The 71,895-nt window shown below is 35.4% G+C and overlaps 6 protein-coding genes and 1 long non-coding RNA gene across 9 annotated transcripts in view; 2 read left to right on the forward strand and 5 right to left on the reverse strand.

The window, feature by feature from the left end:
* The window catches only part of LOC107788345 (uncharacterized), a 13,897-nt gene extending 11,913 nt beyond the window's left edge, over positions 1–1,984 (reverse strand). Inside the window, exon 1 of the long non-coding RNA XR_001648600.2 lies at positions 1,429–1,984. This is a non-coding gene — a long non-coding RNA (uncharacterized LOC107788345). The remainder of the gene's footprint in view (positions 1–1,428) is intronic.
* Positions 1,985–22,075: 20,091 nt separating this feature from the next.
* Positions 22,076–28,777, forward strand: LOC107788342 (polyadenylate-binding protein 7-like). The gene is made up of 10 exons (XM_016610019.2): positions 22,076–22,357; positions 23,759–23,877; positions 23,989–24,182; positions 24,324–24,583; positions 24,676–24,782; positions 24,881–25,070; positions 26,327–26,604; positions 26,798–26,926; positions 27,838–28,041; positions 28,379–28,777. Exons 1-10 carry the CDS (start codon positions 22,171–22,173, stop codon positions 28,589–28,591), a joined length of 1,881 nt encoding a protein of 626 aa, XP_016465505.1. The 5' UTR covers positions 22,076–22,170; the 3' UTR covers positions 28,592–28,777.
* Positions 28,778–29,238: 461 nt separating this feature from the next.
* Positions 29,239–34,640, reverse strand: LOC107788344 (uncharacterized). 2 transcript variants are annotated; one of them, XM_075222550.1, is made up of 7 exons: positions 34,517–34,640; positions 34,311–34,436; positions 33,824–33,891; positions 31,281–31,493; positions 31,009–31,171; positions 29,708–29,854; positions 29,239–29,622 (listed from the first exon to the last, which is right to left on the reverse strand). In XM_075222550.1, exons 2-7 carry the CDS (start codon positions 34,383–34,385, stop codon positions 29,596–29,598), a joined length of 693 nt encoding a protein of 230 aa, XP_075078651.1. In that variant the 5' UTR covers positions 34,386–34,436; positions 34,517–34,640; the 3' UTR covers positions 29,239–29,595. The 2 variants fall into 2 exon arrangements, with proteins under 2 accessions (XP_075078651.1, XP_016465508.1); XM_016610022.2 differs by having other exon boundaries at positions 34,311–34,427; positions 34,517–34,540.
* Positions 34,641–44,107: 9,467 nt separating this feature from the next.
* LOC107788346 (wall-associated receptor kinase-like 20) lies at positions 44,108–47,075 on the reverse strand. 2 transcript variants are annotated; one of them, XM_016610023.2, is made up of 2 exons: positions 45,537–46,400; positions 44,108–45,380 (listed from the first exon to the last, which is right to left on the reverse strand). In XM_016610023.2, the coding sequence occupies exons 1-2, from the start codon at positions 46,270–46,272 to the stop codon at positions 44,374–44,376; spliced, it is 1,743 nt and encodes a 580-aa protein (XP_016465509.1). In that variant the 5' UTR covers positions 46,273–46,400; the 3' UTR covers positions 44,108–44,373. The 2 variants fall into 2 exon arrangements, with proteins under 2 accessions (XP_016465509.1, XP_075078658.1); XM_075222557.1 differs by having other exon boundaries at positions 44,108–47,075.
* Positions 47,076–47,224: 149 nt separating this feature from the next.
* LOC107788347 (peptidyl-prolyl cis-trans isomerase FKBP16-4, chloroplastic) lies at positions 47,225–53,189 on the reverse strand. Its single transcript, XM_016610024.2, has 10 exons — positions 53,031–53,189; positions 52,772–52,918; positions 52,071–52,126; positions 51,928–51,983; positions 51,521–51,578; positions 50,911–50,985; positions 50,017–50,106; positions 49,342–49,419; positions 47,723–47,763; positions 47,225–47,585 (listed from the first exon to the last, which is right to left on the reverse strand). The coding sequence occupies exons 1-10, from the start codon at positions 53,104–53,106 to the stop codon at positions 47,558–47,560; spliced, it is 705 nt and encodes a 234-aa protein (XP_016465510.1). The 5' UTR covers positions 53,107–53,189; the 3' UTR covers positions 47,225–47,557.
* A 3,923-nt stretch (positions 53,190–57,112) lies between these two features.
* LOC107788348 (uncharacterized) lies at positions 57,113–59,463 on the reverse strand. The gene is made up of 2 exons (XM_016610025.2): positions 58,477–59,463; positions 57,113–57,849 (listed from the first exon to the last, which is right to left on the reverse strand). The coding sequence occupies exons 1-2, from the start codon at positions 59,314–59,316 to the stop codon at positions 57,367–57,369; spliced, it is 1,323 nt and encodes a 440-aa protein (XP_016465511.1). The 5' UTR covers positions 59,317–59,463; the 3' UTR covers positions 57,113–57,366.
* Positions 59,464–61,778: 2,315 nt separating this feature from the next.
* LOC107788343 (uncharacterized) lies at positions 61,779–63,415 on the forward strand. Its single transcript, XM_016610021.1, has 2 exons — positions 61,779–61,794; positions 63,030–63,415. Exons 1-2 carry the CDS (start codon positions 61,779–61,781, stop codon positions 63,413–63,415), a joined length of 402 nt encoding a protein of 133 aa, XP_016465507.1.
* The last annotated feature ends 8,480 nt before the right edge of the window (positions 63,416–71,895 follow it).

The following is a 71,895-nucleotide window of genomic DNA, read 5'->3' on the forward strand; positions in this document are numbered from 1 at the left end:
CAATCGAAACGGGATTATTTTATTAAAAATTCAAAGTCGCCACTTGGGATAATTATGGTGTCCTAAGTCACCGGTTCAAATCCCGAATCGAGGAAAAGATTGACTCTGTGTTACAGTCCGCGAACCAGAAATCCGGGTAAGGAATTCTGTTAACTCGGGAGAAGGTGTTAGGCATTCCCGGGATCCGTGGTTCTAGCACGGTCGCTCAACTGTCATAAATGGCCTAATTATCTGATTTTAATATATGTTTTAGCCTACTGTGCAATTTTAAACTTTATAACCGCTTTTATTTAAATATTTTTTTAGGAAGATTCAACATCACATAAAGCGCGTCTGGGACCACACCACATAAATTCACCCGTAGTCCGCAACATACTTTATCTAACATTGTTAAGATTTGGATTTGGGTCACATAAATGCGCACCCGAATTTAGGAAGGTGAATTTATTAAAATGGCGCGCCTAAAGCAACTACGCGTTTGCAACTTCGCGAGGGCCATGGAAATTCGCTAAATGGCATGCCTCGATTTCTAATTTCAAAGGATTTTATTATTCGAAATTGTTATAATCGGGTTACATGAAATGCACCCCCGAATTGAGATTCACATATCGCAACCATGCCACGGGAACAGTACCCACAACCACTAAACAATCATGCCACTTTCAACCTATTGAAAGTCCAAACCAAACAAATCTAATTCACTCCAATTTAAACAGAATCTATGTTGTGCCAATTCAGAAAGACCCAGAAGTTCTTGTTTCGACCACATCATTTTTCTTGTATCCACTTTCCAAATTATGTGCCAACCAGAAAATTCGAATAGCCCATTTGGGTACTCAACGTCAATAAACACAATAACACCATAAAATAAGTAAACAGGCCAATTCATAAGATAAGTAACCAAATCAACGTTAATCTCTCTAAGTCAGACATAAAAGAAGCCATATTGGTTTACGTACATAAAAGTAGTATGCCGAATCTTTATTGTTTTCAAGGTGCCTGAATCTAAATAAAGGAAAGATGCATTTTGTCTTACTGTTACTATTTCCATCCCAACTGGTATTAGGCTCAACATGCTACAAAGATGGATGACCAACAAGAATCCTTTGATCAAACAACTTGCAGGCTCTTAACTATGGCCAGTAAAGAAATGCCCCATCTCAAGATTTTTATTATTTTTTAAAGGCATCCCCCACCTTCCTAAACTTATTCACTTGTAAAATTGGTTATCTTCTCTGTCACAAGTGGGATTCAACAAGTGCAACCATGTATTCAACTAGAAGTTAATCAACTCAAGCACGTTTTTAAATAAAATCACAAATCATTCACATAATAGCTATTAAAACAGGTTAGGTAAACACACATCTCGATCAACCACACAATGCCATTTAAACTATGTAAAAAAACAGAGAAGAGAGTGAACCTTACACAGCAGATTTGAAGGTCGACTTATACAAAACTCGAGCCTAAAATTCGACGGAACAAGCTACAACAAAATTGGTCCAAGAAACCGTGAACTTCAACTTCGAATAGTCACCTTCGAACCCCGAAGCAGAAACAAAACTCAAACAAACTCCATGATCGGAATCGAATCAACTTCCGTTGAAATCAGAAGAAGCAAAACTTTGACATTTAAATGAACTCCATCAGATTCTATGGCTTTAAATTCGAAAACAGGCGAACAAGAGAAACTATGGGATAAAAATGGCTGCTGTTGCAGCTTCAAAGATGCTGGTCGTTTTTTTTTTTTTTTGGTTAAGAAACAACCATCGAAAATGGTTGCTTCCTCATTTTGTGTCCAAAACGGCTATAGCTTAGGGTCCCCTTAGGTCTGTTAGTTTTGTGTCAACGAATAAGGTACAGAGGCGTAAGGTTGGGTCTGTTTTTGTTAATCCAAAGCCATGGAAATGGGTGCTTTTGTTTTCTAGGAAAAAAAACCGATTGGGGAGGGGGGTCGTGTATCTTCTATTGCGGCGCTCCCTTTTTCCCAGAGTTCTTTTTGGATTTTTTAAGCATTGCTTTATATGTAGAGTCTAGGTTTAGGTGTATTTTTGTGTATTTTGCCCATTAGCCCTTAGGTCATTTTGTGTTAAGTCCTTAGGGTCCTTTTTATTTGTTTTGTTCCAGAGAAGAGTCTAGAAGGGTCCCTAGGCTTAATGGACTGATCCGAATTGAGCTCCAAAAATTCTTAAAATTAGGATCCAACACCTTAATTGACTCATTTTAAAATAAGATAAAAATACTACACAATGAAAAAGCTAACATGAAACTATTATATATTTTTTATATTTTCAAAATTATATAAAGATAAAAATAAGGTACTATTTATTATTTTATATTTTTTTTAAGAATTATGAATGATACATACTAAAGTATTTTTTTGTAATTTTCCATTTTTATGACAAAAATAAAGTAAAGAAGTCAAAAATAGTTGAAATAGCTATCCTGGGCCTAAATTAAATATTTACGTGCTAAAATATGAAAAATCTTGGGGAGGGTCAAAAATCACATGTCTACAGGGACGGCCATGGATTCATGCTGATGGGGTCGTAGCGTCAACACTACATCAAGTAATAAAATTCGAATGGAATCACCAATAGGTGATCATTCACAGCGACGGTAGCAACCCTATATACAGTCGTCAGACCATTCCGTCAATCGAAGGAAGAAGGAAGCTAGGTGGAGAGACTTACCACCACATTGAACGGGTAAATGTTGTTGACAAAGATAAATGGTGGGATAACAAAATTGAGAGTATACTGAATTGGAGTGGGTACGAACCTGGCAAGGGGCTCGGTAAGAACTTCCAAGGAATCTCTAAACCCATAAAACTCAAGAAGCATGGCACTACTTTCGGTCTAGGATATGATTACACCTGGGAGGAGTTCAACAACTGGTCACCACTATAGCGCGGTCCTTAATATCCATTGGAGCAGCCAATACTGCATTTGGAGCAGACTTTCCAATAGGCTGACATTGTTTATGGGTCATATGAAGAAGAAACACTTGCAGCGGTGAAGAACTTGTTCCTAGAAGGCAATGACATGGACTGTTGTGTTGTACTCGATGGGGAGGGGGAGGAAGGCCTTTCCATACAGGCTGCGAGCAGAGAGGCACACCTCAATAACTGGACCATCAGGACAACCAAAGCCCGACGAGCCTCGAGTTAGCAAGGCTAAAACAAGCATCATGCACTGTTTTATTTACTAAATGGTTTTCTTATCGCATTTTAATTCCCGCAATAATATCTTCAATGTTCAAAATAGTTATGAAATTCATCAAAGCATTTTGACTTTTCTTATGAATCAACACTCATTATTATTTTTCTCTCATTACTTTACTTATACAACATTACTATTATTTATCTTAATGAACCAATGATTGTGACATGCAATGAGACAACGCAACAAACGGACATTGATTCAGAAAAAGATGACATACTAGATGAGATTGTCAAAGAAGTTGAGAACTTTGAGAACAGACCTAAGTCTAACCTGGACGAGACAGAAATTGTTAACCTAGGAGATGCAGAAAACATCAAGGAAACACAAATCAGCGTTCACTTATCGCCATCAGAAAAAAAGGAATACACAGAATTTCTAAGGGAATACAGGATATATTCGCCTAGTCGTATGATGACATAACTGGTCTGAGTACGTCTATTGCGGCTCACAAACTGCCAACCGATCCAACATGCCCGCCAGTAAAGTAAAAACTGAGAAAGTTCAAGCATGATATGAGTTTGAAAATCAAGGAAGAAGTAACTAAGCAAGTCAAAGCTAAGGTTCTCAGGGTAGTAGAATACCCGACATGGTTAGCCAATATCGTGCCGGTACCAAAGAAGGATGGGAAGGTCCGAGTATGTCTCGACTACCGGGATCTCAACCGAGCCAGTCCGAAAGACGACTTCCCTTTGCCGAACATACACATCCTGATTGACAATTGCACCAAGCATGAACTGCAGTCATTTGCAGATTGTTTTGCTAGTTATCACCAGATCTGGATGGATGAAGAAGATCCTGAGAAAACGACTTTCATTACACCGTGTTATGTACTGTTACAAGATGATGTCGTTTGGCCTAAAGAATGTAGGGGTCACCTACATGAGGGCCATGACTACCATTTTTCATGATATGATACACAAGGAGATCGAGGTATATGTCGATGATGTCATCGTCAAGTCCAAGAAGTCTACTGATTACATGGAAGATTTGAGGAAGTTCTTCAATAGATTGCGAAGGTACAAGCTGAAACTGAATCCCGCGAAGTGCGCATTTAGGGTTCTTGTTGGAAAATTGCTTGGGTTTATTGTGAGTCACCGAGGAATAGAACTGGATCCATCAAAAGTCAAAGCGATCCAAGAATTTCCACCGCCAAGGAACAAGAAGGATGTGATGAGTTTCTTGGGAATGCTTAACTATATCAACCGATTCATAGCACAATCTACAGTTATCTGTGAGCCAATCTTTAAGATGTTGAAGAAGCACGCCGCTACCAAATGGACCGATGACTGCCAAAAAGCCTTCGATAGAATCAAGGAGTACTTGTCAACACCACCAGTCTTGGTCCCGCCTGAGCCAGGTAGACCATTATTACTCTACCTTGCAGTATTGGATGGAGCTTTCGGTTGCGTTCTAGGGCAGCATGATGAAACAGGGAGGAAGGAGCAGGCCATCTATTATCTTAGTAAGAAGTTCACCCCGTACGAGTCCCGGTATTCTCTGTTAGAGCGCACCTATTGTGCTTTGACTTGGGTATCTCAGAAGCTGAGGCATTATTTCTGTGCCTATACTACATATATCATATCAAGGATGGATCCTTTGAAGTACATCTTTCAGAAGCCCATGCCCACTGACAAGCTAGCCAAGTGGCAGATCCTATTGAGTGAGTTCGACATTGTGTACGTAACTCAGAAAGCGGTCAAGGGACAAGCACTGGCATACCACCTTGCAAAGAATCCTGTGGATGGAGAATACGAACCCCTGAAAACATATTTTTCTGACGAAAAGGTATCATTCATAGGAGAAGACATTGCAGAATCCTATGATAGCTGGAGAATGTTTTTGGTTGGAGCGGCAAACTTCAAAGGAGTTAGCATAGGAGCTGTCTTAGTATCAGAAATCGGTCAACATTATCTGGTGTCTGCCAAACTCAGGTTCCCCTACACCGACAACATGGCCGAGTACGAAGCCTGCAACTTAGGGCTCAAGATGGCCATTGACATGAACGGTCAAGAGTTGCTAGTGATTGGAGATTCAGACCTACTCATACATCAGGTGCGTGAAGAATGGGCAACCAAGAACTCCAAGATACTCCCATATTTGCATCATGTACAGGAATTAAGAAAGAGGTTCATGAGGACGGAGTTCCAACATGTTCCCAGAATCCAAAATGAGTTCGCCGATGCATTGGCTACCCTGTCATCTATGATACAACATCCAGAAAAGAATTTCATTGATCCCATTCTAGTAAAGATCCATGATCAGATAGCTTATTGTGCCCATGTTAAAGAAAAAGCAGGTTACTAAAAGGTAAGTTTTATAGAGCAGTGGTTAGGCCTGCCATGTTAGATGGAACTAAATGTTGGCCGGTAAAGAACTCACACATCCAGAAGATGAAAGTAGCAGAGATGAGGATATTGAGGTGGATGTGCGGGCATACAAGGATGGATAAGATTAGGAATGAAGATATTCGATAGAAGGTGGGTGTGGCCCCTATGGAGGACAAGATGCGGGAAGTAAGACTCAGATGGTTCGGGCACATTCAGAGGAGGAGCACTGATGCACCGGTGAGGAGGTGTGAGCGACTGGCTGTAGTGGGCACGCGGAGAGGTAGAGGACGACCTAAGAAGTATTGGGGAGAGGTGATCAGACAGGACATGGCGCGACTTAGGATTACTGAGGACATGGCCCTTGATAGGGAATTATAGAGGTCGAGCATTAAGGTTGTAGGTTAGGGGAGAGTGTGAATATTTCTACAGCGCAATAGAGTGAGACTATCCAGTTAGGAGTTAGACTAAGAATGTCATTGGTCGTCTATTGATGCAGGGCTTTACCTTCTAGTTTTACTATACCAGCCATCTATTTTGTATTTCGTATTTCGTATTCTGTATTTCATATCTCTTATATATTGTTGTTATTTTTATTATGCATTTTTATGGTACTAATATATCATCTCCTATTGCTTTTTTGAGCCGAGGGTCTCCTGGAAACAGCCTCTCTACCCTTCGGGGTAGGGGTAAGGTCTGCGTACATATTACCCTCCCCAGACCCCACTTGTGGGATTATACTGGGTCGTTATTGTTGTTGTTGTTGTTGTTAAAGAAAAAGCAGATGGAAAGCCTTGGTTTCAGGATATCCAGGAATATTTGGCAAAAGGAGAGTACCTAGAGCTTGAAAATCCTACTCAGAAACGCACACTTCGGAGATTGTCCAACAATTTCTTTCACAACGGAGGAATCCCGTATAGGTGGACTCCTGATTTGGGACTATTAAGGTGTATCGACGCAAAGGAAGCATCTAGGCTACTAGAGGAAATTCATGTCGGGACCTGCGGTCCACATATGAACAGTTTTGTCTTAGCAAAGAAGATACTTCGGCCCGGTTACTTTTGGATGACTATGGAAACGGACTGCATCCAGTATGTCCGAAAATGCCACCGCTGTCAGATGCATGCAAACATATTAAAAGTACCTCCAAATGAGCTTAATGCAACAAGCTCACCATGGCGGTTTGCCACTTGGGGAATGGATGTTATTGGGCCAATCGAGCCTGCCGCTTCCAATGGACACAGGTTTATCCTGGTAGCCATAGACTATTTCACCAAATGGGTTGAAGCAGCATCTTACAGAGCAGTAACTAAGAAAGTCATGGCAGACTTTGCCCGCGACCGCATTGTTTGTCGATTCGGGATTCCAGAGTCGATCACTACTGATAATGGCTCCAACCTCAACAGTGACTTGATGAAAGCTATGTGTGAAACCTTCAAGATCAAACATAACAATTACACAGCCTATAGGCCTCAGATGAATGGAGTTAGAGGTCGCCAACAAGAATATCAAGAAGATATTGAGAAAAATAATAGAGAGGCATAAATGGTGGCACGAAAAGTTATCATTTGCTCTATTGGGATACCGCACCACAGTCTGCACATCAACCGGGGCAACCCCCTATATGCTAGTTTACGGTACAGAGGCTGTCATTCCCCCTGAGGTAGAAATTCCTTCCCTAAGGATCATACGAGAAGCTGAGCTCGACGACGCGGAATGGGTGAAAAGTCGTTACAAGCAACTAGTCCTTATCGATGGAAAGAGAATGAATGCAGTCTGCCATGGTCAACTCTATCAGAACAAAATGTCCAAAGCCTTCAACAAAAGAGTCAAGCCGAGACAGTTCACACCGGGGCAGCTGGTGTTAAAGAAAATTTTTCTGTATCAGGATGAAGCCAAAGGGAAATTCTCTCCCAACTGGCAGGGTCCATATATGGTTCACCGGGTTCTAACAAGAGGAGCCCTCATACTTGCAGAAATGGACGGAGAAGTCTGGCCAAAGCCGATTAATTCAGATGTAGTCAAGCGTTACTATGTGTAATTTCCATGCTTCCCTTATATGATATAATTTGAACTACGCCTGACCTGATTCTTGTTTAAGAGGGGATACGTAGGCAGCCCTATGGGTTCGGTCACAATTCAATAAAATTTCATTTCCCCCCGCAATTGGAAACTGGGGCATAATTTTTAGGAGGACCCTCAAAATTCCATAGCAAGAGAGGTTGCAATGTCCCGAACCACGTCACAGTCGTCGATTCATCTAAAAAAATTATTATTATGTCATATTTTTTTTACAAAATCATGCATATTACTAAAATTGCTTTGTTTAGCAACGCTACCCCAATGATACATACAATATCACCAGATCAGAGCTGAGTAGGTCAAGCAAAGCCAACGGGGATACGAACTAACCTCCCTTTTACAAAATTCACGATTTTTCTTTGGATGCAGGCACTTGGATTGCAAAATTATCAAATATACTATACACCCGTGGGACAAACATTATTCAGTAATACAACTCTCGGAACCGTTGCCACTTACCAACATTTGCTATCCACACATATTGGTGATATTCCGTATGTCACAATGTCCCCAGCAATCACAATGTCGCAATCTGCTATCAGCTAAGAAAGCTCTACAACCATCTGCCATTTTATTTCTTGCATAAGGCTACCATTCTGCCTTTCGAGACTAAACGCTGTCTCCATCTACATTTTTGCATTGCATAAGGCTACCATTATGCCTTTTGAGACTAAATGTTGTCTCCATCTGTATTTTTTGCATTGTATAAGGCTACCATTCTGCCTTCCGAGACTAAAGGTTGTCTCCATCTGCATTTTTTGCATTGCATAAGGCTACCATTCTGCCTTCCGAGACTAAACGTTGTCTCCATCTACATTTTTGCATTGCATAAGGCTACCATTCTGCCTTCCAAGACTAAATACGGTCTCCATCTACATTTTTACATTGCATAAGGCTACCATTTTGCCTTCCAAGACTAAACGCTGTCTCCATCTGCATTTTTGCATTACATAAGGCTAACATTCTACCTTTCGAGACTAAACACTACTTCCATCTGCATTTTTTGCATTGCATAAGGCTACCATTCTGCCTTCCGAGACTAAACGCTATCTCCATCTGCATTTTTTGCATTGCATAAGGCTACTATTCTGCCTTCCGAGGTTAAGCTCTACCTCCATCTGCATTTGCATTGCATAAGGCTAAACACTGCCTTCATCCTTGTATAAGGCTAAACACTGCCTCATATTGCATCTGCATTGGCTGAAAGATCGCCTCATATTGCATCTACATGGCTGAAAGATCGCCTCATACTGCATCTGCATGGGCTGAAAGATCGCCACATACCACATCTCATAGGCTGAAAGATTGCCTCATATTGCATCTGCATGGGCTGAAAGATCGCCACATACTGCATCTCATGGGCTGAAAGATCGTCAAATTATCCAAAGGCGTCATCGTTCGGAGGCACCATCTTCATAGCCTGAGAACACCATGTCATGGCCTGAGGATCCCTTTTAATCTTTTGCATATCATTATTCAAAGGCATCATGGTTTGGAGGCACCATCCTCACAGCCGAAGAGCATTATTTCATGGCCTGCGAATCCTTTATTGTACGCTTCATGGCCTAGGACGTCATGGTCTAAAGGAAGTCATCCTAACCGTCCAAAGACAACATTCATGGTCCGATGAGAATCTGCATCATGTTTAAATTTATGCACAATATACGCGTGTGTTGTTTCTAATTGCAGGTACACTGGATAGCAACGGCCATCCCGGCAGGAGAAAGCCCGCTCCCGTTCCTGCAACCATATCAAGCCTTAACCATTTTCACAAGCCACCCACTCGCCCCATCCTGGATATTGCGTCTGTTCTTGGAAAGTCTCCATCGGCATACTCCGCCGACGGATCCTGAACTACATATGGTCTGATTCCTGTAAGACCATGGATATATAGGTAGCTCAAAAGCCAGGGCATGGACTAACTTCTTCGAACCATTTCGTTCGGTCAAAATTGGCCATCATATCTTTACCCGACAGCTCTTTCATCCTTCCCGAGTAAAGATGGGCAGCTGTTAATACCCAATTTTTCCCTATATATTTTTCAATATACAAAATACCTTCAAAATAGCATATGTATGCATATATAAGTATGTCCAAATGTTTTATTATTTTTCCTTAATTTTTAAAGGTTTTTAAATCAATTTTATTTCCCTATTTTATTCATAAAAACCCAATATTTATTTCCAAAATTATTATTTTTGGTAATTCATTTATTGAAATTTTACATTTATTCTAAAATATAGCTCATATAATTTTCACATATTTTTACAAATTTATTTAGTATTTTTAAAGCTAAATTGCATATAATTGCAATATTAGCCTCTTTTAGGATTTAATTGCGTTTATATTCATGAAAATTACGTCCGGTATTTTTAAATTGATAATTATATGTTGTAAATAATTTTAATGCTTTCAATTTATTTTTATAAATTAATTTACTATTTTTATAAAATAAATAGGGAAATGGCTATTTAAAATCTACCCAGATTGGCTTGCAATTTCAGCGTAAATATGAGCCCAAATCAGACCTAATTTCTCAACCCAATTGCAACTCAAACCCGACCCCTAACCCATTTAAACTATCTAACCCGGACTCCCCACCTAACCCCTTTAATCCTAGTCGTTGATCATTTAGATCAACGGCCCCAATACGCCCTTTCCTTTTTTAACCTTGAACAACCCCTAAACCTATCTCATTTCTCACCTACCGCCGCCCTTGAATCCCTCTTCTCTCTCAACTCTCTCGGAAACTCTTACGAACCCTAGCCGCCGCCATCAAGCTACACCCTAACCCACCCTAATACCTTCCTAATCCATGGCCCCTCGTGGTTATTTGAGACATGTATCATCCTCCCATGACTCTTGGGTGTTTGTTTCTGTGGTTTCATGGCTAGTCCTCGAAGGAATATGGTCCAGTCCTTGCTCGACAGTTCTTCATGTCTTTTTTCCGGCCATCCACGACCTTTCTCTGGCCATCCACGACCTTTCTCCGGCCATTCATGGCCTTTCAAGGCAGATCCTTGACTTTCCTGGTTAGATCGGAAACTTTCAAGGCCTTTCTCACCTTTTCTGGGTTTTTCGAAACCCTAATCTTTAAGATCTTTTGATTTCTTTGAGATCTACTTTAGATCTGTACTTGCTATGAATGGTTTTAAGTGTTTTCTCGGAAGTTCTTCAACTTTTCTTCAAAACGACCCTTCATTTTCTCCGATTAGGATTTCTGTTAACCTCTATTTTAACAAATCTCTTCTCTGATGTTAACATGTTTGTGATTGCTATGTGTCGCTCATGTCATTCTTCTATCTGTTTCAGCATGTTAAAACCTTAGTTCCTTTTTGGGTCTCATTCGAGTTCTGAAGCTGTTTGTTAAATGTGTACTTGTTTGAGTAAGTTCTTGTTTGACTTATTTGTTTTATCATCTTTTAAACTCGATTATTGTTGAAAACCCTAGGTCTTTGGGTCTAAAACTGTTTGTTTGAATGTATACTCGACTCGATTGAAAGTTTCTTGCTTCAAACTCTCTTTTCTTTATGTGACTTATCTGGATTTTAGTATCTTTCAACTCTACTATGGTTGAAACCCTAACTTCTCGAAAGGTTTCCTCACCTGTTACTGTGGGACCTTTACTTGTTTTAACTCTCTTCTTCACTTTGGCTATACGTGTGAGCCCTGACTATCTAACTTTGTTCACTACTGAATCCTATGTTTATTTCTGCTACTATTGTATGTTGTTTCTTTTGCCAATGTGCTTGGCCTCGCATGTCTGATGCTTCTGTTCACTCTATTTATATGCTGAAGTTTCTTCCTTAATTGATCTTGATCTTGTGACTGATTTCAAGAGCTTTTCTTATATGAGCCCTGATTTCACTCGCCTGTTTAAAATTAATTGATTCCTTTCCCTTTACTGTGATGTTTTACCTTGCTGAATCCTTTCCAAAAATAAGCATATTTTTGTACTCAGACTTGATTGTTCACTGCATGATTTTACTACCCCTTATATGACAATAATCAATCTATTCCTAAACTGATTTCTTCTGTTATTTGAACCTGTTACTACCTGTTAAATAGTGATTCCTTAATTAAAGGGAATCATTTGTGTAATTGATTCTGACTTGTGATTGTTTCCATGTTTGTATCAAGACTTTACTTATTACCTCTCATTCACTCGTTTTCAAAATAACTATAAATACTCTACACCCCTCTTCTTTCAAAAACACGAACGAACCATCTGAGTTCAGAACACACACTTCACTCAAAACTCTCTCTTTTCTCTGTTACTACTTTGTCTAGCCGGCTGAAAGCCAAAGCTAGGCTGTGGAAATTTGTTTACTTTTCCTTTCTGCACTTTGCTGTTTACCGGTATGTCCTAGTTAATCTTCAAGCATCAACAACAACATGTTTCTTTAACTATTTCCTTCACTCTTGCATGTTTCTGCTTATGTTTATGCAATCAAGTTTCATTACTAAGCATGTTGTAAATTAATGTATTCTCTTTTGTATGAACTCTATCAGTCACTTGATTATGTGATTTGCTGACTTATGAATCCCAAACCCCATATCCCTTATGTGTTTGTGTTCTATGGCTGGTTTGTGGGCATGCCAGCATCATCTATTGATGTGCATGTCCAAACCTGACCCCTCCTAGGGTCATATGCTTCATGCAATGTATTCCCAAACCCCTGACCCCTTTGTGCAACTGTTGTTCCTGTGTAGTTTAAGTTTCACTACTATTGTTTTCAAATTACCCTTACCCCTAACTATTCTCAACCCAGTTTTAAATAAATCTCTATTTCTGCACTTCCACTACACTCTTAGAACCTAGGTTCTGCCTCTCTTGTGTGAGCCTTGCCTTGGGACCCATGAGCTCCCTCTGAACTTGGATACATAAGGGCTGGCCTTTCCACAATTCACTCATCTCTATCTGGTTATACAAACTTGGGTGTAAGCACTGCCCGGGGTCCCTTGAGACCCTTAGGGAACTTTGACATACCCAGGTCTGAGAAAGGCTTTGAAACAAATGATGTTTGAGGTGGTTTGTTCCATAACTCAGACAGGAAGTCAAGAATCAGGTTTCCTTTGGTTGTAACTTCTTCTTTTACACTTTTCTGATGTTGTAGACATGTGATTTTTGACTCTCCCCAAGATTTTACATATTTTAGTATATAAATATTTAGTTTAGGTCTAATATAGTTATTTCAACTAATTTTTACTCTTTTATTTTATTTCGTCACAAAATAAAAATTACAAAAAAATATTTCCTCTTTTTAGTTGCTCTTAGTTTATATACCTTTCATAAAACATAAAACTCAAAAATATAAAAATAGTCACACTTCTTGTATATTCTCTTAGGTTTAACTATTCTTGATCTTTCTACACTTTTTGTTGTTGTTTTATTTAAGCTAAGTATTTTATTAGTTTTTTTTTAAAAAAATAAAGAAGAAATTAAGAAAATGAAGAATGAGCAAAATCATTTGCCTTGTGCCTACTCACGCAGAAAGAAGTTTGGTAACAAACTTCTGATTTCAAAAGCAATTTTGAATGCACATGCACATATTTTCCTCACTTTTAAATTTTTATTGCACTTTGCTCACATTTTGATTTTTTTATAACTACCTCCCACGTGACACACACATAGCTGGCACATTGGATTCTCCCATAAAGGAATAATTTTGGTTTTGGCTTATCTGAAAAATACCTTTCTTGCTCTCCAATCCTTTTGGACCTCACCCCATGTCTAACCATATTTTGCTACATATAGAAAGAAAGAGCAATGAAAAAGAGGGAGAACACGGTGAAAATACAGAAGAAATAGAGAGCAACAATTATTTTTGAACATATTTGAAAAGGAGGAGGAACGAAAAGATACACAAAAAAGGGACGAAAAAAGAGGCTGCGGCACTTTTTCTTCTCAAGAACACATCTGTGCATTCAAAAACCATCCCTAGACTTCCTTATCAACATCACCATTTACACTAAAAGGACAGCCAAGTAAATCTCAAAAACTGCAGAAATTTTCAAATTTGGAACACCCAAATACATCAGCCATGTGAGGTAGTCAAAAACAACTCATCTTCCTCCATTTTTTTTCTTTCTTCTATATTTGCCACGTAAAATTGCATTAAAATACCTCATGGCAAAACTCCAAAATCAGTTGCTATTTTCTCCATAGATGTGCACCTTAGAACTTAGCGTTTCAACCCATTCTTGAAGGAATAACGCAACAGCAAAGTTAGCAAAATTCATCAGCTGTAGTTTCTCTGTTTCACTCCCAATACAGTCCCAAAACTCCAGTAGTAAACCAGTTTCTTTCACCGCCAAAAATTTCAGTCGAACAACCTCCAAAACATCACTATTTCAGTCAAAAATCTGGCACAAAAATAGCCAAAAACGAACTCAAAATCAGCCGGAGTTTAGTCGAGTGTTTCGGAGTCGACCTCGAGTTTTTTCCGGCATCCGGCGAGTTTCCCGTTTAGCTTCGCTTAATGTGTTGACGATCTTATTTCCAGATCGTGTTGTTTGTTTTAAAGGTCTGTTTTCTTATCTCTATTCTTTGAGATCCAGTATTGATTATTGTTATTTTAGTTTTGCCTCTTTACTTAAGGTTGATCTATGACTAATTTATAATTTTACTTTGTTTTTTTATGAATACTTTAATATAGCTGGGTATTTCATTTAGTTTTTTTTAATAGAAATGATGTTGGTGTACTTTGGAATCTGTAGATATTCCCTTGTATTAAAGATGTGAGTTTTATTTTGTTTTATTCTCCTTTTTCATTGTCTTTGTTACTCTTTGGAATGATCGTTGATGTCAAATATGGGTTTGGAGTTTAATCAATAAATGAGATACTACTAAAATTTCTAGTTTGCATACGTGACCAAAAGGCTTAATTGATTTTGTCTACATAAATCTATGCTTGCTCGTTTGCGTTCAACACGGGCAATTAATTTTGGTGACACATTACTATGTTAACGGTTGATATATTTTTCCCATACGATGCTTCAATTCTCACCATTGCAAATTTTATTGTTAAAGTGACTTTAGTGAACATTAGGAAATAATTGATTGATGAAGTGCGTAGTTGCTTTAGGCGCGCTATTTTAAAAATTACCTTCCTAAACTCGGGTGTGCATTTATGTGACCCAAATCCAAATCTCAACAACATTAGATAAAATGTGTTATGGATCACGGGTGCATTTATGTGATGTGGTTCAAGATGTGTTTCAGATGGCGTTGAATCTTTCTAAAAAAATATTTAAATAAAAGCGATTATAAAGTTAAAATTGTACTATAGGTTAAATCATGTATTAAAATCAGATAATAGGTCAATTATAACAGTTGAGCGACCGTGCTAGAACCACAAAACTCAGGAATGCCTAACACCTTCTCCCGGGTTAACAGAATTCCTTACTCGGATTTCTGTGTTCGCGAACTGTAATACAGAGTCAATCTTTTCCTCGATTCGGGATTTGAACCGGTGACTTGGGACACCATAAAATTATCCCAAGTGGTGACTCTGAATTTAATAAATAAATAATCTCATTTCGATTGTTACTTAAATTACAAAAAACTCCCTTATGCCTTTGTGGGTGTAGGAAAAAGGAGGTGTGACAGATGTAATTCAGTATTTGGTTTGTAATAATTTGTAACAAATATTGGGGTTGGCTAGTGAAAAGGGGATGGGTAATTATGCATGTTTAGCTATTAGAAGAGTAGAGAACATGTCTATAGGATCTGTTTCTTTAAATTCTGCATGTTTTGATTCTACATTTAGATATGATGGGTAATTATGCATGTTTAGCTATTAGAAGAGTACAGAACATATCTATAGGATCTTTTCCTTTAAATTCTGCATGTTTTGATTCTACATTTAGATAGCATGCCTATAGGACCTATTTTAAATCCTGCATGTTTTAATTCTATATTTAGATAACATGCCTATAGGGCCGGTTTTAAATTCTGCATGTTTTATTACCACACTTAGACACCATGCCTATAGGATCTAAACGGCTATAATCAGAAATTGTGTTCATAAGGTTAAAATCAGTATTTTCATAGAAATCATGCCTATAGGAACTTCAACTAAATCCTGCCTGCTTCGTTTCACGTTCAACTAGATATCATGTCTATAGGAATTAAAAAATCAGTGATAATAGAGATCATGCTATAGGATGTGAAACCAGTCTAGTTTAAAATCAGTTTAACTCTACTGTTGTGAACTAGTTTTAAACAACCTACTCCCCTTTTATTAATACGGTTTAGAAAGCATGCCTATAGGATCCCAAATCGCTCGTTTAAAATTGTCACTGCTTTGCTACACTCTGAATGAGTAATAGATATCATGTTTATAGGATTTCACCAAACACACTTAGGCAAGCCTTAGGTGACAACAACAAAACTGAATCCGCCTTTGTTAATTAGTAACTGCTACAACCAGCAAGCAGGCCTGATTCGGACTTCTTATCTGAGTTATGTAATAAACTGATCTACTTCAACAACTAAAACTCCCCTGCCTTAGTACTTTAAATTCTGACCATAAATGTGTTTAAGTCATGCTATTTATGTGCTTTACTTGAGGAGGTATATATGAGCCTCTTAGTTGCTTACATGTTTCCCCTAATATGCAGTCCTATGTGTTTTGAATGTCGCCTTAGTCTTTTTACCTTTAAAAATCTAAGAGTCAGCCTAAAATCCTCCCTCTTATAGGAATAATAGTCCTAAATTCCTCTGGGACTGATAGGAATGGGACGAGTAATAACATGCAATCGAGGTCGAAACCAATCCGCGCATTAATACCTTAATGAGGTGGGAAGGGTAGATATAGATATAATGATCGGTGCGCTAATAACACGTGTATCACCTCTTCTAAGAAGTGTCATACCGGGTATCGTATTGATGTGATTCATATTATAAATAAACCTAGGATTCCCCCTCTTTCCTTTTCTTTTTTCAAGTATTTGTAGAACCATGACTTCTATTCAAAAAAGATTCGTCTTTTAATAATTGTTCTTTCAAACTCTTACGTATTTAAACTCAAATCCACAACTATTTGAGCCTATACTTGTATACTTGCTAATTATAAAAATTCACAAAACTGTCTGGTCGGGAACCACACTAGTGGATCCTGAGGGGTGCCTAACACCTTCTGGATAATTTCAAACCATTACCCTATCTCTGGTTATCAAACAAACTTAGAAGTGAACCTTGTAGGTGTCCTAATACACCTTAAATCATTAGGTGGTGACTCTTCAAATACAAAACTCAGTTCCCAAAAGGAATGAGTTTCCCTATACCTAAAATGTCATAAACCTGATTTTCCGATACAAAAAGGGAAATATGGGGTGCGACACCTCTGTTTCTCCCGAAAAATCCCTCAGAATCTCCCCCTTTACAAAATCGGATCCGGTCCTTTCTGAAAACGAGCACCTGATGAATGTGGGGCTTGGATTGAATGAAATCAATCCAACTCCTCACACTCATCTAACGATCGTCCTCCAAAACCTTCCAATCGCGTGATATAGCTCAAAATCGGGCGGGTGAGGGAGGGGAGGGAATCTTTGGTGTCAGAAATCGTTACACCTATGTGGCAAGAGGAGAGAAGGGGGGAGCACGTGAGGTGAGTTAGGGGTGAACTCGGGCGAGTTTGGGGCGAGACAGAGGTGAGTTTTGGGTGAAAGAGAAGATGAACAGTGAAGGCACCGCTTTGGGTCTGTTATGATTTAGGGTTTCTTTTGTTTTGTGTTATAAGTGTTTGGGGACGGGGTCGGTTTGGGCCAGACCAGGAGGGTGAGTGTATTTGGGTTGTAGATGTTTGGGCGACTGAGGTGGGATTTGGGCTCAACAATCAGTTGGCCCGATTGGGTTTAAAACAACCCTTTTCACTTTCCCCTTTTTTTTGTTTTTCTTTTCTTTCTTTAATTAATTAAAACCTAAATTAGATTCCTAAATTAATCTAAACTGTAAAATTGAGCTAATTATCTAACTATAATAATTACAAAATTACTTAGTCCAAAATTAAAAGGAAAAATCAATAGACTAAAATTAAAAGGTGTAAAATGAGCTATTTTTGTAATTTTCGTGTTTTAATAAAAGAAATAATTACTAATTAATTCCAAAAAGTGAAAAATCAAACCTAAATTCAATGCATGGTGTTTTTGGTATTTTTGTGTTTTTTAATGGAAATTAAATATGCACAAAAATGTAAATAATTAATAAAATTCTACAAAAAGTCCTATAAAATTGCAAAAATTGGAAAAATTTATTTTCTTATATTTTATGGGAGTAATTTATATAAGGCAAAAATTACGTGCTCACAATATTATAAATGGTAGCTACAACTAGCTAATAACTACTAAAATATAGTAGTTTATGAATATTTCTCTTCATTTACTCTGCTAGTTTAAGTTTCCTTAATTCATATGATGGAAAATTTGTACATTAATATGCCTGGTTAAGCATCTAACTTTATCAAAAAAAATAATAACATCTTTTTTTTTTATTCCCTCTAATTATAACAATCTTATTTATTCCTACCTACCCTTATTGTAGCTCTCTCCTCATTTTTCACCCATAAATATTTAATTTAATTAATGAAAAAGAATCATATGCAAACAAAACTGAAAACAAAAATCAGTTCCCCATTCAGCCAACACCCATTCGTGCCTTCTTCCATAACCAATACTTCTCTGAATTATTTTTTAAAAAATTTTGTGTATCTTCAGGTTTATACATAGATATCACAATTGCAAAACGCAAAAAAAAACGCATAAACCAAAAATCTCATCTCTTTTAATACGAATCTTGTTAAATTTCGATTATGATTTTGTGAGAAATTTGGAGTGGGTATTGTTTGAACTTATTAGAAATAGTCTAAGTAGGTTGTATACAAAGTTTGAAGTTATTTGCTGGAGATTTGGACTAGTTTTATACATGAATTGCAAGTGAAAATCGTACAAAAATTTCGCCAGCGATGCTTATACATTTTTATACAATGTTATACACTTTTATACAAATAGGTATATTATGTATATAATTGTATAAAAGTGTATAAAGATGTATAATCACAGAGTGAAATATTCTTGATACACGATGTATATAGAAGAAGAAGAAGAAGAAGAAGAAGAAGAAGAAGAAGAAGAAGAAGAAGAAGAAGAAGAAGAAGAAGAAGAAGAAGAAGAAGAAGAAATTCACCAAATATATGTAAATAATGTATCAACCTTATATATAATAGTGTATAAGTTGTGTTTATACACTATTATATATTATTTACACATTATTATACAAATGAATCCTATCAATTGAGCTTCAGGTGTTCTTCTTCTTCCTTGGGCATCCTCTGAAAGTTAACTCAAATATAACCTAAATATACTCCAAATAACTTGAAATTTAAGTTTTGAACTCATCTTGATGATGCCAATCAATTGAGACAACACACATTCCAAACAACTAACAAATCAGAAAACCCAATTTCTGAAATCGAATCTTCGAACCACCTGTAATGGTGAATTTTATTTTTCAAATCCTTAGTTTATCATTGGAATCCAGAAAAGAATTAAAGGAGAATAACATTAGTAAAGAAATTTTATGGTGCAAAGGCTGACATGGGAAGGAGAAGAAGAACGAAGAAAAAAGGGAAACGAAGAAATAAGGGGTGGGCTAACCGGTGAAAAATAATTTTCAGGTTATGTACAACCCGGGCTACACTGGGTAAAGGCTTCAAACGTGGGTCATTTTTTGATGGGTTGTTGGGCCAAGTGACAAGGGATGTAATTCTCCCAAATAAGTAACAATTAGGTGTGAAATAGAAGGTCAAGGGATAGAGAGTCGAAAACTACTTTGCACTTTGGTTGCTAACCGAGTGCTCTCTCCCTTCACTTTTACTTGTCCGGTATTTTAAAATTAGATTTTCAATTTTACTTGTCATTTTTAGCATATCGAGAAAAGATAATTTCTTTTTTTTTGTTATGCCCACAATATTAATTGCTCGTTTCAAATCATTTTCTCAAATCTATTTGAAATATATATCAATTAATATGAGTATCATGGTAAATTACGTACCTCATTTATTATTTGTTAAGTGATATGCAAAGTCCATAATAAATAAGTAAATATGAACAGAGGGAGTTCAATATTACAGAAAAGACATATGCTTACTCCAATATAGTGATCCTTATCATTCTCAAGGCCATATCAATCTATCTATGTTTAATTCACATTTGGGATATAAATTTTATTTTTTCCTTTCTTTAATAATATCTACACTTTTTTGTCGTTAAAATACTATAAAGTAAAGGAAAATTTCACATAAGAACAACTGGGATTCCTACTTTTCAATTTTATAGCTCATATTTCAATTTATAATTAACTAGCCCAAAAATAATAGGCTAAGATTCAACATCCAACTCCAATAAATTCTCGAAATTACTATTTAATTTTTAAAAAAGATTGCTCAAGCTTTTAAGTTAATTTTCGAATCAGCAACTATAACTCAAATATTAGTTCAACAAACCAAATTCATTTGAATGGTGAAAAACATATGTTTAGCAAGCTTAAATATATGAATTTAGATTCCGAATTTGATTTTGTGAGAAATTGGAGTGGGTATTATTTAGAATTATTAAAAATAGTATAAGGAGGTTGTAAATACAATTTGAAGTTATTTAATGGAGATTTGGACTGGTTTTGAACAAGAATTGCAACTGAAAATCGTGGAAGAAGTTCGTCTGCAGACGTTTGTATAAAGGTGTATAAAAGTGTATAATAGTGTATAAGATGTGTTTATACACCAATGTACACTATTATACAAGATTATACATAATTATACAAAAAACTAATTGCGTCTTCTTCCTTGCGTCTTTTCTCAAATCTTGTTCAAATCTACTCAAAATCACTTCAAATTGAAATTTTGAACTCTTTTTGATATTTTCAATCAATTGGAACTACACCCAATCCAAACAACTAACAAACTCAAAAGATTCTATTTTCGAAAGCAAAGCTTTGAATAGCCTTTAATGGTGAAGTTCTACTCTTCAATTTTCTTACATTGCAACCAGGGGACACAGGGGGAGAAGCAGTAATGGCGGATGGCCCCTTGAAGCATATGTAGAAAATGTGAGGAGAAAAGAGAGTGAATGCAATGATTGTGAGAACACAAATTTAACTTCATATATTTTGAATTTGCTAGTGCTTTCAAAATATGTACAATATAGGCTAAATAGAGTAAAATTTAAAAATATGGGTCATTTTTTGTTATGGTGTGATGTCAAGTGTATTTTCTTGTAATTCTTTCTAAAGTAAGCTATTTAAAGAGTTGGAAAGTGAAGATAATTTCATGTGTGAGTTGTTCATGTTCCCATTGAGTTGAGAAGTTCAGAATGTAATGAGAATTTACTATATACGTTATGTCTATTGATGTTTGGTTTGGTAGTATGGGCGTAAATTATAGTAAATTTTATAATAAATTTGAAAAATTATCTATTTATACTTAACATGAACTTTTATTAAAATTTAGAAAAAATATAGTAATGAGAATCAAAACTCAAAAATTTATATTCACATAGAAAATAATGAAAATAGTGGAACTTAAAATCATACACACACTTAAAATTACACACACCGACATACATTATTTGCATTTTAATATACATAATATTAAAATAATAATAATAAAGTAGCAATATATTTTGTAATAAATTCATAATATAATTATTTTATTTATAATGTTAGTGAACTTAGATTAAATTATATAATAAGATACAATATTTTTAACTTATGAATAAGTACTTGCATTCAAAAATATCTAAATTAAAAAAAAAAGTATTACATATATGGAGAGTTGAAAATGTCAAGGGTAAAATAGACATTGCAAAAGATAAAAGGATGAAAATGATAATTGTTCAAAATTGAAGGATAAGTTTGATTTTTAGAATAAACTTGGGGGATGTAAATGAGATTCACCCTTTGGAAAACACTATGCATGTTTATTTTTTTTGGAGTTGGTATTACTAGTGATTTATTATTTATATGTTGGCACCCAAACTTTGAAGAATTAACAGTAAATTTCAAGGACATTATAGAGGCTTTTACATGATAAAAGTAATTGCAAGAAAAATAAACATATTTGTTCCTTGGTAAGCTAACTAAAAAGTAGGAAAAAAAATAAAAAGTGAAAATTTTAACCAGCCAAAGACACAAATAATATATACATTTAATATTTACAAATAAATCCAATAATGAGAGATTAAAAATATTTGTCTGTACTTAGTGTTTAATCGAACCAAACAATTTAATCATGAGAATTGTAATTAAGAATTAAAACTATATATAACAGTCGATCAATCAAAAATAATAAATTTGCATTTCCCTTCACTTTCCTCTTATTCATTTAAAAATCTCTAATATATAAAGTACGAATTTCCACTCCACTCACTCTTTCTCTCTCTACAGACGCTTTTTCTCTCTCTACAGTAGTTATTCAGTTGCTTCTGCTGCACTCTGTTGTAAACGTAACAGAATTCTCCGACGCATTAACGCTACCGTGACAATGGCGGTTTCTCCTCCTCCGACGGCGTCGCTGTACGTCGGCGACCTTCATCACGACGTCACCGATGGCCAACTCTTCGACGCATTCTCGGAGTTCGAAAGCTTGGCTTCCGTTCGCGTCTGTCGTGACTTAACGACCAGCCGTTCCCTCTGTTACGGCTATGTTAACTTCATTTCTCCTCACGATGGTACAGTTTATACTATTTCTTCCTATTTCTTTTTCTTTTTTCATTTTCGCTCAACATGCATGTATTTTGTTGTAGTGCTACTTCTTCTTTTCGGTTTTCTTCATGTGTAATTTAGTGCCAATTCAATCAGTTGATTTTTATTTGCTTCGCGAGTTCTGATCAGAATTTCATGTTTTGAATTAGGAGAGAAGTACTACGGAGTAAATAAATATTAATAGGTCAGCTAGTTCTTCGTGTTTTTTCCAATTGTGTTTTTCGTGATTTTATCTCGGCCAATATGTATCCTGTATTTGTGATAAATGAATTTTCTTGATGTATGAAATATGAAGGAAAATAAAGGGATTGATTTCTAGTCATATGCAAGGAAAGTTAGATATCTTTGTCCCTTGATAGCTAAAGTATGAGCTAACCTTTTTTAAATTGTACAGGTTGTATTATCAGTAACAACTAACTTCAGCAAGCGTCCACTGAGACGAGTCACAAACAGATGAGCTCATGCATGCTATTTCTTCAAGATATTCTTCTAGTAGTATATGATAGTTCTATCTTGCGTTCGAGGGAATTTAGATATTCAGTAATTGAAAGACTTGGAGGATTTTATGATGTTGATTAGTAATGAATTGGTTTTCTCTGTTTGTGACTCGTCTCAGTGGACGCTTGCTGAAGTTAGTTGTTACTATGAATTAGTTGGTGATGTGTTAAGGGAAAATTAATTGTAATTTGAGATTTTTGTAAAAAATGATCAATTTGTTTGTTTTTGTGGTGGGAGTGGTCTGGCTAGTTCTTTCACTGAAGTCCATCAGTGATTAGTTTGGTCTTTTGATGGAATGTTATGGCAGTAAGCCCGTTGTTTTATGGACTACTGGTGACTCACTGATGGAGGTTGTCGGAATGATTTGTCTCGGCTTATTTATCCTAGTTTGATTGATTTGTCATCCAATTGCTGTTTTATGGAATATTGAGGACCAACAGATTACTCATTTTGTCTATTCACAAACTTTTTTGCTTTCATGTTGTTATTTAATGTTGTGTCCATTCATGAAACATTTCCATATCATCTGATCTATGATTTGATAGCGCAAGAATGAGCTAATTGTTTTTTAAATTGTACAAGTTGTATTATCGACTTTTCTTATTGCTTGAGAAGGCTGTGGTTGTTTCTGTTCTGCGAGTAGAAGAGAACAGCTCATGAAGATTTTATGCTGTTAGGATTTATTAAGCTTCATGTCTTGAACCAACGATTCAAGGGACAATGATTACAAATGCAGAGTTGGTTGATAGCTTTGATTCTTTTGTTGCTTATGAGTAGTTATCGTGTATTTCTGACTATTTCTCCTGGGAATTCTGTGTGAGTTGATTTTTCACTTGGACAGCTTCTAACATTTCATAAAATGTAAGCAGCCGTGCGTGCTATTGAAATGAAAAATCATTCCACGCTCAATGGAAAAGCTATAAGGGTTAGTTGGGCTCGTCGTGATCCTGATGTGAGGAGAAGTGGAACTGGAAATGTGTTCATCAAGGTACATTTTAAGGACTGGATAGGAGTCACTTGTTTTGAGATCTTAACAGTTTCTCTTTTTTCCTTATCTGTTTGATCTGCATGTGAAAATGGTTTTGGCATTTTGCTGCAGAATCTAAATGATACAATTGATAGTGCAAAGCTCCAAGAAATGTTCCAGAAGTTTGGAAATATCTCTTCCAGTAAAGTTGTCGTTTCTGAGGACGGAAGGAGTAAAGGATATGGCTTTGTCCAGTTTGAGACTGAGGACAGTGCAAACGCTGCTATTGATAAGCTCAATGGATCTGTGGTTGGAGGAAAGCAGATGTATGTGCAATTATCTCTCTGTTCTAATATATTACGATCATGATGAACTTCGATGGATTATATCGAAGCAATTGTTTTTCTTGTATGCTTTTTATCTTATTTGTCCATATACACAAATGTTTTACATGTATCTATGGATAGGTATGTAGGTAAGTTCGTCAAAAAGAGTGACCGGATTCTGCCCAACCCTGATGAAAAGTATACAAATTTGTTTATCAAGAACTTGGATCTTGACATCTCAGAAGAGCATCTTAGAGAGAAGTGCTCTGAGTTTGGGAAAGTTAGTAGCTTGGCCATTGCAAAAGATGAGCATGGAGGTTCAAAAGGTTTTGGTCATGTGAACTTTGAGAATCCAGATGATGCTAGGAGAGCGATGGAAGCTATGAATGGATCAAAACTTGGTAAGTCATGACTTTCATGCCGTCGTATTCTCAAATGTAACTAACAGTTGCAATGTTCAAATGTTTGTATATGACCTGCGTGCATTTGGCAGGCTGCAAGATCTTGTATGTAGCCAGAGCACAAAAGAAAACACAACGCGAACAGATATTGAGGCATTTGTTTGAGGAGAGAAGGAAGGCGCAAATTATTAAGCACCAGGTAAATTTCCTTATTCAAAAGCTATATGTTACTGTAGAAAATATATATGTTACTGTATTTTATTATCCACTTTCTGATCAAAACTGATGTTGTCATAGGGTTCAAATGTGTATGTCAAAAATATTGATGGCGACGTCACGGATAATGAGTTGCGTGAATTGTTTAGTCAATGTGGCAACATCACTTCTGCAAAACTTATGCTAGATGAGAAAGGAGTCAGCAAGGGCTTTGGATTTGTATGTTTTTCCACACCAGAGGAGGCCAATAAAGCGGTGAATAGTTTTCATGGTAAGTCATATATCTTTTTACATGGTCAAGATTGCGGTGAATACCAAGGACTGAATATTGTTTCACATGATCTAGCACATAGAATAAATTTTGGTGCTATCTAACCACCTTTCACTTCTTCTCCTATGACGCTTTTGAGCACAGATATCCTAGCTTAAATAAATCTGTAAACAATTTGCACTGTTTTCTAACTTTATAGAAAAGGTAAATAACGAAGAAGCATTGCAGCGTGAACAAGTCCCTGAATGACTTTTCCAATATGGATATACTCATGAAATTCAGGGTTGAAGGATTAGAACACTCTGGAATTTCAATGCAGAAATGCAAGTTTCTGTTGAATGCCTCATGACTTAGCCTTAGATTTCATAATGACTATCTGGGTATTATGTCGGGCAAGAAATCTAAATTCTAATTATTCTCTATTGGTTGCTTATTCTAGTTGAACTGAGGCTCACTGCCCCACATATGGTGAGTTATAGTGTTTGCTGCACTTGTCAATAGACAAGGCCTCTGAATCATGTTAAATTTCTAGTCTAGTTTTTCTTTTTTTTCTTTTATGGTTCCTTTTCCCCTCTTTCCTCTTCATGCACACTGTGGATTTTTGGTATCTGCTTTCTTTTTAATGCCTCTGCACTAAAGTTTTAACCTTTGACTAAGCTCGTGGATGGTACTGTCAGAGGTCATCATGGCAGTCTCCATTCTCTGTTCTTTTAATTATTAAACTGAAATCCTGGAGAAAACTAAAACTATTCCAGAAAATTGCAAACAATAAACGTAAAATTTAAAGATAAATCACTGCCAGGCTTGCCTAGATTATTTGGCCAAGTACATAGTGATACACAGCATGATGTTTTTATGTCCTGCCATGCTTGCATCAGCAACATTGTCTCTCATGAACTGCTGCAAAATTCCTTACTGCTATAGCATGCTATTTTTATGTGACTCAATATTAAGGTATTTCTTGAATGAAAACTAACAGGTGCCTTTCCATTTCGTTTTCCCTTTAGTTTTCTCTCATATTATTCATCTGCTCATCAGTTTGACGGCTTATATTCTTGTAATGTTAAAAAAAAATCATCATATAATTAAGTTGGTGACTTCATATTTTTTAGTACATCTACTTGCTCCTGTTGAGACTGTACAAGATGAGATGATAGTTTTGTAGAAGTCTGGCCTCAAAATTCTGTGTACTGAAAGTTAGAAGATTCTCTCTTAAGGTCCTGTTAAGTATATTGATGTTGTTAGACATTTCACAGGATTTATGTTAGGCCAAAAGCCATTGTATGTGGCTATTGCTCAAAGGAAAGAGGAAAGGCTAGCTCAATTGCAGCTTAAGCATGCACAAGGCATTGCAGGACTCACCGGATCTTCAGCTTTTCTTCCTGGTGGATATCCTCCTCTTTACTACCAAACCCTTCATGATCTACAAGTACCTGCACGACCCAGGCTGCTGTATCAGCCTCTGAGTATGAGGCGCGGTTGGATGGTTAATGGATTCACAAACTCTATTAGACCTGCTTGTCAAATTTCCTTGGTTAGTAAACTGCAAATAGTCATAATACTCTGGCAACCCTATCATTTTGTTCAAAAATCATTGATACAGTGCTAAACTAGATAAACAGAATCTTGAACTGTTCAGTAGTAGTAAGGAGGTACTAAAATGCATGGACATATTTCAGGTTTAAACCTATGATGAAGTTTCTTACAACTTTCATCTCGTTTTTCAGATTCCAAATGCTTCACAATATAGACAGAGTAGGGAAAAGAAGAATGGACATATGCCAGTTCCATATGTGCCTCATTTGCAGCAATCGACTCAATCAGCGGCGTCATTAAAACAATCTAGCAATCCACAGGTGGTTAAATTTCCTTGTTATCCTTTTTCATAAATTGGAATCTTGATTGACTGAGTTTCTATTTGTTGATTGATCTGCACAACAGAGTTGTTCAAACATTCCAACTTAGAATGCTTAAGTTGAAGAAGGTTTTCCGAGACTCCTCTCTTGAAATGTGTGACTTGCCTTTACCTCAATGGAAAAGGATAATTTCTTCAAATGCCTATTTCTGATAGTGATTAATCCTTTTTCTAGGATGAGGATAAAAATTTCTTTTCTAGTGTTCTTCATATAATCTTTTTATCTGAACTTACAAGTCATTATTCATGTATTTGAAAAACTAGACCTTCCCTTAACTAGTGTTAAGTCCATGATTTATAGCTGGAGATTGTTTCATCAAGTTGAATTGTTGTTGCGGCTGTAACCACAAGTATTGGAGTATCATAAGTCATTAATCCCATATCTGCTTTATCTTTAACCCAATCAATATTTTGGTTTTCTTAGCTTGTATGATATAAAATCGCTAATCTCGCCTGCAAATTACTTAGCACTATACATTGACTAACCTGAGGTTTCTTAATGAATCTGCATGGTGGTTAGTGCAATTTCTCATTTCTCCTTCTGTATTCATCTGGATGAGTAAGATGGCTGAGAACATACAACAGATGTTCCTTTATTTCCCTCAATTTTATGATTAAGATCCTGTCATGGAGAAGAAATTGAACTTATATTTCAAATTGTTGTCAACTATAACTAAGAGCTTCTTTGTTCATTTACTAATTTGTATACATTGATGAGCTTCAAGTTCCTATTTTGGCGCATACCCTCACCTAGGTGAGAATCATTCCATGAAAAAGAAAACTGTTCTTTTGAATGATGGATCATAGTAGCATCCACATTTTAGTAATCCATAATTTATGTATGCTTTGCAGCAAGCTTGGCAGGTCAAATATGCACCAAAAGGTCATATGTGTGATACGAAAAATGGATTTGTTGTATCCTCTGCTGGCACCAGTAGAGTAGGATCTTGCTCTGGGGGTTCAGAAAACCTGAGTAACACGCTTGCAGCTGCTCCTCCTAAGCAGCAGAAACAGATACTTGGAGAGCACCTTTATCCTCTAGTTAGTCAGCACAAGGTGCGGTTATTTCTTCCTTTCTCTTCTAATAATACCTACCTTTATGTACGAGGGCATAATAAATTTTCTGTTGCAATCGTTTTGGTTCTTCATAGAGAAACCAAGGGGTAGATAAACACTTGAAAGAGGACCTGATCCATCTCTGACAACTTTATTGATGTTGGTGTTATGATCTGTCAAGAAGCTTTTCGAAGCAATTTCGTTTTGTGCTTCTTTATCCTTAGTTGTATAGAACTGTTCTGGCTTCTGTTAATAGACAGTGGTCATGCTATGATTCCAAGCACCCTGAGAATTAACAAAACCTAATTTGTTAATGAAACCTATGTGCCTTTTGTAGCCCAATCTTGCAGCAAAGGTCACAGGAATGCTCTTGGAAATGGACAACTCAGAGCTTTTATCATTGTTGAAGTCACCAGCATCTCTGGCAGCTATGGTGGAAGAAGCTGTTAAGGTGGTCGAGCTCTCTAAGACTGAAGTGTCAAATCAAGAGTCAATTCTTCCAAATTATCTCTCTGCAGAAGTTGCACTCAATTTAGCAAGGTTTCTGTGATAATTTTGTCGTCAGCAAAGATAAGAGGTTTCCATCAAGGCTGTATCACTAGGAATTAGAGCTAACAGAAAGTTTTGTCAAAGCATCAGGCGACTGTCCTTTACCTTCGATAGAGGAACTCTTTTTCAGTTTTAACATGATGTCACGTTTCTTTCCAATACAAACTTATGGTAGGCTGTACAATCATATTGTGCTTTTGCATCTGCTTACATGAAAAATTGCCCGTCCAGCCAGTTAGTCTGTATGTTCAGCTGACAATGTTCTGCATGGAAATTTTATCCTGATCCAGGTTAACATGGTAGTTTCTCGTATCTTGGTGTTGTGGCTGTTAATACTTCTCTTGGCATTCTATTCTATACGGCATGAAGAGACAAAAAATCTTTGTGAGTTATAGTGCAGCTTTGCCCGCTGAACAGGAATAATGTGCTTTTGATACAGCATTTGGTTGGCAATGTTCTTCGACCAATTTGATACACTCCGAAATCTGATTCAATGACTAAATTTTGATCAGTTTGACAACAGAAGTCTAGGAAACCACTGCTTAGGTAGTGATAGAAATAGTGTATCTAGTTTTCCTTGGTGAGGATTTGCGGAATCTGGATGCTATTCCTGTTTGTCGTAAACGCTGCAATCATGAATGGACATTAAGGTTCTAATTTGTTTACATGTTTTAAGTGTATTCAGATGATAATTGAGGCACATGATTGGTTCTGAGAACAGAGTATTATCCCACATATTTGTGAATTTATCAGCTATTTTGAAGTATAAATTACAATATTCTGGTTTAGATGCCACTTAAAATCAAAAACCCTCTTTTATATCAGACGCATGGATGATTATGAATCAACAATTCCCTTCAATTCTCCATTGCCTTCTCAAACTTGATTGCTCCTTTTTGAACTAACAGTCACCTTCAACCACCAGATAGCAGTCGCCCTACTGCTGCTGGTTTTGTTAGAAGCAATGCATTATCAGAATTACCTTGTAACTCATACTACCTGGAGTCAACTTGTGAGTTCTTCCATTAAGCCCTGTCATTAGAGCCAACAATAGAAGTATGAGAAAAAGGTGAATGCATTTATTTCTAATGTGTCCTGTGTTGCGTAGGAAAATCACCTGAGAAATGTACTGCTCTGCATCAGTTCGCCTAAGGAAAAGAATTGCATGACGAGCAAGGTTGGCTAATTGGTCGCTCAGGACAACATTACCAATGTCATCGAGGACCCTCACTTTGATATAGGGATCTTTGGGAGGCACCATATCCTGTGAAACCGAACATAAGGAAACTACACTAAAAGAAAATATAAAAAATTGAACTGCGCTGGTCTCCCAGAGATAAAACAAAACATACAAGGAAATCAGTCTTTTGCAGATTCATCAGATAAATAACGCAAAAGAACGATGTCATTTGTGCTTGTCAATCTAGTTTTTCATCTGAGCATATTGAACTTCTGATAATCTTTTCCGAGACAGTTCAAACTTCTAATCCAATGGCTGATATATATATATATATATATATAAATATTCGCCACACTATATATATCTGAAGCTTAAAGCCGTAGGCAATGAGCCGGAATTTGGTACTTCCTACTCACAAGAGAAACAGAAAAGGAAATATTCGCCACACTATATATATCTGAAGCTTAAAGCCGTAGGCAATGAGCCGGAATTTGGTACTTCCTACTCACAAGAGAAACAGAAAAGGAAATATTCGCCACACTCCTTACAGATTACCACTCACACCCCAACCCGAGCTGCATTCCCTTGCCTCGACGGCACAGCAACATGGACGAGAGCACAACAACGAGGAAGCAGTGCGGATATATTTATTGGAGGGACTCATTGTGCCAGGACCATTCAATGTTACAGTACCTCAAGCAATAACTTTAGCTTCTGATAGATATATCAAGTTTCAGACTTACTGACACTTCATACAAAATAGGCACTAAATTAAAGTTTTGTACCAATAGAACGAAAGACGCTATTTAGAAGTGAATCACACAGCTCAATGGATAACTACCCTTTTTTCTGCTCTCTTTGGATTCAAGTAAGAATAAGTCATGACCTATAGAATGTTTCTCTTTCCAACAAAATTTTGGTGATAAGCATAACAGTGCTGCTCCTAGACATTCACAGGTTACAATACATAACCTTTTTGAAGAGGGCAGTGCAAAATTTCCTCCTAGGAGACGACACAATTTTAAGTATCCCAAGAGTACAAGAGTCTACTTTTTCCAATTTCAGGCATATTAGTATGACTTCTTAGGTGTATAGATGTCTTTTCACCATAGCAATTTGAGCAATCTATTAGTACAGGAATAAGGAGTTATGAGAAAAGAACACTTTACCACCCCTAGATCAAGATCAAGTGCTCTATTAGTACAGGAATAAGGAGTTATGAGAAAAGAACACTTTACCACCCCTAGATCAAGATCAAGTGCTGACATGTACGATTGAATAGTTGCAGCATGATTCTTAAAATATTCTTTCTCTGAGGTACTGAGCTTCTCTTCAATTTCTTCTGGGAGGACTCGCTCAAGGGTCCATCCCAATCTTCGAATAACTTCTGCTCGATTATATCTAAAGGAGGAACAGGAAGGAAAGTTGAGAACGAACATAAGAGATGCGTGAAAGATCAGGAATATATGACCTTTTCTCAAGGACAACTCTGTAGCTAATTGTTACTCACACATAAGCCATCAAACAGCGTTTGTTGCGAATGAGAGACTGATGATGGATAAGCAGCCCATGGTAATTATCATCTTTGGGTAGCTCAGCATTTGCACTTCTATCAGCCTCAGGTGGCTCATTGTCATCAGGTGATTCGTTGTTTGAAATTCCATCATTCTGAGTTGGCCGGTTTGCATTTGAACTTTCAGCGGGAGTTTTTGAGTTCATTTTCCTGTGCCAAACTCAAGATGGATAAGATCAGGGACAACAAAACTGTATTCCATTTAGCACTTGGAGAAGAATACACATATGCATAATATCATGAAACCTCTAAAAATGATAAGCAGATTTCATGTAGATAAAATTAAGTACTTGAGATTTACTCTTTTTTTCAGGCATTTCAATTGTCTCTTCTAATTATTTTGACATATTTGCAAATCAGTGTTATCAAAGGCGCGCTTAAGCGCTGAAGCAAGGCTCAAAACATGTTGAGCGCTTCGTCTCGCTTAGTGGGTGCTTCAGCATTGTCATGAAGGCTCTAAGGAATCCTAAAGAAGCGACACTAAACAATTGATATTGCACTTTGTCGTAAATTTTCTTCAGTTTCTTTGTCCATATATTTGGCAATCATGCTTATAGATATTAATCTTGAACAACAGATACATATTTGTAGTTTTTCTCCATTTGCGCCTTTTTTCATTAAAGCTCACGCTTTATTTGCACTTTGCGCTTAAAGCCCCAACAATCCTTATAGCTTTTTTGCGCTTTTCGCTTTTGATAACACCGCTGCAGATGAGAAAAGAATAACTGTATTGAAATACACAGTCAACACGCTGGATTTTGATTCAGTTTCAGAAACTAACCGAGTCAGACACCGGCACATAAAATGGGTCTGAGGGAGTAATAAGTTAGGGTGTGATATTTGCTTGAGTTATAGCCTTGAAGTTAATGTACAACAAGTCAAGCAGTTCATCATTTGGACACCCCTACAGCAAGATGTAGCCAATTTAATGGAATATAGGGTAAGGTCTGCGTACACACTACCCTCCCAGGCCCTACACTTATAGGATTACACTGGGTTTGTTGTTGTTGTTATTGTACGGGAAGCTGGGAGGACAAGCACCTAATGCTCAATACTTAGTAAGCCCAGAGGAAGTAGAAAGCTTCAGAAAGTACCAACATAGCACCTCGACACTATCAGATTCAAATCTTCAGAGAGCTAAGTGCCTAGGGGCCAGCAGACACAAACCTAGAGGCTTCAGTGGTCAGGTACTGGACCGTAGTGTCTAGGTGCTATCAGACAAATAGGAGCCCAGTGCCAAGTAGCTATTACAAAAATACTGGTTCTTAATCATGCTCTTACTTTCTCTTTTTTTCTTTTATCTTTTTATCTTTAAGATTTCTGTTAGGATGTTCTTTGTTTTGAGCTAGAACAAATTCCTCTTTCCTAGGATTCTAATGGATCTTTATGAGTAGTTTGGATTCTTAATAACTCCTTTTAGCTTAAAATTGATGGTTATTCAGTTATTTAGTCAAAATCTTAATCTTATGCTTCTTATTGCTTGGCCATCAACAGGATTGTTAAGATGGATCAGTTAAATTCTTGTTTGTCATTTACATTTCTCCAGGGACCTTACCCTCGTTTGATTTTTCAAGGAAGAGGTTAAGTTTCTTGGGACAGATTGATAAAGAAAGGATGCAAATTTTAACTGGGATATGGAGAATACTTTCTTCCAACTATTTTCCCTCTTTGGTTCTTTAGACCTGATCGCTTTAATTTCTCCTTCCACATTAGTTAGTTTTCTTAGTTCTATTTCTTAGATAATTTGGACATAAAACTTCAACGAGGTAGAGAACTTTTCTTTTCTTTTCCTGAATTTGTTGAGATAATAAGGGAGATTATTAATTGCTCTCTGTACAATGTACATCTTTTGTATGAAATAAAGAAACAAAAACTACAAAACAAGGGAACTCTTTCAAGGACCTTTCATTATATTGTATAATTGAAAATTCTTAGGTGCTTAACACTCCATCAAATTCCCAACATGGTTTTGACTTTGAGGAATGGATATTGGGTTGAGAAAATTCTTTAAGGGGACAAGTACACAGGCAAAGACAAACATTCTGTTAAAGAGAGCTAACTAGAAGAATGTAATGACTGTGCCAAAGCAAGACAGAACTTCCAATTAGACCATCTTTACATTAAAGCAAAAGCTCCAGAAAATTCAGCATGCTGACACAAAAGTTGTATGGAGAAGAAAAGTATACAATAGAGCACCAATAAAGTATCTATGTTCAAGGCCTACAGCAGTAGCAAATTGGATGAGAAAATAGGTAAAATATAGGAGTGTAGGACAGAGTTCAGGATAATTAAGAAAATACACGAGGTGCACTTGTTCCATATGCAACAATAAGATATACTAGAATGAGAATCACTAAGAAGCTCTCCTGACCATTGTAACAAATAGCATGTTATGGTTTATGCAGCAATGAGGATCGCAGAAAAAGCTGAATAACAAACAAAGAAAACTTGGAAAAACAGAAGAGACATGTTAAATATACCTCACCAAGGAATTGAGGTGAAGAAAATGGCTGTTACATTCTTCAACTACTTGCGTAAATAGGTCAGTCTGCATTGAAAAGGAGATTACTCCGTAAGCATATCAAATTCTAAGTAAATGATTAACCTTATCAGCCTAAAATAAGAGGCAAAACCTAACCATCAATATACCTAAAAACTTAAAATGTATATAAGATTCAAGTAGCAGCTAAAAATGACTCCCAGAACATCAAATTCATCTTAACGTAAAAAGCACCAGTGATCAGTCATCTTTTAATCAACGTATACTGGCTATGAAAAGCAAACTATGAATCTGACAAGCTATTTGTGTAAGATCCCAAAAAAATCCCGCCTCGGTGGGTCTTAATATTGAAAGTCGAATAGCGCATGGCTATTAAACTATATGAAATAGAATTCCTCATATCAAAAAGGAGGACAAACAAAAAAAAAAAGTTTAAATGTTGTAACAAATAAACTTAAGTTGCATACATTAAAAGCCGCAAACTGCCCAGGTTCACTCTCCGCAACTTCTTGAACTAATTCTCTCCCTTTCTTCCCGTACATTTCTTCCAATTCAAACGGGTCAAGCACTAATAAAAAAATTCCCTGCAGTCACTAAAGCATTTCATCATACATGTAAAGCGCACAAATCTAGGAATTGCTTAAAATGGAAAATGAAAATTGAACTTACACACCTCTTTGCTTAGATTGGAGATGGGTAGTACCTACACAAGAAATTGGAGAGTAAATTGACTTTCTGCTTCGCCAAATTGGATTTGAGTGGTTTTGGAGGGAGTTTCTTCAAAATCAGCCGCCAATTCGAAAGTTTAAAATTGGTATAAATTTAAAATATCGAGAAAGTACAAAGAAGTGGGTGATATTTTACCTGGACCTCATAAGTTTAAGAAAGAGGCAATAAGACCCACTTACTCTAGAGAAGTATTGATTTGGGTCCTTTGATTTAGTAAATAGATGATTCCAAACATATTTTAAAGGTGAAATACATAAACAACCCCTCCAAGTTGTCCACAACGGTCAGTTGAACACATCAACTGAGACTTTTTTCACTTAAACATATCACGTGATTAAAAATTGAACTCAATAAACACCCGACCTCACCAGCCCCCGTCGCGTGTGTTACACTTCCGGAATCGCGCGTGTGTAGGTAGTTCTAACGGTAATACAACAGTTTTTTTGTGAAATTCCAAAAAAAACCCTTAATGAACTCCCTAATTTAAATACCCAAACTCAACCCTAAAAATGTATCTACCCAACCGCATATATCTTCTTCCTTTTTAGCAAAGCAGCAAAATTTCTTTTCTTCTCTCTCTCTATCTCTTCTATTTCAATGGAACCTGTTGTTAATTGCAACTGTGACCAAATTGCCTTTAAAAGTTTTGTGGCCACCATTTAATCTGAGTAGAAGATTCTATTGCTGTAGATTTGGGAAAGCTAGCAATGGTGGATGCAATTTTTTTCGTTTGTATGATGTTGAATTGTCCGAACACTATACCAAAGTCATGTATGGATTATTAAAGAGGGTAAAAAATCATGAAGAATAAAAGTTGAAGTTGATGAAGAAACAGAGAATTTTGGTTTGGCTGCTTGTTATTGTAATTGTGACTTGGTTTTTTAGGAAATCTTCTATTATTTAGGTGTATGGTATATGTATATGGGAATGTATTTCGCCTTTATTTTACTGCAATGTTGTTTATGATTTATGGCCAATGCAACTACAATGTAGTTGAAATTTTCAATGTGTATGATGAACTTTTCAATGATCAAATGTGTTTTAGTTTCTGCAAAAAAAATTAGACACCTGCAAAGGTGGACTAATTCGATCTCATAATAGCAATAAATTATACTGCCAACAAAAGTAGGTTCAATAATCTGAAATGTACTAAACTAACAAATACAGGTTCATATACATCTCATAATAATCTGAAATGCACTTAACTAACAAAAGCAGGTTCATATACATCCCATACAAAAATAAGGTTCATATATATGACCAAATGAACAACATTAATAGGTTCAAAATACTTCACAAAATAAGGTTCATACATATGACCAGATGACCAATATTAGTAGGTTCAAAATACTTCACAAAATATGGTTCATACACATGACCAAAAGTAGAGGTTCCAACTTCATCTTTTTGTTAGAAACTGCAGTATCCCTTTGCTTTTGAAGTTAATTCCCTGTCACAACTCTTTTCCATTTCCACTTGAGACCATTTGGTCTAAATTCAAGATCTACATTAGTTTGTGCAACATTCATCAAGTTTGCACCAATTGAAATAACTCTTTCACTTGGCCTACCAGGCTAGAAAATTCTCATAGTCAGTAATGAATCATCCAGAAGCATAAGGATAGAAATTACAGTTAACTAATATTGACTTCTCACACTTACATTAAAGATACTAGTCCCTATTTGTGTGTCTGTGTTCAAACCAAAACCAGAATTTCTAATTCTTTTCTTCCCAACAGAAGCAGCAAGTGATCTGGCAGTAGCAGAAATAGTTGCACCAGATGTAACATAACCAGCTGTACCAGCAATTGAACTTCTACCTCTTCGCCTACCAGCTCCTCCACCTATTCCCCTACCTCTTACTGATGGTGTGTTCCTTCTTATCTTTGACATTTCAGCACACAAGGGAGATGAGGCCCTTGGAGTTTGGGTTGTGGTAGTTAATGTACCTGCAACTTGGGTTGTATTACTTTGACTACCAACTTTTGTGCTTGATTGTGTGCTTATTTGTCCCTAGTATATGATTGCTAAATCATTAATCAAAGTACTATGAAAACAATGACAACAATGGAAACAAATTGAATTGAAAGTCATCAAACTTACCCTTAAACTGTATACTGACTTGTTGTGACCAACATAATGGCAAATTGAATAGGATATTTTAGCACCCTTCTTTGACAGTTTTCCCCACTTCTTTGGTTCATCATTGTCCTTTCTTCTATATTTTTTTGGCCTATCAGGCATTGGTTTAACTTCAGGAGGCTCAATTGATGGATTGGTAGACTCAGCCCACATTTGTATGCTTGGAATTGGCTGAACATAGTATTGGTAAGCAGCCAGGAAAGTATCTTTCCTATACCAGTGTTCAACATAATCTTCTGCTTCCTTCTCAATCTTATAAAAGGCACATATTGCATGTTGACATGGTATACCTCTTAACTGCCATAATCTGCAGCTACATTCTCTTTTTTGTATATCAACAATCTGCCTATACATGCCTTCATTCACTTCAAATCCAGTGTCAGCATTCCACTGTATTTTCAACTTCCTTCCTATTTCCTTGTTTTCCTCTAAAACTTGATCATATCAACTTGCCTACTCATCATTTTGTGCCTAATTTCTTCAAGCATAGTAATGACAGATTTATGCCTAGGATTTAATATCCAGGAATTAAATATTTCACACATGTTGTTTTCTACAATATCACATATAACATTCTCATTGAAACATGCCCTACACCAGTATTCTTTATCATAGGACAGTAAACTTTCACAAATACCATTTCCTAATTCATCCAATTTCTTCATTTCTTCTCTTAACTTTACCTGAAAATGAGTCTTAGCACATCTCCAAAACTGCTTCCTTTTTTCCTCTTCCCTCCAAGTTTTCTGCCAGTTTGCCCAAATGTGTCTTGCACACATTCTTCTTTCAGCAAGGGGTAGCAAATCAGCAACAACAGATGATAGTCCCTAATCAATACAACAGCAGCATAGAATATTAGTGAGATACAACATTAGTAAGAATAATAATGGTAAGAAACAAACAACATAATAAATGGATTACAACACCTTTTGCATGTCAGACATTACTGTTAAATCTTCATTATTCCTCAACTCTAAATCTGTTTTGAGATAGTTGATGAACCAACTCCATGAATGTGTAGTCTCTTGATCTACCAAAACACAAACAATGGGATACATCTGATTGTTTCCATTTTTTCCAACAGCCACTAACAATTCATCTTTGCAAGCTCCCTTTAGGAAACAACCATCAAAACCTATGCTTCTTCTACAACTGGCCATCCATCCTTTCTTCATAGCCTCAAAGCATACATAAAAGTATTTAAATAGATGTTTCCCAAGAACTGTTTCTATATCAGTTCTCACCCAACATGAACTTCCAGGATTTGTGGACTTAATCATGTCAGCACAGTCCAACAACCTAGAAAATTCAAGGTTCCAGTCACCCATAAACTGACTAATTACCTTCATCTTGGCTCTATATACACGTGATCTTCCTACATACAAATCCCATTTAACCCTTATAACCTCTTGCAACTCATGAACTGTGATGTTTGGACTTGAGATGATTCTATCTTGGAGCTTTCTTGCAATGTACTTGGTTGTGCAAAGTTTGTTCTTGTTCTTTGTTGGGCATTTATGGACAAGTATATAAGTCTTCACAGTAAAGTTCCCTGAACCCTATCCTTACTAGCAAATATTTGTCACTTACATTTTTCATGTCTACACTTAGCTCTTACTCTATCTTTCTCATTAGGTCTAAGCTTTACATATACTTTATATTGAATAGCATAGTCAGCAATAGCTTTCCTAAATTCGGTTGCATTATCAAAGATCATGCCCAACTCAAATAGAGGAATTTAGCATCAAAGTCATATCTGATCTTTTGACTTCTTCTTCTAGGAGGAAGATCAACACCATATTCAGCAAGTAGGTCTAACTCTTCATCACTGTCTACACTCCCAACATCTGAGTTGTCCAAATACTCTTCATCCCCACCTAGCTTTCTAACATATCTATCCTTCTTATTTATCCCTATATCTTCAAACCCCTTATCAATTCCAGCCTCACCAAGTATTACCTCTTCTGTAAAAGCAGGTTTTTTCCTCTGTTTCCCATTATTTTGTGATCCAACATCATTCACCTTGCTCTTCAACTCGTTTCTCTTTACTTCCCTGGCAACATCCCTCACAGATCTTAACTCATCATCTATCTCGCTATCATCTTCTTCTGGAATGTCTTCAAGGTCATCTTTACCAAAATCTTCATCTTCATTTTCACGATTTGTATCCTTAAACTGGTTGTCATGCTCTGCAGCTGCACTCTCTTCAACATTTATATCCTCATCTAAAAATGTAGACCCAGTTTATTCTGCATTTACAACACTACCCTCATCAGTATTTACTTCAATATCCTCAACCACACTTACTCCAATGCCCTCATCAGCAGTTACTCCAATACCTTCATCACAATTTACTCCAATGCCCTCATCAGTATTTAATCCAATGCTCTCATTAGTATTTACTCCAATGCCCTCATCAACAGTTACTCCAATACCCTCATACAATTTACACCAATACCCTCATCAACATTTACACCAATGCCCTCACCAACATATATACTAACCCCTGAACCACCCCTAATTTCTGTAGTCTGGTCACTATCACCAACTTGTGAGGAAGGTAAATATCCCACAAGTACATCCTCATCCACAACCTCTAAATTATCTATTGCATGACTCACATAGACATCAAAGCGATCCCCATCCTTCAGGTCTTTAGTCAAATTTAGCAGTTGATAGTCATTTTCAATTAGAAAGAACTTTTGAGTTTTAGGACATTGAACAAATAACCCACCAACAGAGTTGTAGCGCATTTCAGGGGTCTCTTTTATGTAGGACACAAGCTCGGTAAAAAAGAAATGATCTTTGTCCACCACATGCCCTATTATTTCACCCTCCCCCACATACTTTTCATCAATAAAGTAACCCCCATGATGAAAAACAACACCAATATATTCGTCCATGTGACTCTGTACTAAAAATGACAAAACAAAATCAGTCAATATTCTCTGACATTTTCAATTTTCCAGAACAAAAAAACCCTAATCTAATAGCACCATAACAAACATATAACGATAAAATAGAAAAAAACATGATATAAACATACCTTTATGCAATAATCGAAGCCATTTTACAGCTGACTCCCCCTTTCACAAAAAATCCACTGTCAAAACCCTAGGATGATCTTCCTTCAGGTGATAAATCTTGAATCACGCTACAATTCGAACAAAGAACAACTAATCATACTTAGTAAGTGAAAGAAATCTTTAATTTTGCAACAAAAATGCCGATTGAACCAAGCTTAATCTAAGAGATGAAGATGGGTTATTCGGTGAGAGAGAGAGAGAGATTAGGCGGAAGAAACGATGAAAATTTACCTTTATGTTTTATGTTTTATGTTTTTAATTCTTTATTTCTTATTGTTTGTCCACGTGTCAGCTTTTAATTCGTTCTTATAAAAGACACCGGAGGTGTAACACACGCGACGTGGGATGGCGAGGTCGGGTGTTTATTGAGTTCAGTTTTTAATCACGTGATATGTTTTAAGTGAAAAAGGTCTCAGTTGAGGTGTTCAACTGACCGTTGTGGACAACTTGGAGGGGCTATTTATGTATTTTGTTAAATATAGTAATTATTTGGGAAAACTACAAAGTATAGCTGCTCTAAAAAATAATAGCCGACAAAATGTACAACCTTTTGTATATCAATATTTAATATACAGAAAATATATATATTTTATACATGATCAGTATATATTCTTGGCGAAATGCATAAAACGCCTCTTTAAGTTGTCTTCAACAATCAACTAGCTAAAATTAGGTTTTTTCTTTTTCTTCCTAAAATAATATGGACCCCGCCTAATTTTCACACCTCCTTCTCCTCTCAATATCATGCTTTACTGGTGAAAGGATCAAGAAGTATATGCATGTGCGAGTGCAGTCATCCGTTGTTACAAGCCTAGGTCCATTGTCTTGGTTGTAGATAAAAGATGTTCTCTTTTTTGTCTTATATTATTTTGCAATTCAACATTTAATTTAGTTTTATGGGACTTCACAAATTGGTATTATGTAAGTAGATGCCGATTTTATATTCCAAATTCTATTGGGGCCGAATTTTTAGGATAAAGAAATGGAGTTTTTCAGTATATTGAGGTTGTAGAGGGAGTAATGGCATTTGGCTTCGTTGGTGAAGACGACCGACAGCAACGTGCAGAAAAACCAAAACTTGGTTTCTAAAATGAAGAAGATGATATTGAGGATTGTTGATATTTCCAGATTTATTGCTCAAAAACTTGAAATTGAATTCAAAAATGTGAACAAGAAAGCAGGAAAAAAATTAGAAATATACAGTGGAGAACGAAAAAAAGGTTTTGTTTTGAGCTAAAAACTTTCTCTCAATTAGTATGAGAAGATATTAAAGCTTTAAAGCTTTAGGATTCCTCCATTGCTGCTGTGTTGCAATTTCAGGTGAAGAAGAAGGGAAGTTAGGTTGGGCGAGCGTGCGGGGAAGGGTTCAGATTTTTATTTTATTTTTTCGTTTTAATCAAAATAATGCGTGTCATTTTTTAATTGGTTCATTAGACAAGTGTAATTGACGCATATGTTTTTGATATACTTAATAGCTACTCGAAGTGTCAAAATGATAAATGAACCAGTTGATCGTTGATGACAACTTAAAAGGACGTTTTATGTATTTTGCCTGTATTTTTTTGTATATTGGCTAGCGCATATAATTAATTTTGGTTGATCGACCAAATATGTAATTTTTCTTTCCGATTTCTCTTATGAGTCAGACTATTAAAAGACATTATCATAGAATATTTTATTTATACTCTTTCCAAATTCCTCTCTTCTTTATTGTGGGAAAGAGCGACTACGTGTCATATTGCCAATGGATGCACTATTTTCTATCACCTGAAATTTTGACACGTTGCAATTTGTGACTTGTGGTCCTCTCTAATTGGGACTCCACAAAATAGCTAAAAGAAGAATAATATTGCTAAAAAGATACTACAATAAAAGTTAGTAAGATGTTACTAGTTGTTATGAAAAAATCATATCAAAGTTTAAAATTTAAATTTTAGTGAATTTAAGCTCTCGAAAAATATATTTAAGAAAATCTACAACTAAAATCTTTTTCCACTTTGGAAAAAAGAAAGAAACTAAAATATGCTTCTATATCTCCTTATCTTATGGAGTAGTTAAGTTGGTATCTGTTTATTATGGGGCTGCTATCAAGTTTTTATGAGTAACATTAACATATCAAGCCTCACCCTCTATCATACTATAAAAAAAATTAAAATAAAAAATCATGTGTTTCGCCTGCAAAAAAATATCAAAATCTACGCATAAGGGCTCATGTTGAAAATATAATAAAGTAAATAAAAATGTGCAATTTTTAACAACTTCAATTTTTAGATGAGATTAATCACACACTATCAACAAAAGCCAATGAGTTTTTTTAAAATTAGCATTCTCCATCGAATTAAGATAATTTTACTATTTGAGATATTGTATAATCTCCCCTTTTGTTGAAACTTTGATAATTTAATTTAGATCTGAAATTAATCTACATGATCGTAATATTATTTTCCCAATATTAGGTACTATTATCTGATAAAGAACACTTCGGTGCACAAAATATCCCGCATTCACGCGGGGTCGAGGAAAGAGTCTACCCCAAAAGTGTGATGCAGACAACGTACCTTAATATAAATATTAGTGGTTGCTTCCAACTGCGTACCTTATGCACCAAAACAAAAAAGAAAAAAGAAAACAAGACACTATGTTGTTTCAGCCTCCTGCAAGTCCCTTCATTCCCTCTGCCTTATATGGACTTAAAAGAGTACCTAAGACGGATCCGTAATCTAGAGGCCATACGAAGACAACTTTACTGTTGCTCCAAAAACTCCGGTACACTAATTGGTACACCATGTCAAGTAAGGAGAGAAGGAAAGAAGCAAAGATTTGGATAAACACTAAAGTGGCAATGATTAGCCAATAGCCACTTAACTTTGTGATTGTCAATTTGCCAAGAGACAAACTAATAATTTGAGGTTGAAACTTCCTCAATATTGCTTTGCCCATTCTCCAAAGCTGATATACTTTTTAGCAAAGTGCATGAAGCCAACTATACTAAATTGGAAATTTTACACCTTATAGAAAAGCTTAGTACCCTATTTATTTTAAATAAATACCATTTAAAAAAATATATTATATAGCTACCTTTTACCCTTTATAGCAAAATATCTAATTATAGTTATATCCTACACTTAAGGCATCATATATGCTAACTAATATTTTTCTCTCTCCTTTTCCAAATTTTCTCTCACATAATCACGGTAAATTTCACAAACCACGTTCTCTCTCTTTTTGCATACACTTTACTCTCTTCTCCCACAAAACCACGATTGTTGCCTCTGTTCATTGCCCTAGTGGTTATAGATAACCAGAGATTTCTTTTCTGGTTCGACTACGTAGTCATACCTCAGCCATGACTGCAACGGATATACGAATGGATTGAATGCAAAGAGCATGCGAAGGAACGGTGATTCCCAGACTCAAATTTGTTTCGCTATTCAAAATCAACGACCTTTTCTTCTAAACCCTACTCTTGAACAAAAGAAGGTAAAATTATGGAAATTTTATAAAAGCTACGATGGTACTGATGTGTCAAAAGCAATGTACATGATGCATGGGAATAGTGAGATTCAGGGTTTTTGCTCGACGACGGATTCGTCGAAAATTAGGGTGTGTTCTTGAACTAAGTAGTGGGTTCTTGAACAAAGACAATATATTTTCAACGTATCACACTGTATTTTCATGTATTTCATTGTATTCATTGTCTTTTTTTTTTCATTGTAATTCAATGTATTTCGTTGTATTCCATGTATTTCATTGTATTCACTGTCTTTTTTCCATTGTATTTTAAATGTATCCCGTTGTATTCTATATATTTCATTGTATTCACTGTCTTGCTATATGCCATGAATGTATGCATATATATTTTTTTAATTAACATAATTTATGTATTCAGATGTATTGTATAATTTATCTGAAGATTGCTATGTTTTTGGTGTATTTTTCAGTTGAGAATCTTTTTTATAATTGAAAATACAAAATTTGTGTGTTATAATTGAGTTTGTTGAGTTATATTAGGAGTCTATTATGTTAATTGATTCACTTTCCGTTTTAAAAATAGTGTAATCCCCTATTTCACGCCGTGAATACAGTCGAATACAATAATCTATCCAGCTGTAATCCCACATTTCACTCCATGAATATAGTCGAATACACTCGAATACAACAACTGATTAGCTGGACTTCCCTAATTCACACCTATTTTTGCTACTGTATTCATGAATACAATAGCTTAAATACATCAAATACATCTTATAACCACAGAAAAAGTATCTATAATCCGTAATATAGCAAATGATATCTATAGATGGCTTATTACTACTAAAAGATAGTGCTTTATGAAAATTTCTCTACTAAATTCTATCAAAATTTCACAACTTTCACATAATTGGAAATCCATGACTTCAATATTATTCATGCTTTATGGTCAAAGTAAGGATCTTATCCCAACCTAAAACCTCCTTTATATCTTCTCAACCTTTTTTTCAGTGTAATAAAACTCTATACTCTTTCCAGGCATCATTTTCAGTACAATCAAAAGGTCAATGCCTTTTACACATTCATCTTTACACTAACTAACTTCAATTAGAAGGCTCTTCTTGATCAACTATTTCACTTAAGCAATGAAGATGCTGAACGACGTCTTTCATGCACGGTCTCTCTGCTTTCTTTTCTCTTAAACACGCGAGTGCAAGCTCCAAGAATGAGTTCATACAAGTCATTACCTGAGTCAAAGGCTCCACCTCACCAAGCAAGCGTCTGTCCACTACTTCTGTACCCGAACCATTGTTTGCTCGCTGAATAACATAAACAACCAAGTTGACACTATCTTCGTCTCGGGAGAAGTCAACTGCCTTCTGGGAAGTAAGAAGTTCTAGTAACACAACCCCGAAGCTGTAAACATCACTTTTATCAGTTAGTTGATAACTGCGAAAATATTCAGGATCCAAGTACCCTAACGTCCCCTGAGCACAAGTGGACAAGTGACTCAACCCCGGACAAGCCAATCTTGATAGCCCAAAATCTGAAACTTTGACATTGAATTCTTTATCCAGGAGTATGTTTGTAGATTTGACATCTCTGTGGTAGATAGGAGGGTAAGCAGCTGAGTGAAGATAAGCCAATGCTTCTGCAGTTTGTGAAGCAATTTTTAACCTTGTTTTCCAGTCAAGAAAGGTCGAATACTTTCCATGTAAATGATCATGTAGTGTTCCGTTGGAAATGTATTCGTAAATCATCAAAGGCTGTTCAGCTTCAACACAGCAACCTAAAATCTTGACCAAGTTCCTGTGATTGACTTGAGAAAGTATCTCTACTTCATTGAGTACTTGTTCAGTGCTCTTCACATTTCCTACTTTGGCCGACTTTACTGCTACAATAGTTCCATCGCAAAGCTCGCCCTTATAAACTTCTCCAAAACCACCACGACCCAAGATTCTGTCTTTTGAGAATCCGTTCGTAGCTTTCTTTATCTCCTTGAGACAAAACATCTTGGCTGGTTTTCCGCCGTTGTTTGATTTTAGTATGTCTTCTCTTGCCTTGGCAAGTCTAGCCCTGGTTGAAAATCTTCTTGATTTTTTCAGTGCCGCTGCAATCATCACAACAGTGAAAGCCAGAAACAACACAATCCCAATAGATATCTTTATTACAATTCCAGAGTGTTTCTTCTTCTTCATGCAAGTTCCTAAGGTTTGGTTCCAATAATAGTCACGATTGCAAAAGCAGCGAAAGACACCATTTTTACCAGAAGTTGAACATGTAGAAGCTCCAGAGCAATCAGATTGTGATCTACAGTGTGGCTCAGGTGGTGGAGACCATTGAATTTCCAGTCCTTCCTCCCATTCATTAGCCGGCTTCTCAGCATTCAAGTGTAGAATGCTTCTAAATGCTCTGCAGCCTGAGTTATGAAGGCGTATCTTGTACGCTGAGGGCATACCGCCAGCGACAAAAGTGCAGCATGGGTCAAGACCACTTGCACATTGAAGTTCCCTTTTAGGATCTACATGTCCAGAGCTATGCAAATATTTGTGGCATAAACTAGAAGGTGTGCAATTTAAAGGAGATATCAGAAGCCGAGGAGAACAATTAAATAAGAAGATAGTGTTAGAAGAAGTAACATTAAAAGGAAGAGTCTGGTTCAACCACAGTCCTTCACTAATTGGCATGTCTTGTGTAACACAAGTACCAGGTAGCCAAGGTGATGGTTGCACCACCATACGCCGAAATGAGGCCATAACTCTGAGGACGACATAAGAGCTTCCATTAAGGGTATCAAGATAGAGTTTTTGAGAGTGAGGATCACAACGAATAGAATAGTCAGGGTTACCACAGTCGGGATTTATGCTCAACGGATATGGTACTTCTAGAGAACCACAGTTTGGACATGTCTTCTGGGAATAAGAGTAATGAAAGAAGTGGAGTAACAGTGAGACATACAAGTGAGTTTTCCTCATGTATAGTATAGTCATGGTCATGGTCATTTTTTTGAGAGCAATGAAGAAGTTGAAAAGATTGTGGTAGAAAGGATGTCAAAGGTGGGTAAATATAGGCAAAGAAAAGAGAATAAAGTGGGTACAACAACTTATAACTACGCCTCAGTCCCAAACACTTTGGGTCAACGATATGAATCCTCATTCCTTTCATTTAACTCAACTCATATCATCGTCATTACCAAAATAAAATAAGAACATCTTAAGATATATATATATATATATATATATATATACACACACACACACACACAACAACAACCCAATAAAATTCCACTAGTGGAGTCTGGGGAGGGTAGTGTGTACGCAGATCTTACCCCTACCCCGAAGGAGTAGAGAGGCATATATATATATATACATATAATAGTAATAACAATAATAGTTATAATAGAAGTTTTCTACCAAGTCTAAAACCTATTCCCAACTAGTAGGTATTACCTATATGGTTTTTTCTCTTTCATTGTGCCCTATCTTTAGCTAAGTCTGCATTAATTTCAAGGATTTATAGGTCTTTCGAGACAACTTCCTTCCATGTGATTCTAGGTCTACCCCGTCCCCTTTTAACGTCTTCTTCCACCATAGTTCCACACCTACGTACAGGTGCATCTGTAGGTCGGCACAGGACAAAAGAGAATAAAGTGGGTGAATGATTTTTTTTAAAAGGTAGTAGAAAGAATCTAGTTAAACAAAAAGATTTTGGCAATCATTGGGCTAAGGGATTCTTTTCTGAAGATGACAAAGGGCAGAATATTTATAGTATATCTGCAACTCAATTACCATTTGCCTGGAATGAGGTCTCTAATCTTTGCTTATTAAAGAAATAACTTGTCTAAAAAAGGAGAATGACAAAGAAGTGAATTCTAAGGATGATTTCAGTTCCTCATAAATAATTCGCGAGTTATCAACAAATATACATGTCTAGCAGTTCACAATTACTTTATCATTGTATAATTGCAGCCTGCGTAAGTATGTGAACAACTGTGCCAATAATAGTTAATGCGATAATAAGTAATGAGTTTGAACTATACAATATAGAAGTAACATATTTAGGGACATTTTACTGATAAAATACCAAATCAGGAGCAAATCTCTAAGTAACAACAACAACAAACTCAGTGAAATCACACAAGTGGGGTCTGGAGAGGGTAGTGTATACGCAGACCTTACCCCTACCTTATGAAGGTAGAGAGGCAAGGAGCAGATCTCTAAGTATTCTCAAAACTTATACAATGTGCACTTCTGCACGCGACAAACCAATATAACATGAGTATAGTGATTATCCTTCAACAACTTTTACAGCAGTTCTGCACCAAAAAAAGAAGAAGAAAAGAATGTACAGTAAATACATCAAATGCTGAGGATAATGAAGCTAAGTATTGAAGTTCAATCAAAGAAATAAGTCCATTAACTTTTTTGAATGTTTTAAAAGCTGACTACTCACCCGAATGGGCTTTGTTTAATAGAAAGCAGTTCAATATCAATCTGTAGATTAAAAAATAAAAAGGTGAGAAGTAATAAAAATACAATAGCCGTATAATAATGTTAAAGATATAAAGACGTCCATTTCGAGAATAAGAAAATAATGACAGATTGATCTTGCAAAAAGGCATATGATAAATTTCTAGACGTTCATTTGGTGCAACGATATTTGGGGGCTTATGTATGACGTTACAGTCTCGACACAATTTAAATCGAAGTTTTCTCTACATGTGTTCTCAGCTTGAGGTTTTCATTCAGACTACAAGGTTGCTAATTTTATCAAGCTACTGCAATATCACCACTTCGTAGCCACATGATAAAAACACAAAGACACACGTTATCACAAGGGGCCGGGGAGACGCTGTGTAAGAGAGAGCAATATTCTTTCTTTGCCGAAAGAAGGATGTCATGTTTTCCATATCTAAAAGGTTAAGCATTCCAGAAATTAATCATTTGGTGCGAAAAGTTGAAAAGCATTGCATAAATAGCATTTTGCTTCCAGTTGAGAGCCTTGAAATGAACGCGTCCTAGCATTGTCAAGGTTGTGCATATATTCCCACCGTCAGTGCACTTAAAACTTTATAGATTTGTTTTCACCTATGTGGTCCCATACCTTTTTACGATACCTGGCTGATACCTAGCCCGAAAAATTGGTGGCCACTTTTGGTAAAATGATTCTTTTTTTTTTCTTCAAAATGGACTATCCTAGAGGTGTGATATCCTATTTTCTTTTGGAACTTATTTTGGTTCCGTTTTCTGATAGATCTCTTCTCATCTGGAGAAGCCCGGTGTTGACTAAAGTCTTCAATCTGCAAATGACCAATCTTTCTCAATCTACACAAAATAAACAGATGAAATAATATAGGCTATGGTTTATGTTCTTAAATCATGAAATGGATCCCTGTACCATTATACTTGACTAAGCGTGCACTAGTTATATTTTAGTTTCACAATGCTGAAGAAGCGCATTAGTATATCACTTAAACCTGAAGAAAAATAGTCAGTGTGGGAAAGACTTAAAAGGATGTACATATAACATTTCTTCTGGAACATTCTTTTCCACTAAGAACAAAGCTAACCAGTGTCCACATAACAAAGAACATTTTAAAGGTTATGTTATCTTTGTTTTTGGAGGTTTACACTTTGATTCTCCATGGCCATTTTATGAGGCTGAAGTTGAAAGAAACTTTTTCACAACCACATTCTTTTTCCCATAAAGTTAGAATTCCCTACATGTGGAATACGCTTTTCTGTTGATAAGAATGTTCTGCATCTGTTAGATGCCAATAAGAGTTTCTATCAGCAGTCAGCACAACCTCTAGTTCGTGGTGAAGCGACTCCCATTAGAAAGGTTTCCGCTAGCCACATATTTGATGATTCTGATAGGTATTACTACTAAAGTAATGATGATAATGATCTTTATTCTTTTGTAGACAAAAATACTAAAACAGCATTTAGCTGCATTTCACAAACCAACTAAAAGTTAAAAAAGACCATAATAGGTGTAAAAAACAGTTGAATTCAAACGGCATTCAGAAACTATTTGAAAACTATTTGTAATACATGAATGCAACAAAATACCTCAATTGTTGCATTTGGAGGAATTTCCTGCACTCCTTTTTTCCCATAAGCTAGTTCGGGAGGAACTATGAGCAGGCGCTGCAAAAACAGAATGTTATCAGTTCAAATGTTTATGGTAGCCATAAAAGTAAATAATCCATTATTATCAATGCAACTATGGTAAGTTAAATTTCATCGTCAGAAGGCATGATACACTGAGTTATGACCACGTAGTTGTGGTCCAGGACTCTCAGCTCAGGGGAAAAACATGAAACTTAAGGACCTTCTGATAATAAAGTGCGCGATGATCTCATCAATTTGACCACAGTTATACTTTCAATAAATTATGCCTCAGTTCCAAACTACTCAGGGTTAGCTGTATGAATCCTCTATATCCATTTTGCTCTGTTCGGGCATATTTTATTACAATATTAAATAATGCGCCTTATAAGGCAAATAGAGTTTCTCTAAAACTAAAGATTCTCTAAATCTCACATTTATTCTTATATTGATATATATGTCTCCATTTAGATCAGAAGGATTCACGCAATAACCGAACCTAATGAGAGTGTAACAAATTCAAGTTTTAGCATACCCCTTTCCTCAGGGAACTACATAAGAGAAGGTTGTGCGGTCGTCTACGCAATAAAAAAATATCCTGCATGTGATGAAAGTACAATAAGCTAAATGTCTCACCTGTCCTCCTACTCGCATCCCTTGAACACCGAGATCTAATCCTTTAAGGACGGCTCCCCTCTCTGATTGACCAACGTCAAATCCATAAGGCTACATGAAGTAAAGTATATTGGATAAGAAACATGCTGATATCTCAAAAAAAGAAAAAGTAAGTCAAAAAGCTTCACATGCAATAGATGTTCAGAAAACCAATCCATGACAAAAACAAACTAATCCCCCTAGATTTTGGCATTATGCTAAGATCAAGTACACAAGACCATAACCATAATGTTGGCAAACCAAAGCAGTTCTGATTCACGATATCTTAAATCAAAGAAGGCAAAGTAACTGTAGAAAGTAGAGTAAAGTAAGAAAAGCTTCTACAGCTCTTGATCCCTCTTAGAGAACGGATGTTCCCAGAATAACCTTCAAAGGATGAATCCGAAGACTCCAACAATTGGCATTGCAAAAAAGACAATACACTTTTGAGCCCTTGCTTTAATCAATGTATTCATAAATTCATAGTTTTCCATGAAATGGTTCCTTCCAGAGATATATATAGAACAGGATTATGAGGATTGACAAAATTTCCAAATCAAGGACTAGAAAATAAACATGAAGCGGAAGTACACTGGCATTGTCTGGAAGTACGGAAATGACATGAATCTACTAATGAAGCTAACGGGAATGTCATAACACAATTTTCGTTAAAGGAAGTTTTAAACAAAATATTTCAAGTGAAGGTGCATGAGTTCTAATGTACTAATTGCTAGTTTTCCACGATACACCTTAACTAGTCATGCAATAGTATTCATTGTTTTACACGTCCCAGGTTTCCACACTTGAAACTTGTATCTGATATTGCTATACAAATTCTGAATACAAGCTGAAAAAAATAAAGCAGATCAGTCTTACTGTTCCACCACCAACTCCCATTCCTTGTCTACTTGTCATGAATGTGATGTTCCTCCATTTAGCAACATAGTGGACCTACAATTATTACATAATACAATCAGATTTTAAGAAAGCAGTCTGTAAATCAAGATTCCTGACAAAAATATTATACTTGAGTATGAATGAAGAGACTGTAAAGCACATCGAGACTACATACACTACATTTCCAAATATATCATAAAATTAAAGACTCAAATTCTAAGGTTTCAGGGGAAACATCGCCATGTGACATGTCTAACTATTACGATAAACAAAGTAATCACCAATACTAGTAAACAATTCATTGAAGGTCCAAGGCAGTGCTGGTAAGCTATGACCTAAATAATTTATATTGACGAAGCAACCCTGATATGTTGTTTTTAGTTTCATTTGACCTCTTGGTAAAGGCTTGGACGTTATGGAACTTCTATCTACAAAGCTCAATATAAGAAGTTACGTTTTACTTGTACAGTGTGCTTGATGGTGGATTATTAATAATGTGATGTTGCATATTTATCTTATAGACACATGTTTTTAGAGATAAATCAAACATTGTACTTAGATACTCAATTCAACTTTGCCACAACCGTACTGCAACTCTAGATCCCTTCACTGCTTCAGCTCCATTGCCGACCTTCAAGTCATAATACCTGAGATATTTACACCGAAGAATGAAATCAACACATAAGACAGTAGTGGAAAAAATCGGGCTACTTCTAGCCTCGAAACTAGATGGATAATAATTGTATTTCTTTCTCTTTTTTTTTTTTTTTTTTGGGGGGGGGGGGGAGAGGTAATTAGATGCACATAGATAGAAAACAGGAAAGGCACAATGTCTTGGCATGAGCAAATGTGTACATTATACGTTGAACTAAGATATCCTAGACTCGAGTTAGCTACAAAATAATCTGTATAATAACCCCAAAAAAAGCCTAAATGTAAAAGTAAATGTAAATGTAGGGAAAACAGTGATTCAATGCTTCAAAATTGTATACTAACTTTAGACCATTAGGAAGGGTTGTGTATTCACTCTCTGGTATTTTTGCTCCCCTAAGCTGCAGCAAGAAAAATACACAGAAATTCCATAAATACAGAAAAGGAGATTTCCAACAGTGAGATATAAGGCGGGAAGTTATTCTTACAGCTCTTCTGCTTGTGCTAGCCGCTTCAGCCACATCACTTAGACAAAAGGCAGCAGCTGAATAGTGAAAAGAGCCCAAATAAGTAAAGCGACTCATTAAAAAAAGTTTAGCCTGTCACAGAAAATATGACACCTTTCTATATTTAGAAACAACTAACTTTAAACTTCTCATGTTAATCTTAACGAGACAATTTGTAGCCACACAAACAGGGCAAAGCTACATTATCCGAAGGGTGTCAATTGACCACCCTTCGTCGAATTACACAGTGTATATAGACAAAATATTAGGTTTTAGAGGTGTATAACATATACTAAATACCCTTTATCGGGAATTTTTTTTTACTTTTTTCAAGTTTGAACACCCTCGGAAATACTTGGCTTCAGCACTGCACACAATGAGACAAATACCTATAGCTTGTTTTAGACTACAAATTTAAAAAAAAAAACTTTATTCTTTCTTAAACTCCATACCCAAGCAAACACTCGAAGCAACTACCAATACTCTGAATAAAAAGGTCATTCAATAAATACCAAATAGTAACACATTATACAAAATCTAGAATAGAAAAAGTATTAAAATGACGATTAACAACAAATATCAAGAAATCATATTGATTTTACAAGTCAATGTGCATTAATTTGAAGATACTTAACCTTAGTTATAGACTGAAAAAACAAGAAATAGAAATGAAGGGAGCAAACCAGCTATAAGGAAAGAGCCCATTATTGCCCTTCTTCCTTCATTTTGAGAAGAAAGTATTTTAGGTGGAGCATCCAAAGATGATGATTTTGAAGAGCAAACACAAGGTAAAGCTGTTCTTCTCCAGTTGGTGGAAAAGGGTCTGTTTCCTGTCAATTCAAGAATCAAAATTTAGCTTCAATTAATTAATAGTAACATTTCCAATCTTCCCTCTCTGTGTGTGTGTGTGAGTGTGTGTGTGTGTGAGAGAGAGAGAGTTACTTGAGAGGGAAGAGGAAGGGAGGGAGTGGAGAAAAGGGGTGGATTTGAGAGGATGGTAGAGGAGAAGAAGATCCATTCTTGACAGTAGAGGAAGTAGGAACAAAATTAGTTATGTAGTTCATACCGGGTATTTTTTGTCATCTTTTATTTAGAGAAGGAAGAGAGGGAAAATAGAGATAACATCCTTAATATGAACCACAATTTGTACACATATCACTTAGGACAACCCATGACAATATATTCATCTTTTTCCTCAATATGAACTTCCAATTGTAAATTTTGCTCTATACTTTTTCCTAAGAATACATTAAGGTCCCAAAACTTTGAATTTCGACTGTAGCTCTTCGTGTAAGTTTATCTTTTCAAATATTGGTAGACAATTAGCAGGCCGCCCAATCAGGTACGGTTTAAATTTGGAATTTTTACCTCCTATGACAAACGTTAACACCTTATTTATTTTAAATAAATATTATTTAAAAAAATTATATTCTATAGATACCTTTTAAGGTTTATAGCAAAATATCTAATTTTGGTACCTTCTAGCCCTAAGCCACTAAATACACTATTCAGTTACACTATTTGATTTCTCTCTCTAATTTGATACATGTCATTCTCTCTTCCAAATAATACCGGATTTATTGACCGACCACCACTTCTCTTGGCGACCACAACGTCGACGGATATGATGCCTTCTCACAAATACCAAACCTCAAAATCCAATAACTATCAATTACCAGAGAATCGACCATGGTATTCAACGTCGGAGCTTAAAGGGAAGAAGAGGGTGGCCAAATATAAAATATATTCCATGAAAGGAAAAGTCAAGAAATCATTCGAAAATGGTTATCGTTGGTTCAAACATGTGTGAGAAGCAATACAAGGATGCGTGGGAAGTGGGATTCAGGGTTTTTGCTCGACGACGGATTCGCAGAAAATTAGGGTTTGTTCTTGAACAAAGACAATGGATTTTGGGGCTGAGCAACTTGATTTTCTGTTAATATATTTCAATGTATTTTCAACATATCACGTTGTATTTTCATGTATTTCATTGTATTCATTGTCTTTTTTTTCATTGTAATTCAATGTATCTCGTTGTATTCTATGTATTTCATTATATTCACTGTCTTTTTTCTCATTTTATTTCAATGTATCCCGCTCTATTCTATGTATTTCATTGTATTCACTGTCTCGCTATATGCCATGAATGTATTCATATGTTTTTTTAATTAATATAATTTATGTATTCAGATGTATTATATAATTTCTCTAAAGATTGCTATGTTTTTGGGGTATTTTTCGGTTGAGAATCTTTTTTATAACTGAAAATAAAAATTTTGTGTTATAATTGAGTTTGTTGAGTTATATTAGGAGTCTATTATGGTTAATTGTTTCACTTTCCGTTTTAAAAACATTGTAATCCCCTATTTCACGCCGTGAATACAGTCAAATACAATAATCTGTCCAGCTGTAATCCCATGTTTCACTCCATGAATACAGTCGAATACACTCGAATACAACAACTGATTAGCCGGACTTCCCTAATTCACGCTTATTTTTGTTACTGTATTTCATGAATACAATAGCTTAAATACATCAAATACATCTTATAACCAGAGAAAATGTATCTACAATTCGTAATATAGCAAATGGTATCTATAGATGACTAATTACTACTAAAAGATAGTGTTTTATGAAAATTTCCCCTTCTTTGAGCTATTTCAAGAATAACTTGTAGTCCACTACCAGATGCACAAAAGCTCTGCCCATTCGGGGAAGGGGGTCGACAAGACGAATTAGGAGTCCATTACTTAAATAATTACTTAACTATCTGAAATTATCTAATAAAATTATTTTTTTGGTTTATAATAAAAAGTTATTTAACTATTTCTGTAGCTCTCAAAAAGTCACTAGGTAGATTTCTCAAACTTTCGGTTGCTAAATACATATTTTACACTCTAAATTATTAATTTTTACCTTTTTTAGTACTTTTCTAATATTATAATTTTTTCCTCTTTTTGCTCTATACGATGCAGTTACCTATAGAGCAAAATAAATCTTATTTACACAGTAAAAAATAAATAAAAAATTCAGGCATATAGAATGTTAGAATTTTCAATTATATATAATGTATATTAAAAATATACTTCTATTTTGAATTATATTTTATATTACACGCATAGAGTAATTAAATTACACTAGCAATATTATTTTACCGTGCTTAATTATTTTATTCAAAAATTTCAGGTGCTTAAACTCTTATTTTATAACTCAAACATAACTTTTAATACAGTATTTATGTAATTAAAAAAAATCTCATAAAAAGTATACACACAACACGCGTATAATAAAACTAGCTAGATAATAGTTGGAATTTTTACATCCTAAGCAAATGTTAACACCTTATTTATTTTAAATAAATACCATTTTAAAAAATTATATTCTATAGATACCTTTTAAGGTTTATAGCAAAATATTTATTTTGGTTACCTCCTAGCCCTAAGCCACTAAATACGCTATTCAGTTACACTATTTTCTTTCTCTCTCTACTTTGATACATCTCATTCTCTTCCCCCATCCCATTAAAATTTCCGCTCTCCTTCTCCTTCTAACGACATCTTCTCAACTGAAAAATCCAGCGACCAGCAACACAGCAACAACAAACCCTAACCTGAAGACCCAATCACACAGCAACAACAAACCCTAACCTGAAGACCCAATCATGTCGAAGCAAATCCACGAAATCGTTGGTGATTATCTCGCTGTATTCCTTCATTGAAGACCCAATCTTACCAAGTTTACAATCCTTAACTTCATCACATATTTATCTTTCATTGATGCCTGGATTTCATTCCATGCGGATAACTAGACAAGAAACCAATTAAGTTTTGATTTAATATTCTGTAAGTTCCGATTCAATTAGCGTTCTGCAAGATCTTTGAAGATGGAAGGACTATTTGGCTACAAGGCGGAAATTAGGGTTTGTTCTTGAGCAAAGACGACAGAGTTTTGGGGCTGAGCAACTTTATTTTCTGTTAATATATTTCAATGTATTTTCAACGTATCACGTTGTATTTTCATGTATTTCATTGTATTCATTGTCTTTTTTCCCATTATAATTTAATGTAACTCGTTGTATTCTGTGTATTTCATTGTATTCATTATTATTTTTTTTCATTATTTTTTCAATGTATCCCATTGTATTCTATGCATTTCATTGTATTCACTATCTCGCTATATGCATGAATGTATTCATATATTTTTTTAATTAATATAATTTATGTATTCAGATGAATTATATAATTTCTCTGAAGATTGCTATGTTTTTGGGGTATTTTTCAGTTGAGAATTTTTTTTATAATCGGAAATACAAATTTTGTGTGTTATAATTGAGTTTGTTGAGTTATATTAGGTGTCTATTTTGTTAATTGATACACTTTCCGTTTAAAAACAGTGTAATCCCCTGTTTCACGCCGTGAATACAGTCGAATACAGTAATCTGTTTAGCTGTAATCCCATGTTTCACGCGATGAATACGATCGCATACACTCGAATACAACAACTGATTAGCTGGACTTTCCTGATTCACGCCTATTTTTGCTACTGTATTCATGAATACAATAGCTTAAATACATCTTATAACCATAGAAAATGTATCTATAATCCGTAATATAACAAATGATATCTATAAATGGCTGATTACTACTAAAAGATAGTGCTTTATGAAAATTTTCCTTTAAATTTTGTAGTATAAAAAGAGCCACCGAAAGCTATTATTAGTAAGAAATTATGTTAGGCTTTAATTTTAGTCCCGTATAAATTTCACTTCAACTACTTCAAAGTTGCATCAGGATATGTTGCCTACATCATATTCATATCCCTTTGGGATGCGGCTCTTCTATCATGTGTGAATGCGGAATGTTTCGTGGACCAGACTACCCTTTTAAGTCCAAAAAGTGGTAAATGTTAGAGGTATTAATGGGTACATTTTGACGTACTATATACAATTTCCTTTTACTTAAAAAATCATTTTTGAAATGTAGCTTAAACATTGGAGCGAAGATTTAAAGTTTATGGATTTGAAATATCACTAAACAACATCGACTATTTGTGTTATTGGGTTCGAGATTTAGTATTTATACATATTTAGTATATATTTAATACATATACAAGGTTCGAGCCAAAAGCTACAGAGTTCGCCAGAATCTATAGCTTATATGCTACCTCCGCCCCTGATCTCAGAATGCATTTAAAGAGAATCAACAAGTTTTGTGTCATTTTTATTAGTTTGGAGCTACATATGTTAATCAAATCATGAAGGAATTACAAATACACATAATTAAGCACTAGAACATGACTTTCTAGCAGGAATCATTAATTCTTCAGTATAATCAGAAACAGAATGCCTTTTAAAGCAATTAGTTTCATGTTTCATTTTATCACTTCCTTCTACCCATTTCTTGAACTTTTGTATTAATTTTCTCCTTTTGGAATGATCATTTGAATGACTTCCATTAATAGGTGAACTTAAGCAAGATTCATTGTGTCCCACTGATGAACTCCTCCTCATAATTAACTCATGTTTTGGTACAAATTCTGTTATAATTTCTGTATTTTCTTCTCCCAAATTCAATTCTTGATTTTGGTTTTTCTCTTGTTCTATTTGTTCTTGATTCCTCCTCATTAATTCATGCCTTAAACATGCATTGCACCACCTTAAGTATATTAATTCTTTGTCTTCAGTAGCTTTATCCTTCTCCAGTTGCTGAAGTTCTTTTGCCAATTCTTTGTAATCTTCTATTGTTACCACTTCCACATTACTCTGCAAAATAAAGAACATTTCAAAAATGTATTCACAATCTCATGCATGTAATGAATAGGCGGGTTAATTTCGTGGATGGTCATCTAACTTTCAGTTTATTGTACCGAAGCAAAACTAGTTTTTTATAGCACAAAAATAACTCCATTATGCCTATATAGCGCATGAAATATAAGAAATGCCGAAAAAATACCAAGTTAATAGATATTATGTAAGTTGAGTTATTTATCTAACTGGTGCCAAGTGGATATTATGTAAAGTGAGTTGCTGATGTGACTATACTTGCACGATAATATTATAAATGTGGCAGCCTACTTGCTTTTTTTGAGGCCACATTTTTTTAATTTTTTTTTTTTAATATGTAGGTATTACTTGAGCTATTTTTCCATTATATAGAAAGAATTAACCCAAATAATCGTCCACTTAATCTTAAACTAGAAATAACCAGCGAATATGTAATACATGTATAATTCATATATAATAATTGTATGACTGTGTATAGTCAATATATAATTTATGTATACCGGTTCAAAATAGTAAATAGTAAATTTGACCGGCTATTTTTGTAACAATCCCTTTAGTTTATGAGTTTGCAATAAACTATGAATAGGCTTATAGAAAAATACTTACCTTGGATGGATTTGAATTCTCTCCCAATTCTAGCTTTCTCTGTAGTTCAGTCTTCTCCTCTTGCAATTTCTCAATAGCCATTTTCAGCTCTTGAATATCTAATTCCATTTTCTTGATAATATGATCTTTCATTTCTAGCCCTTTTTCATTTCTTGAAATTTCTGTTTCCTTAGCTTCAAGTTGAAAGTTATGTTCCTCTATAACTTGTGAATGTTCTTTGATCTTCTTCAAAAGCTTCTTAACCTTTTTGTGAAGCAATCTATTTTCTGATTGTGACAAATCAAGAAGTTCTATAATTCTCAAATATTCAATTACCATATTTTGAAATCTTTGGTTTTCTCCCTCCATTAGTGTAATTTCCTTATCAAAGAACTCAATTTTATTGATCTCTAATATCAACTTGTTTTGCATGTCCATAAGTGCAATTTCTTGATCTTTCAAGTGGCTATACTTTTGAAATCTGGCCTCTAGTTGAAATTCCCTCTCTTCGATATCGCCCGTTTGCCTTCTTAAGCTTAGCAAATCTTCTTCAAATTTGCATTTATCTTGAAAAAGAAAACTTTCTGATGAATCTTTGTAAATGGTATGTGTAGAAGAATGATCATCTTCATATTCTGAATAATCAAGATTTTGATTAAGGCTAACTTCATCTCTTGAGATATCATATTGATTGGTTATAATTTCTTGAGAATTTTCTTGATTTGTTGAAGGTATGAAAATTGAGCTTCTTTTTGTTGTGATTTTGGCAATAATATATCCCGCCAAAGTTATGGCTATAGGAATTCCAGCTTTGAGAAATATTGGCTTTATCATTTCCACCTTTGTGCTATTGTTTTCCATGTTTTTGAATTGGAATTCTATAGAAAAACTCAAAGTTTTTCCAAGAAATGAAATGGAATATCAAGTTTTTATTAGTGGATTTTTTGGTAGGTTGTAACATTGTGAACAAATGGTGTTAGAACAATATAAAGCTATGTTTAGATTCTTTACCTATGTGTTTGCTTTAAGCTATCTTTTTGTCATGTAAAATAGTGGTTTTCTTTGCTTTTTGACCACTCAATAGTCTCTTAGCACTACCTTCATCCCTCCTTCGTTGTGCTTTTGTGGGAATCTAATTCCTTATGGCTATGATATTTAACATTTTTTGGCATGTGATATATAGCATGTTTGAACAAGTTGGAAAAATCAGCTTATTTTGAGAAGTGTTTTTTTTTTTCAAAAATACTTTTGGTGAGAAGCTGTTTGTGTTTGATTAAGTAATTTGAAAAGCACTTCTAAACAGTAATTAGTGTTTGGACAAACTTTTAAAAAGTGCTTCTAAGTGTATTTTTCTCACAAGTGCTTCTCAAAAAAGTATTTTTGGGAAGAAACTACTTTTTTCTGCTTCTGTTTCTGCTTCTCCTCAAAAGTACTTTTTTTTCCTCCTAAAAGCTTGGCCAAACACTTCAACATGCTTTTCGGCTTGGAGAAGCTTGGCCAAAAAGGCTATATGTATGCAATAGCATCTTTATTTAGTGTTGAATTTTTTTGGCTATATTTTTAAGTGTTTCTACTTTTTCAATTGTTTTTTTCCACAACTTTTCTTCTCCAACTTTAGTTCAATGTGTAAACGCGTGATATTTTGTAATGAAAGTAAATGGTGGGGCAACTTTTTCCTTAAGATCTTCAGGTTCTAAGATTATATGTATAAATGGATTATTGGAAGATACCTTTACACAAATAGTCAGTTATATTCATTATTTACTTTTTCTAGTCGGTATATATGGATTATACACTAATATACTTATTTATATACATATTATATATAATTATTTATATAATATACATCAATCGGCTATTTTAAGTTTAAGTGATTGGGCGGACTACTATTTAGGTTAATTTTCCTTGTTGTGGGAAGTGGGGGCAAAATGAATGGTTCTTGTCTTTTCAGAAGGTGAAAATTGATATTAACTTGACATGACATTTTCGGGGATGAATAAATTCTTAGTAGAGAACGTTTTTCTTTTACATGGATCCTATGAAATGCTGAATTAATTCAACTAGTAGATTTCAAATACCATATAATTAAAAGAAAAACTTGTTATGACATTATTTCCCTTAGTTATGAGCCCACCATCTTACAAAAAGGAAAAATTTAGAATAAAATATACTTGTTGCATAACCAATACGAGTTTTAAAAGATTTAATTTTATTTCTTTCGTGAAAAAATGTTACCTATTGAAGTGATAAGACCACATTGCAACCGAAGTGGCTCTTGATATACAATACTTTCTCCGTTACCCCCCCCCCCCCCCCTCCCCTTTTGTCATGGTTACTAAAAGAGTTTGATCCAAAATACTTGTCATTTTAGAGAATTAAGATAGAATTAATTATTATTTTTATTTGTCATTAATATTAATTATTTTTGAAAGTACCATTAAGTTTAATAAAGCTCCAATGTCGACTCTGGGTGGATCTTGTGTGTCAAAATACTTCAGAAGAAAAGTCCATATTCATCCTTTTTTACTTATAAAAATGGTACGAGACAATTTGATAATAGTAAGAATATGAATATCTCTAAAAATATAAAAGAGAATAAAATAAAAATATTTCATAAAGTAGAGGAGTATTTTTTATGAAGAGAAAGTAATTATGAAGAGCAACATTTTCTAAATTTACTTTCCATATCTACAGTACGAGTGTTATTATCGTATTTCTTATTCTTATGTTTCTATCACTATTTGTTGATTATTTTGCTTCGATTATATTATTTTTCATATTTCTTTGTCATAACTGTTGTAATTATGTTTTCCTTGAACCGAGGGTCTATTGAAAACTGTCCCTCTACATTCACAAGGCAGAGAGTAAAGTCTACCTAGCCAGTTTTCGGGCTGATAATCAAAAAATAGTCATTGTTTGCAAAGTCATTGAACAATAGCCATTGTTTTGCTGAAATGTGGAAAGTACCAGCATAATATGCTGGATTATGAAGCTCCTACATATAAACTTCTCGCATATTGGGTTGGAACCCCAGCAGGCCAGCACATTATGATGAAAGTGTAAGCTGTTTTTCCTACGTGTATGTGGTCCAATAGGTTTAAGGCCCATAATTAATATTTAATTAATTATCAAATCTCATCCGTCCGATTAGTTACTTGATGGACGTACCAGATTAAGTGAGAACCTCTATAAATTGGTCCTCTCCCACCCATTAAGGTTACCGTATTTTATTTTCTTTCTTCCATCACTAAAGGAAGCAGTAACGAAAGCTAGGGCAAGGGGCGAGAAACCAATTTACCGATTAACGCTTCCGCTTCAAGATAATGAATTCCGCTTCAGGTATGTTTTCTATGACGATTACATATAAGATTATCATGTTCAAGATCCTGGTAGAATTATAGTTTATGCTTACATGTGGTATCAGGGTCTGAATTGCTTGAACAGATAATCTTCGTCACAACTAATTATGAATGCGTAGTTGTTTAAACATCATGTGCTGCCTTCGGCAATTATGAATCATAGTTTAAATAATTATCATGATCGTTAAATTCTGTTCGTGGAAAATAATGCTGAACTCTAATTCTTAGTTACTTTTAAGATTATGGAGTAATTAGAAAGAGGGTGTAATTGACAAAAATTATGAAAGAGTTTGGTCTCTACTTTTCGAGAACGGCAACCTTTGAAGTTTTGTGCTTTTGTGGAATTATAAATATAAATTAGGCATAAACCATATGTTTACATGTAGCAACATCTTTTTTCCCCAACATATTGGCTTACTAAAGTGATTTTTAAACAAAGATGACTTGCGATTTCACCTTATGGACACATGCAATCTTAGTATATTTTGGACCACTTCAATGATAATATTTTATTCCTAAAAGTTTTTGGAATGCAGTAATTGCACGTAAATCTTTCATTGTATTGATTGTGATTATGGTATTGTATAATAATTGATGTATGTGCCTTAAAATTATATAGTTTGTTAATCACTAAAGTGATCAAACTAGAATGTTTAATATTTATACATACATCAAATTTATGTTTATTTTATGCGTGTATTAATGCTCATATAGTTTGCTAGTCACCAAAGTGATCAAACTAGAATGTCTAAAATATTCACATGCATAAAATATTCTGATATTTATTTTATGTGCGCAATTATGTTCATATAGTTTGTTCGTCACCAAAGTGGCCAAACTAGTATGTTTAAGAAATTATGCATACATAAAATTATAGTTTATCCATGAAATTAATGAAATGCCTATAATTAAAAATTAGTGGACAAAATAAATTTTCATTATTTCTAGAACTTAAGAATTTACCCAAAGGTGAATCAAATATTCTATGAATAGTGAATATGATGAGGTAAATTAATATTCTCAGTCAAATATATATTGTATGTCCAAAGATGGCATATATATTTGGTTAAAAATATTTAATTACCTATTAAAAACTAAATGACATTTAAATTATGATAGTGTATCGTAGTATTTACCCAAAGGAGAACTGCGATATACTTTAACTATTTTGTTGAATCCATATTGATTTGTGAGCATGTATTATCTATTTTGTAGCTATTCCTTTTAATTCGTTTGTTTCGTCTGTTACTGTGTTCAACGGATTGAACTTCTCTGAATGGCATGAACAAGTCCAGTTTCACTTAGGTGTGATAGATCTTGACTTGGCTCTGCTGAATGATAAGCCCGCTGCCATTACTGATTCGAGCAGTGCGGATGAGAAATCTTTCCATAAAGCATGGGAATGTTCTAACATGCTAAGCCTTATGTTTATGCGAGTGAATATTGCTAATAACATTAAGAGTACTATTCCACAAACAGAAAGTGCTAGGGAATACCTGAAGTTTGTGGAAGAACATTTTCGTTCTGCAGATAAATCTCTTGCTGGTACACTAATGGCTGAACTCACGACCATGAAGTTTGATGGTTTGCGTAGTATGTAAAACCATATCATCGAGATGACTAACATTGCAGCAAGACTTCGGACCTTGGGGATGAAAGTGGATGACTCCTTCTTGGTTCAGGTTATTCTGAACTCGTTACCTTCTGAGTATGGACCTTTTCAAATTAACTATAACACTATTAAGGATAAGTGGAATGTTAGTGAATTGTCCAGTATGCTTACTCAGGAGGAGTCAAGACTTAAGAAACAAGGAAGTCATTCAATCAACCTCATGGGTCAATGAGCTGGTAAAGGACTTAAAGTGAGGCCAACAAGTTCAAGAAGAAGAAAGTACCTGCTAAAGCTCAACAGGATGCTAACAAGGAACATGAGGCAGATACGTGTCGTTTTTGTAACAAGGAAGGACACTATCAGAAAGATTGCCTGAAACGTAAAGCTTGGTTCGAAAAGAAAGGTACAATTAGTGCTTTTGTATGTTTCGAATCAAATTTAGTAGAAGTTCCTAATAATACTTGGTGGCTTGATTCTGGTGCAACTGCTCATGTATCTACTACGTTGCAGGGATTCCTTACGATCCAAACTACAAATCCAAATAAGGATTTTTTGTTCATGGGAAATCGTATGAAGGCTCCAATTGAAGGCATAGAGACTTATCGTTTGATCATGGAGATTGGACGTCACCTTGATCTATTACAGATTCTTTATGTACCTTCGGTTTCTAGGAATTTGATTTCTCTTTCAAGACTTGATATTTCTGGATTTGATTTAAAGTTTGGAAATGGATGTTTCAATTTATATAAGAATGCTATTTTTTATGGTTCTGGTTTTCTTAGTGATGGTTTATATAAATTGAAACTCGATATTGTTTTTTTCTGAATCCCTTCTTACTGTTCAACATAATGTTGGAATTAAACGTAGTTCACTAGAAAGTTCTGCTTACTTGTGGCATAGACGTTTGGGTCATATATCCAAAGAAAGGTTAGAAAGATTAGTAAAGAATGAGATTCTTCCGAATCTAAATTTTACTGATCTTACTATATGTTTGGATTACATTAAGGGAAAGCAAACCAAACATAGTAAGAAAGGTGCCACAAGAAGCATCCAGTTTCTTGAAATTATACACACCGATATTTGTGGACCCTTTGATGTTCCATCTTTTGGTGGAGAGAAATATTTTATCACTTTTATCGATGATTTTTCACGTTATGGATACATCTATTTGCTGAAAGAAAAATCTCAAGCAACAGATGCTCTCAAGGTATTTGTTAATGAAGTTGAAAGACAATTAGATAAAAAGGTGAAAATCATTATGTCAGATAGAGGTGGTGAATATTATGAAAGATATAATGAGTCAGGACAATGTCCAGGTCCATTTGCAAAGTTCCTCGAGGAATGTGGCATATGTGCACAATATACTATGCCAGGAACACCTAAACAAAATGGTGTTACAGAAAGGCACAATCGAACACTTATGGATATGGTTAGGAGCATAATAAGTAATTCCTCATTACCCAAATTATTGTGGATGTATGCTCTTAAAACTGCTGTATATTTATTAAACAAGGTTCCTAGTAAGGCAGTTCCAAAGACCCCTTTTGAACTGTGGACAGGAAGAAAACCTAGTTTAAGGCACCTGCATGTTTGGGGTTGCCTAGTGGAAGATATAGTTTATAATCCACAAGAAAAGAAATTAGATTCTCGAACAGTAAGTGCTTACTTTATTGGTTACCCAGAGAAATCTAAAGGGTATGTGTTTTACTGTCCAAACCATAGTTCGAGAATTGTTGAAACCGGTAATGCAAGATTCATTGAGAATGGTGAAATTAGTGGGAGTGTTGAAAAGCAAAGTGTGGAAATTAAAGAGGTGAGGGTCAATATTCTATTACCCAGAAATGTGCCTACTTCCACACAAATACCAAATATTGTTTCAGTTGTTGAAGAACACTTTGACAACACCGAGCAATATTTGGATGAAACACTTCATGAAAAAACTAACTCGCAAATATCTGACACAAATGAACCACAAGAAATGCCATTAAGAAAATCTCAAAGAGTTAGAAAATTGGCTATTTCGGATGATTACGTGGTTTATTTGCAAGAGTCAGATTTTGACATTGGTCTTAATAAGGATCTGGTTTCATTTTCATAAGCCATAGAAAGTAATAAGTTTGACAAATGGATTGATGCCATGCAGGAAGAGTTCAAATCCATGGAATACAATAAAGTCTGGGATCTTATTGAATTGCGAGAAAGCTCTAAAAGAATCGGGTGTAGATGGGTCTTTAAGACCAAACGCGATTCAAATGGCAATATTGAGAGATACAAAGCCCGACTTGTTGCCAAGGGTTATACTCAGAAAGGAGGCATTGATTATAAAGAGACTTTTTCACCGGTCTCAAAGAAAGACTCGTTAAGAATTATTATGGCTTTGGTGGATCATTATGATTTAGAGTTACACCAAATAGATGTGAAAACTGCCTTTCTGTGATGATCCAAAAGGTCATCACTTGTGTTGCAAGTGAATTCAGTATTTCAAGACCTAAAAACCTCCCTTATACCCCCACCTTGATTTACGTGCGTGGTCCGGACCTATATCCATAAAGCCTTCTATGTGAAAATATAAGAAATAGAAATTTTAGAGTTAAAAATTTGATTATGGTTGACTTTGGTCAACATTTTTAGCAAACGGACCCGAATCCATGTTCTGACAATCCCAGGAGGTCCGCAGTAAAATATGGGACTTGGGCGTATGCCCGAAAATGAATTCTGAGGTCCCAAGCCTTATAAATCAATTTTTGAAAGAAATTGTTTTACTAAATTATCTAAGAAATAAAGAAAAGAATTAATATCTGAAACCATTGTTATCAGGCCCTTATTTTGGTTTCGGAGCCCGGTATAAACTTGTTATAGTATTTGAACGATAACTGTGAAATTTGGTGGAAAACGAAGTTTATTTGACGTGAGTTGGACTTCCGGTTGAAGAGTTATGAACTTTGAGAGTTCTTGATGAAAATGTTGAGTTTTGATGTTTAATTCATGATTTTACATGTTATTTTGATGATGTGATCAGATGAGTAGGTCCATATGATGTTTTTGAGTTAGTATGCACACTTGGTTTGGAATTTCGAGGGCTCGGGTGAGCTTCGGGTAGGTTCCGGGATGTCTTAGGCTTAAAAACATAGTTGTTGCAGGTTTAGAGAAGTGGAAGGCCTCTGAACAGACCAGTGCGGTCCGCACAAAAAGGAATGCTTCCGCTGAGGGGATTGTGCAGCCACACTGGATTTTGTGCGGACCGCGGTGAGGCTCTGCGGCCGCACTAGATTCTGTGCGGTCCGCGGGGAAGAACATTTCACTGGTCCTACTTCGGAAGCCTATATCTTTTGATCTACAAGGAAATTTAAGATGATTCAAAAACAAAAGTTGTAGCCCTTAGTGTCTAGTTTTCCGAAAGATAAGGAAATCACAATTTGGGCATCTGTAGAGAAAGTTATAGACAAAATACTAAAGCATTTCACTGCAGTCCACAGGAAGGGCTGTGAGGCCGCAGTCGATTTTGTGCGGTCTCCACTGGGGGTCTGAGAGGGGTATATTAAAATGGGATTTTCAGTTATTTTTCATTTTTGAAAACCCCAAAAATATAAGAGGCGATTTTTCAAATAACCTTTCTTCTCCAAAACATTGGTAAGTGATTTCTAACTCGTTTTCTTCAATCATTAACAACTTTTAACATGATTTCAACTCAAAATCAATGATTTTCATGGGGGAAATTGTGTGTTTTGGGTAGAACCTAGGTTTTTCAAAAATTGGGGATTTGAAACTCAATTTGAGGTCCGATTCAAAATAAATTATATATTTGAGTTCGTGGGGGAATGCGTAGTGGGGTTTTGGTTCGAACCTCGGGTTTTGACCATGTGGGCCCGGGGCGGTTTTTGACTTTTTGAGTAAAACTTTGGAAAATTCATTTTCATGCATTCAAATTGATTCATTTAGCATTTATTAACGTAATTAAGTAACTTGTGACTAGATACGAGCGAATTAGTGGTGGAATCAAGGGGTAAAGCTATAGTTGAATCGTGAATTATGTTCGTGGCATCGAGGTAAGTGTTTGGTCTAACCTTAGCTTGAGGGATTAAGAGTTGTGTCTTATTTGATACATGATAAATGTGGAGTACTACATATAGGCATGATGACGAGTATCTATACATTGGTGTCAAGCATGCCCGTGAGTCTTGTATTATAATTGTTATTACTCCGTTGTAATTTATTGCACTTCATATGTTATTATCACCATTGTTCCCTTGCTGGGATATTTGTTTGATATTAATGATCCCTTGTCGGGATGTTTGTTTTGATAGTATTATTCCCTTGCCGGGATGTTATTGAAATATCATTGTTCTCATACCGGGAAGTTGTTATATTACTCTTGTTCCCTTGCCGGAATTCCCTGTGATTATTGTTGGTTGTAAATGGGAGTGGGTGGTACGCCTACCACAAGATATAATGAAATGGGAGCAGGTGGTATGCCTACCACACGATATAATGAAATGGGAGCGGGTAGTACGCCTACCGCAAGATATAGTGAAATGGGAGCGGGTGATACACCTACCACAAGATAAATGAAATGGGAGCGGGTGGTACGCCTACCACAGGATAAATGAAATGGGAGCGGGTGACACACCTGCCACGAGATAAATGAAATGGGAGCGGGTGACACGCCTGCCACGAGATACAGGAAATGGGATCGGGTTGCACGCCTACAACAAAATGTGAAAAGAAAGTGAAATCTGCCTTTGTTTTCCTTATTCTTGTTAGTGGTTGAATTTTGATTCCTTTATAGTTCTCTTGATATTCTGTTTTACCTGTTTTCCCCGAAGCATGTTTTCCCTTCCCATCTTTATCTGTTTATTCTGCTTTACTTTCCGCTGTATATTATATAACTACATAGGTTTATTTGGTAGTCTGGTCCTAGCCTCGTCTCTACTTCGCCGAGGTTAGGCTAGATACTTACTAGCACATGGGGTTGGTTGTGCTGATACTACACTCTACACTATGTGCAGATTTCGGAGCAGCTTTTGGACCGTAGTGTGGAGGATACCTTTAGTCCACGCGGAGATCCAAGGTAGACTTGCAGGCGTCCGCAGGCCCTGGCGTCTCCCTCTATCCCTATTTTCCTATTTCATTTCCCTTATATTCCGAAACAGTGTACTGTTATTTCTTCAAACTTTGTATGTAGCAATCTTAGACAGTCTGTGACACTGTGACACCAGGTTTTGGGTGCTTTAGGTTTTAAGAGTTGTAATAGATGTAGATTTCAGATATTTAATTGTTATCTTTCGCTTAATTATTTAAAGTTTCGCTGTTTTCATGTTATCGTATTATTTTTGTTTTAAAGGAACAATCGGTTAATGAAGTAATAAGATCAAAGGTTTGGCTTGCCTATCTCACATTAGTAGGCGTCATCACGACTCCCGAAGGTGGGAAATCCGGGTCGTAACACTTTCTTAATGGAGATATCGAGGAGGAAGTTTATATGGACCAACCAGAGGTTTTCGAAACTAAAGGAAAAGATCAAATGGTGTGTAAACTGAAGAAGTCAATATATGGACTTAAACAAGCCTCACGATAATGGTATATAAAGTTTAATGATACCATAACATCTTTTGGATTTGTGAAAAATACCGTTGGTCGGTGTATATACCAAAAGATTAGTGGGAGCAAGTTTATATTTTTAGTCCTATATGTTGATGATATTCTACTTGCTGCTAATTTAGGCATATTGCGTGAGACTAAAGATTTTTTCTCTAAGAATTTTGAAACGAAAGATATGGGTGAGGCATCCTATGTGATAGGAACATAAATATTACGTGATATATCACAAGGATTATTGGGATTGTCTCAGAAAGGCTATATCGAAAGAATTCTAGTGAGATTCAATAAGAACAATTGTTTAGCGGGAATTGTTCCAATTCAAAAGGGGGACAAATTTAGTCTCATGCAACGCCCTAAGAATGATGTAGAGCGAAAAGAAATGGAATCAATTCCTTACTCTTCTATTGTTGGTAGTCTGATGTATGCTCAGACTTGCACAAGACCGTATATTAGTTTTGTAGTCGGAATGTTGGGAAGATATCAAAGTAATCCAGGAATTGATCATTAGAAAGCTGCACAGAAAGTTTTGAGGTACCTAAAAGGAACGAAGTATTACATGATCATGTATAGGAGATCCAAGCATTTGGAAGTTGTTGGATACTCGGATTCAAATTTTGCTGGATGTATTGACACTAGAAAATCCACGTTTGATTATTTGTTCCAATTAGCTAAAGGAGCAATATCGTGGAAGAGTGCCAAACAGTCTGTCATTGCTACATCCACGATGGAAGCAGAATTTGTGGCATGTTTTGAGGCCACAGTTCATGCATTATGGTTGCGAAACTTTATTTTAGGACTTGAGGTTGTCGACACCATTACCAAGCCGCTGAAAATTTACTGTGATAATTCTGCAGCAGTATTCTTCTCCAAGAACGATAAGTACTCCAAAGGTGCCAAACATATGGAATTAAAGTACTTTACCGTCAAGGAAGAAGTTCAGAAACAAAGAGTGTCACTTGAGCATATTAGAACTGATCTCATGATTGCAGATCCGTTAACGAAAGGTTTATAGCCAAAGATATTTAAAGAACATGTACACAGAATGGGTCTTGGCTGTATTTATGATTGATGTATTTATGATATTTTGACACTCTGAGCTCATTTATGTGTTTCTGATATACATTAGTGATTTCCTGTTTCTCATAATGATGTACACATTATTGTTTTGAGATATTACAGGATAAGACTAAATGAGATATTAGTGTGGACCATAATATTTTATAGCTTATGGACCTGGTACAATGAGTTGCTAATGTTGTAGCATATGAAAGGGAGTATATAGACAAATTATATATAACCGCCATAACTCACATTTAGTAGTTTATCGTATTATGGTATTTATGATGGACATTATAGAAGAGATTTGTTTATGCGCAATTAATGTTCCTATATTAAATATTAATATTATGTGATTATTGGGCCAAGTAGGAGAATGTAAGCTATTTTTCCTACGTGTATGTGGTCCAATAGGTTTAAGGCCCATAATTAATATTTAATTAATTATCAAATCTCATCCGTCTAATTGATTACTTGATGGACGTACCAGATTAAGTGAGAACCTCTATAAATTGGTCTTCTCCCCACCCATTAGGGTTACCGTATTTTATTTCTTTCTTCCATCACTAAAGGCGGCGGTAACAAAAACTAGGGCAAGAGGCGAGAAACTAATTTACCGATTAACGCTTCTGCTTCAAGATAATGGATTCCACTTCAGGTATGTTTTCTATGACGATTACATGTAAGATTATCATGTTCAAGATCCTGGTAGAATTATAGTTTATGCTTACAGAAAGCTCATATGTAAAAAATTTCGAACTCCAGCATATTATGCTGGAATATTTCCGGATTTTAAGGGTGTTTTTGTTCAGATTTTATCTTTGCATGAAAAAATAACTAAATTTCAATTAATTTTGAAACTGCGGCTATTTTTTCAATTACCAATAGTAAATCTGACTATTTTTTATTTTTTTCTCCACTTGTGTAATTACACTGAATATGTTATTGTCATCGAATATTCTAAATTAATTTTTTAATGCTTTGGTCCCCCCCCCCTAAATCCCATACCTTAGCTTTTTGGTGTAAGTGAAAAGCATCACGAAACTATATGTTTATTGGCATTTTGTTGAAAATTATCCTTCACCTTTCTCCTTGTGGTCATAGTCGCAACAAAAGAAGGAAACTTAGGACTTAGATATATTCATCACGTTTTTGTTATGAGATTGACTCATAAAATCACACCAACGGCTTCATTTTTCGAATCACAAAATCTTGCATTGAATTATTTCAGATTTGACAGCTGATTTTTCAAGTATATTAGAAATTACATGTAAAAATAAATACAATACTTAGAGAATTGAATATTCGCTGCAAAAGAAAGAAAGAAAAAAAAGTAGAATTGGCTACGAACTTCATCGATAATATATCGTTAAATCACGCGTAGCCAAAAAAAATTCTTAATAATCTGTCGTTAAATCGCTGCTAAATAGGATTAGCGACAATTTTTTTGTTTAGTTACAAATCGCTACTTTTTATTTTTCTAGTTGTGATTTAGGATTCATATAAAGATCAAAGAGATTGGTACAGTATTGTTGTTGTACAAACAACTTCTGTTCAGCCTTTCCTTCTTTGCTTTCTGCGATTATTGGGAAGATGTTTAACCTTTTCTTCTTGTAGTCGGAATCATATACTATTGTTTTGTTCACCTTGAAGAATAAAAAATGACAATTATGGACAGTATCATATTTTAGCTTTTTCTTTGTAATCAGCACCACAAAAATTAGGGAGTCGGATATCATAACGTCACACTTTCCATTCTAATAATAACATACTTGTGATGGAATAAGGAATCCGGAACCAAAATATGTAAAACGC

Source organism: Nicotiana tabacum, chromosome 10 (assembly GCF_000715075.1).
Source record: "Nicotiana tabacum cultivar K326 chromosome 10, ASM71507v2, whole genome shotgun sequence".
Lineage (NCBI taxonomy): Eukaryota > Viridiplantae > Streptophyta > Magnoliopsida > Solanales > Solanaceae > Nicotiana > Nicotiana tabacum.

Excerpts from the sequence above, each read along its gene's own strand:
- LOC107788342 (XM_016610019.2), top strand. The coding sequence starts at position 22,171 with ATGGCGGTTTCTCCTCCTCCGACGGCGTCGCTGTACGTCGGCGACCTT. Across the intron at positions 24,183-24,323 it reads GTGGTTGGAGGAAAGCAGAT|GTATGTAGGTAAGTTCGTCA; the intron begins GTATGTGCAATT and ends ATCTATGGATAG. Across the intron at positions 24,584-24,675 it reads TATGAATGGATCAAAACTTG|GCTGCAAGATCTTGTATGTA; the intron begins GTAAGTCATGAC and ends TGCATTTGGCAG.
- LOC107788344 (XM_075222550.1), bottom strand. The coding sequence starts at position 34,385 with ATGTACGGGAAGAAAGGGAGAGAATTAGTTCAAGAAGTTGCGGAGAGT. Across the intron at positions 29,855-31,008 it reads TTGATCTTGATCTAGGGGTG|GATATGGTGCCTCCCAAAGA; the intron begins GTAAAGTGTTCT and ends TCGGTTTCACAG. Across the intron at positions 29,623-29,707 it reads CAGAGCAGTACATTTCTCAG|GGCTTAATGGAAGAACTCAC; the intron begins GTGATTTTCCTA and ends CTCTAATGACAG.
- LOC107788346 (XM_075222557.1), bottom strand. The coding sequence starts at position 46,272 with ATGACCATGACCATGACTATACTATACATGAGGAAAACTCACTTGTAT.
- LOC107788347 (XM_016610024.2), bottom strand. The coding sequence starts at position 53,106 with ATGGATCTTCTTCTCCTCTACCATCCTCTCAAATCCACCCCTTTTCTC. Across the intron at positions 51,984-52,070 it reads CTAGCACAAGCAGAAGAGCT|CTTAGGGGAGCAAAAATACC; the intron begins GTAAGAATAACT and ends TTCTTGCTGCAG. Across the intron at positions 47,764-49,341 it reads CTCCAAATGCAACAATTGAG|ATTGATATTGAACTGCTTTC; the intron begins GTATTTTGTTGC and ends TTTAATCTACAG.
- LOC107788348 (XM_016610025.2), bottom strand. The coding sequence starts at position 59,316 with ATGGAAAACAATAGCACAAAGGTGGAAATGATAAAGCCAATATTTCTC. Across the intron at positions 57,850-58,476 it reads AGAATTCAAATCCATCCAAG|AGTAATGTGGAAGTGGTAAC; the intron begins GTAAGTATTTTT and ends TTTATTTTGCAG.